Source organism: Chiloscyllium punctatum, chromosome 40 (genome assembly GCF_047496795.1).
Source record: "Chiloscyllium punctatum isolate Juve2018m chromosome 40, sChiPun1.3, whole genome shotgun sequence".
NCBI lineage: Eukaryota > Metazoa > Chordata > Chondrichthyes > Orectolobiformes > Hemiscylliidae > Chiloscyllium > Chiloscyllium punctatum.
Genome location: NC_092778.1, coordinates 67,816,940 through 67,877,887, shown reverse-complemented (window position 1 = coordinate 67,877,887; position 60,948 = coordinate 67,816,940). Strand labels below are relative to the sequence as shown.

General features: G+C 43.9%; 1 protein-coding gene across 1 annotated transcript; it reads left to right on the top strand.

Moving 5' to 3' along the window:
- The first annotated feature begins 468 nt into the window (after nt 1–468).
- clec19a (C-type lectin domain containing 19A) lies at nt 469–46,422 on the top strand. Its single transcript, XM_072560187.1, has 5 exons — nt 469–651; nt 20,191–20,368; nt 23,422–23,515; nt 29,729–29,861; nt 43,356–46,422. The coding sequence occupies exons 1-5, from the start codon at nt 561–563 to the stop codon at nt 43,433–43,435; spliced, it is 576 nt and encodes a 191-aa protein (XP_072416288.1). The 5' UTR covers nt 469–560; the 3' UTR covers nt 43,436–46,422.
- The last annotated feature ends 14,526 nt before the right edge of the window (nt 46,423–60,948 follow it).

Here is a 60,948-nt window from a genome sequence, read left to right as displayed (position 1 = left end):
CCCCCCTCAGGGCTTTCGGAGTGCTGCTCCTTTGTCAGGTGAATTTTAACTAAACCTGTCTATAACCTGGTGTCCTGTGACTGAGTGTGATGTGGTGCTGGGACTTTAAGCTAACACCCCTAAGCTAGGTCTCAATTCTTGTCAACATGACATTTGTGACCAGCCTGTTCCCATTAATTGAACAGCACAGAACATCATTTGACCCACTGTGTTAGCACCAGGAGAGAATTTTCCACCAAATTACTCCCCTATAGACTCTAAAATGCACTCACCATTCCCAAAATACTGTGTTTGTTTCCAGGTGGAGCGCCAACATTATAAACGTGTGCATTCCCTTTACCCAAATCCTTAATATTATTTTCCCTCTCTCTGTGCGGAGTTTAACAGACCTTTTTCAGAATACAAAAACAGCCTCTTGAGCCATGTCTTATTACCATAAAGGGAGGGCTTGGCTGGGGCATGGGGAGCGACGGCAGCACTGAGAGTGCAGAGGAGAGAGATGCAGGAGAGAGTCCTGTGGCTCGGAGCTGGGTGTGGGAGCTAGTCCAAGTGCAGTGACAATGTTCAGCAGCACTCCAGTGGCTCTGACCCTGCCTCTTCTGCTGATTTCTGCAGCAGCTGTTCCCCCGACACAAATTCAAATCAGCCAAGGTAAGTGAAGGAAAACACTTTCTGTAAATATATTGAGAGCCTTTAACAATGAGAGAGTAGCTCAGTCATGTTGGTGAGCACATAGCAGTACAGGAGAGCTGGCAGACTGCACCGTTACAAACAAACCTTTCAGATAGATTATAAGGATCAATTTTCACACTTTATTTTCAGTAAAAAATCTTTAATATGCGATGTGCATAATTTGTACTTCCTAAAAACATATTCAAAAAAACCTAAAGATTTAAACTGGACAGCCGTCTGGCAGAGCGTTTTGTGAGATATTAAAGTGTCAATAACTGAGTGAAGTTGTTTTCTCTGGAATTCAGCTCCCGATTAATGAACAACATTTCAGGCGAATTTTGGGATTGTCACTTTGTGGTTAAAGCTTGGGAAAGGGGCTACACTCGGGACACTGGGAGCTTCTGTCCAGTGACAGGACTATTTTAATCCTTTCCCCAAAAAATAAACTGTAAAAAAGTCTCTCTTCATCATTGGACTGAGTGTAACATGTTTACAAATATCGCTAGATCACTTTATTAATGTATCCATAGCAAGAAGTGGGTTACAAGATCTGGGCACAGCAAGGTTACTTGTTGTTAGTGAAAATGGTTCCTGTTTAATTTCTGCTGTCTGTGGAGATTTAAAAGTTCAACAGATGGGAATTGATCACAGTGACCTGGACTGAGTATGTTAGGAAAGATTTAATAGAACTAACGTATAATATAAAACCATGATTTAGAGATGCCGGGGTTGGACTGGGGTGGACAAAGTTAAAAATCACACAACACCAAATTATAGTCCAACAAGTTTAATTGAAAGCACTAGCTTTCGGTTATCACCTGATGAAGGAGCAGTGCTCTGAAAGCTAGTGCTTCCAATTAAACCTGTCGGACTATAACCTGGTGTTGTGTGATTTTTAACAATATAAAACCACTACATAACCCTTACGTCCACAGTGGAAGTCAAGGCAAGAACTTAGTGGATTCAATATGTTTAAAATGGGGAAAATAATCGGATTTACGATGGACAAATATTTTGAGAGTTTCTCCCCAAACTTTCCAGTATCCAGGTGTGTGTTCGCTGAAATTCCCCAGGTTTTCCCGATTGAGGGACTGGACCAAAGGATCGTAAATGTCATTGTGTTATTTAAGAAGGGAGAGAGGCACAATGAAATCAAGGTAGTGGGAAATGATCGGAATGTATTCAGAGCGACACAATGACTGAGTACAGAGTGGGGTTCAGTGTTATCTGATCGATGAGAGATAACTGGCATTGGTGGATATTTCACATGTGTCACCGGGGGGTGACTGAGTGCTGGCTTTTCGAACACACTTGACAAACTTCTACATCAGCAATTATGAGCGGAATTGAAAGTGCTCTGAGTTTTAGATAACCTTTTGCCACAGAGTTGCTAATTATTTGAGAAGTAAGAGACACAGTGAAGGAATTTTCTGATCAGTGGAATGTGAGACATGTCTTCAGTTTATCAGCAGATTTACAAAAAAACCTAAAATAAAGAAATAAAGTCACAAAATCCAATTACAAGGGGCTGGGGACACCACTTCTGGAGTACTGTGAGCTGGTTTGGGTCCTAGTTTAAGGAAAGATGGTCCTGGAATGGGGGATTGTTTCATGAGCAAAGATTAAGCAGGTTGGGAATCTACTCACTGGAGTTTAGACAAAGGAGAGATGATCTCATTGAAATAAATTGGATTCTTAAAGGGGCTTGACAGGGTCAATACTGAGAGGATGGTTCCCCCGATGGGACAGTCAAGGGGCAGAGGGCACAATCTCAAAATAAAGGCCATGATTCGGAGACGCCGGTGTTGGACTGGGGTGTACAAAGTTAAAAATCACACAACACCAGGTTATAGTCCAAAAGGTTTAATTGGAAGCACTAGCTTTTGGAAGGAGCAGCGCTCCAAAAGCTTGTGTCTCAAAATAAAGGGGCATCAATTTTAGACTGAGGTAGGGAGGAATGTCTTCCCTCAGAGGGTTGGGAGTCTTTGGACCACCTTACCACAGAGAGAGCTGTGGGGGCAGAGTCCTTGTGGATATTGAAGGCTGAGATCAATTCTTCATCAGACGGGGAATCAAGGGGAAAGGGCAGGAAAGTGGATGTGAGGCGTTTCAGATCAGCCACGATCTGATTGAATAGTGGATTAGGGTCGAGGGGCTGAGCACCTTTCTCCTGTTACCATTTCTCTTGGTCTTATGGTCTCAAAACATTGAATCAGGAAGCACTGTACGTTTATAGATGGTACAGGTCAGGTGTGTTGGAAAAAGTAACCATGGCAGCTGGCATTCAATGTGAGAGTGTCAAAACTTTGGATTCAAGATGGCCAACTTGTAAAATTTTCTAAACAGTACAGGATTTGGAACTGTGGAGGGTCAAAGAGATTTATGTGGCATGACCCCAGATTCCACAATGTTACGGCTCAGCTACAGGAAGTAATTGAAAAGGCTTTGGAATGCCAAGTGCAATATGAAAGGGCAGTTTCAGGTGGACAGGGACTTAATCACAGTCCCATGTGGTAAACTGTGCTCTGACACACTACCAGAGCAGATAGGACCTGGACCCAGACCCCCTGGCACAAAGGCATTACTACTACCATTGCACTACATGGATGTAAATAGCAGGTGAGAGATTGGATCCATCAACCTCTAGGCTATAGAACATAGAGCAGTACAGCACAGTGCAGGCCCTTCGGCCCTCAATGTTGGGTTGACTTGTATCCTACTCTAAGATCAAACTCACCGACACACCTTACATTGTACTATCATCCATGTGCTTCTCCAGCAGTCACTTAAATGTCCCGAATGCATCAGACTCTACTCCCACCGCGCTCTGTGTAAAGAACCGACATCTGACATCTCCCCGAAACCTTCATCCAAGTTAGTCAACCAGATGGGTTTTGACAACAATCAGCAATGGTTTCATCATCACCATTAGACTTTTAATTCCAGATCATTATTGAAATGTTATCAGCCCTAATGCTGCAGAACATGGTCTGGATTTCGGGATTAGTCCAATGGCTGTACCACTGGGTTGTCAACCCGTTTATGTTGGATATATTGCAGTGGCTGGGGAAGTAATATTGCCTGCTATCGGGGAATAGTGTAGAATTTTCACAATTAGGCTTTAACAGGTTAACTAATGCAGACAGGTACCACAGATATCTTTTGCATGAAGTTTGAGAGCCATAAGACCATAAGACCATAAGACATAGGAGTGGAAGTAAGGCCATTCGGCCAATCGAGTCCACTCCGCCATTTAATCATGGCTGATGGGCATTTCACCTCCACTTACCCGCATTCTCCCCGTAGCCCTTAATTCCTTGTGACATCAAGAATCTATCAATCTCTGCCTTGAAGACATTTAGCGTCCCGGCTTCCACTGCACTCTGCGGCAATGAATTCCACAGGCCCACCACTCTCTGGCTGAAGAAATGTCTCTGCATTTTTGTTCTGAATTGACCCCCTCTAATTCTAAGGCTGTGTCCACGGGTCCTAGTCTCCTCACCTAACGGAAACAATTTCCTAGTGTCCACCCTTTCCAAGTCATGTATTATCTTGTAAGTTTCTATTAGATCTCCCCTTAATCTTCTAAACTCCAATGAATACAATCCCAGGATCCTCAGCCGTTCCTCATATGTTAGACCTACCATTCCAGGGATCATCCGTGTGAATCTCCACTGGACATGCTCCAGTGCCAGTATGTCCTCCCTGAGGTGTGGGGATCAAAACTGGACACAGTACTCCAAATGGGGCCTAACCAGAGCTTTATAAAGTCTCAGTAGCACATCGCTGCTTCTATATTCCAACCCTCTTGAGATAAATGACAACATTGCATTCGCTTTCTTAATCACAGACCCAACCTGCATGGTGACCTTTAGAGAATCCTCGACTAGCACTCCCAGATCCCTTTGTACTTTGGCTTTACGAATTTTCTCACCATTTAGAAAGTAGTCCATGCTTGTATTCTTTTTTCCAAAGTGCAAGACCTCGCATTTGCTCACATTGAATTCCATCAGCCATTTCCTGGACCACTCTCCCAAACTGTCTAGATCCTTCTGCAGCCTCCCCACTTCCTCAGTACTACCTGCCTGTCCACCTAACTGCGTACCATCTGCAAACTTCACTAGAATGCCCCCAGTCCCTTCATCCAGATCATTAATATATAACGTGAACAACTGCGGCCCCAACACTGAACCCTGTGGGACACCACTTATCACTGGCTGCCATTCCGAAAAAGAACCTCTTATCCCAACTCTCTGCCTTCTGTCAGATCGCCCATCCCCAATCCATACCAGTAGCTCACCTCGAACACCATGGGCCCTCACCTTACTCAGCAGCCTCCCGTGTGGCACCTTATCTAAGGCCTTTTGGAAGTCTAGATAGACCACATCCACTGGGTTTCCCTGGTCTAACCTTCTTGTCACCTCTTCAAAGAATTCGAACAGGTTTGTCAGGCATGACCTCCTCTTACTAAATCCATGTTGACTTGTTCTAATCCGACCCTGCTCTTTCAAGAATTTAAAAACCTCATCCTTAATGATGGATTCTAGAATTTTACCAACAACCGAGGTTAGGCTAATTGGCCTATAATTTTCCATCTTTTGTCTTGATCCTTTCTTGAACAAGGGGGTTACAACAGTGATCTTCCAATCATCCGGGACTTTCCCTGACTCCAGTGGCTTTTGAAAGATCTCAACCAATGCCTCCGCTATTTCCTCAGCCACCTCCCTCAAACTCTAGGATGTAGCCCATCGGGGCCAGGAGATTTATCAATTTTAAGACTTTTTAGCTTTTCTAGCACTATCTCTTTTGTAATGGCAACCATACTCAACTCAGCCCCCTGACTCCCTTTAATTGTTGGGATATTACTCCTGTCTTCCACTGTGAAAACTGACGCAAAGTACTTATTAAGTTCTCCTGCTATTTCCTTATCTCCCATCACTAGGCTTCCAGCATCAGTTTGAAGTGGCCCAATGTCTACTTTTGCCTGTCGTTTGTTTCTTATGTATTGAAAGAAACTTTTACTATCATTTCTAATATTACTGGCTAGCCTACCTTCATATTTGATCCTCTCCTTCCTTATTTCTCTCTTTGTTATCCTCTGTTTTTGTAGCCTTCCCAATCTTCTGATTTCCCAGTGCTCTTGGCTACTTTATAGGATCTCTCTTTTTCTGTGATACATTTCCTGACTTCCTTCGTCAGCTCCCACCCCACCTCCCTGGATATTCTTACTTTCCTTTGGGATGAACCTCTGTATTGTGACCTCAATTACACCCACAAACTCCTGCCATTTTTGCTCTACTGTCTTCCCCACTCGGCTCTGCTTCCAGTCTATTTCCGTCAGTTCCTCTCTCATGCCCTCATAATTACCTTTATTTAACTGTAACACCATTACATTTGATTTTGCCTTCTCTCTTTCAAACTGCAGTCTGAACTCTACCATATTATGATCGCTGCTTCCTAAGTGTTCCCTTACTTTAAGATCTTTTATAAAGTCTAGGTCCAGAATAGCCTGCTCCTTTGTGGGCTCCATGACAAACTGTTCCAAAAAGCTATCCTGTAAGCATTCCATGAATTCCCTTTCTTTGGATCCACTGGCAACATTATTTACCCAGTCCACCTGCATATTGAAGTCTCCCATAATCACAGTGACCTTGCCTTTCTGACATGCCTTCTCTATTTCCCGGTACATGTTGCGCCCCTGGTCCTGACCACAGTTAGGAGGTCTGTGCATAACTCCCATTATGGTTTTTTTGCCTCTGTGTTTCCTCAATTCCACTCACACAGACTCCACATCATCCGACGCTATGTCATTCAGTGCCATAGATTTAATTTTGTTCTTAACTAACAAGGCAACCCCACCCCCTCTGCCCACCTCTCTGTCTTCTCGATAAGTTGAAAACCCTTGGAGGTTTAACTGCCAGTCCTGACCCCCCTGTAACCAAGTCTCTGTGATGCCTACCACATCATAATCATTCACAATGATCTGTGCCATTAGTTTATCTGCTTTGTTACGAATGCTACGAGCATTCAGGTAAAGCGCCTTAATGCTAACTTTCTTATCATTAGAGATATTGGAAGTCATAAGATGTCCTAAGTTATCCTTCCTTTTTGTTGCATTCCTAATCTGCCTCAAGGTTAAATTCACCTGCATACATGCTATCCTGCTGCTTATCTTTCCATTTAACTCCATACTCCCTGTCGTTTTCACTTTCCCTTCCCCCCAACTCAGAAGTTTAAAGTCCTACTGACCACCCTATTTATCCTCTTCACTGGAACATTGGTACCTGATCGGTTCAGGTGGAGACCGTCCCAACGGTACAGATCCCCCCTGTTCCAAAACTGATGCCAATGCCCCATGAAGTGGAATCCCTCTTTCCCACACCAATCCCTTAGCCACGTGTTTACTTCCCTAATTTTCTTATCCCTGTGCCAATTGGCACGTGGCTCGGGCAGTACTCCTGAGATTATGACCCTTGAGGACCTGTGCTTCAATTTCCTGCCCAGTGCCTCGTAATCCCCAAACAGGTCCTCCACCCTAGTCTTGTCTATGTTGTTAGTACCAACGTGGACCACAACAATTGGATCCTCCCCCTCCCGCTCCAATATCCTTTCAAGCCGGTCGGAGATGTCTCGCACCCTGGCACCGGGCAGGCAACACACCATGCGAGACTCCCGATCCAGCTCGCAAAGGATACTATCTGTCCCCCTAATTATAGAATCCCCTATAACCACTGCTTGTCTATTAACTCCCCCCTCTTGAATGGCCTTCTGCACCATGGTGCCTTGGTCAGTTGGCTCATCCTGTCCAGAGCCCTTTTCCTCATCCGAACAGGGAGCAAGAATCTCGTACCTGTTGGTCAAGGTCAAGGGCTGAGGCTCCTGCACTCCTGAACTCAGGTTCCCCCTACCTGCCTCACTTACCATCACACTCTGATGTCCCTGATCATTAACTGAATGTGAATTACTTAATCTCCCAGGTGTGACTGCCTCCTGAAACAAAGCATCCAGGTAACTCTCCCCCTCCCGGATGTGCCGCAGTGTTTGAAGCTCAGATTCCAGATCATCAACTCTGATCCGGAGTTCTTCCAGCAACCAACACTTGCTGCAGATGTGGTCACTGCCTTTCACAATGGGATCAGCCAGTTCCCACATCATACAGCTACAGCACATCACCTGCCCAGCCATCTCTCCTTAGTTAATTACTTTATTATTTTGTATAGGTTTGAGTTAAAATACTTTCTGCTATAGTCTTTTTCTAAAAACCAATTAATAGATAAACCATTAAAAGTAAATTTTTAACCATTCACTGATAAAGAAATAGAAAATCCTTACCTTAACAAACCAGAGTCCTATTTTTGGTTAGAGGAGATGGGGGAAGGGGGTGGGAGGGAGACACAACGCGTGTAGTGTCTCGGGTTCAGCCACTGCCCAGATATATTACCGGCAGTGCCCTGGTCGTCACTCCCGCTCTTCCTACTTATTAACTAGGTTAGAGGAGGAGGGCGGGTGGGAGACACTACAGTAGTAGAGTCTCGGGTTTAGCCACCTTGCTGATATATATGGTCTCTGCTCTCCTTCCCGGCTGACCCTCTGGTCACTTCCTCCACTGCTCCCGCTCCTTCTGTAAAAGAGAAAAACACCGCTGTCTGCTACCGGTAAGTAATTTTAATAAAAACTGCCTTATCTTATCTGCAGTCTTCCGAGTTCGTCCTACCTTGGCTGCTGCTCACACTTAAAATCCAGAGAGGTGGTCAGATTGCAGTGTTTGTGATGAGGAAATCCAGAACAAGGGCTACATCAACTTTAAATTAGAGATCAGACATTTCCAGGGAGAAATCATGAAGCAATTTTCATGCAGAGGGAATTTAAATTTGCTCTCTCTAAAGACTGTTCTGATTGGGCCATTTAGTTATATTCATTAATGAGATGTGGGCATTGCTGACTGTCAAAAGGTTTGACACTGGAAAAGCACAGCAGGTCAGACAGCATCCGAGGAGCAGGAGAGTCGACGTTTCGAGCATAAGCCCTTCATCAGGAATGAGGAGTTTACCGAAGGTAGCTGGGAATGTGAGAGGTAGATGGAAGTGGGGGTGATGGTGGTAGGTGGGAGAGGAGGGTGGAGCAGATACTTGGGAAGGAAGGTGGACAGGGAGAACACTTGGATTAGGCTTATTCTCGAATCATCGACTCTCCTGCTCCTCGGATGCTGCCTGACTGCCTGTGCTTTTCCAACGCCACACATTTTGGCCCTGATCTCTAGCACTTTCTCCACATAGCTGGCTGGGTCAGTATTTATTACCCCATCCCTAGTTGCCCCTTGAGAAGGTGGTGGTGAACTGCCTGCTTGAACCGCTGCATCACATCATAGAATCCCTACAGTGTGGAAGCAGGCCCTTCGGCCCAGCAAGTCTACACCGACCCTCCGAAGAGCGTCCCTCAGAGCCAGCCCCTATCCTACTCTACCCCTACCCTACCCTATTCCTATGACCTGCTTTTGGCATGGCGAAGCCACCTAACTTTGGACTGTGAGAGGGAACTAGAGCACCCGGAGGAAACCCATGCAGGCACAGAGAGAATGTGCAAACTCTGAACAGTTACCTGCCATCCATGTGCTGGAGGTTGACCCACAATGCCACTGGGGAGGGAATTCCAGGATTCTGACCGAGCAACACTGAAGGAACGATGATATATTTCCCAGTCAGGATGGTGAGGTACTTCGATGAGAACTTGCAGGAGATGGTGTTCCCATGTATCCTGCTGACCTAGTCCTTCAAGATGGAGGTGGTCGTGGGTTTGGAGGGTGCTTTCGAAGGTAGTTTAGTGCGTCGCTGCAGTACATGTTGTAAATGGTAGATAATGCTGCTACTGAGCATCGGTGGTGGAGGGAGTGGATGTGATGCCAATCAAACAGGCTGCTTTGTCCAAGTGGGGAATATTCCGTCACACTCCTGATTTATGCCTTGGAGGTGATGGACAAGCTTTAGGGAGTCAGGAGCTGAGTTACTTGCTGCAGGATCCCTAGCCTCTAGTTTGCTCTTGTCAGTCTCCAGGATATTGACAGTGGAGGATTCAGTCACGGTAATATCTTTGAATGTCAAGGGGCGGTGGTTAGATTCTCTTTTATTGGGGATGGTCATGGCCTGGCATTTGTGTGGTGTAAGTGTTAATTGCCACTTGTCAGCCCAAGCCATCTGATCATTATCCAGATCTTGCTGCATTTGAACATGGACTCCTTCAGTATCTGAGGAATTGCGAATGTTGCTGAACATTATGTAATCATCGGCGAACATCCCCACTTCTGACCTTATGATGGAGGGAAGGTCATTGATGAAGAGATGGTTGGGCCTATTTCTGCTCAAGATTTATCTGCGTCTGGATACAGGGCTAACGAAAACTATTCAGCAACAACTTCATAATGACTAAAGTGGAAAACATATTGGAATCACACATGGGACGAGCATGTAATCCCTGTGAGTGTAACTGGAGGGATTGTTCCTCAAACAGACAATGCTGGCAGCCAGTGGCATCTTGTTATTCATCTTTTTTTTGTACTAGGAAAAAGCTGGAGTCACAAAGAATTCCCTCTTTCCCTTTTCCTTTCAGTTACTGACTGCATTAGCCTGAGCTTGTCTGATGGGCACACACACATGCAGCAGAGATCAGAGACACCAGGAGAAACAAACATCAGTTATGGAGACAAATTCATTTCTCAAAAATCCAAACCACATTTATTTTTAAAATGAGTTTGCAATTTGTAAAAAATAAGTTTGAACAAATGCTGAATGGAAAAATATCAATTCTAACAGCATCAAAGAAACATCAAGATTAGAATGTTTTCTGATATTTTAGCGACAACAGAATTGCATAGAAAATATCACAGGCCGTAAAATGAATTATATAACACTCATTTACAATTCACAGTAAACAAAATTGCACAATAAACTAGTTGTAATCACTATTGGTATTCCAGTTTCAGTTATTCCTGTTTGTCTTGGCTTAGCAACAACCATCCCACCTCCCTCAGAGAGACAGGAGTTTCACCCCAAATCCACAATTTGCCATTTCAAATCCAGACAGATATTTTGATGCAGTGATGGGGAAGTGCTGCTCAGATAGAGAACTATCTTTCAGCTGAGATAATGACAGTGGGACGCCCCTTATCAATACAAACTGAATACCTCCTTACATTCCATGATTAAATACATGAACAAATATGGTAACAGTCTACAGAAGGTATATCTCCATTTGTGGACATGTAACATTTAGCTGGTGCCCACCTTCCCTCCAACAGCTGAGTGTGTCTGAAAGACTGTCCCCTGGGGCCAGCTGCAGTGTTCCTGACCATCGCACAGTGATGTGGCAATTGGAAAAGAGACAGTGCTTTGGAAATGAAAACCGAGCAAAAGTTGCATCATTGCATGAAATGAACTTGTGATGACCTTTTTCCAGAAACAGAGGTAGTATCTTACTACCCTAGGGCAAAGTGACCCCACTGATGGTATTGCAAAGTACTAGCTGGCACCTTCCAGTCTCTGGGAATGGTTTTCATGAAAACTATTTAAATGTATATTTTTAACTTTCTCATTTCACATTTGATCCGGATCAGCCACACCTGCTTTGTTGGGTTTTGATCCACCGATCAGTCCAATAGGAGTCTGGGCAATAAGCTCATTGGAAGTTCCATCACACCTTCTTCTGGTATCTTCCTCCCTGTCACCATTTAGATCCAAGGAAAGATGAGAGGTGACCTTACTGAGGTGATCAAAATGAAGAACAATTTTGACAGAGTACAGAAGGGTATTCTGTTTCCAATAGTTGGTATGTCAGTAACTAGGGGTCACAATTTCAAGATTGTCAGCAAGTGGGCTAGGAGTGAGATGAGGTTACTCAGAGAGTCGTTTGGATTTTGGAATGTGCTGCCTGGGAGAGTGGGGGAGGCAGATTCCTTCGGAGGTTTCAGAAGAGAGCTGGAGATATATTTGAAAGGGGTGAATTTGGAGGATGTGGAGATAGGGATGGAGAGTGGGACTAGCTGGGTAGCTCTTTCAGAAGCCAGTACAGACACGATGGGTCGAACGGCCTCCTTCTGTACTATAACATTCTGTGATTCTATTAGCAAGGAGTGTAATAATAAAATCTAATGTGGCCTGACGTTTATCCCTGACATTTTTTCGCTCTCCTAAGGATTGATAAAGTCAGTTCTTGTTCAATCAAAGTGTGATGCAAATCAATGTATCCCCCACATTAGCAGCAGCTACGACCAGCCTCCATTTCAATTCAAGAAACGTTTCTTTTGAACCCCACATACACACTCCTGGTGAAGGGATTATGCCTGAAAGGTCGATTCTCCTGCTCCTCAGATGCTGCCTGACCTGCTGCGCTTTTCCAGCAACACACTCTCCACTCTGATCTGCAGCATCTGCAGGCCTCACATTCTCCCACAGACATGGTCTTGTTTCTTTGATCAAGGAAAGACTGTGTCAGCTTTTTGAATCCCGTAACTCTGGTGAAAGCTTCCACAGTTTTCCCTTGAACAAACCTCACTGTCTGAAAGATATCTATGACTTGTCTGTCACCTTCCTGGATTAAACCAAAAATAAAATCAAAGGCTTTCAAATAGAATGGATGCTGATTGACCCTCAGTGGCTGAGGTTATATCGTGGTTTACTCGGATATACAATGTTTACCTCGGCTCAGTAAGATCCATTTGTGGTAGAGGTTTGAGGAGGATTTAGAACAGTGAGTGAGGGAGCAATCCCACAGCAGATACAGTGCCATGTGGCTAAACGTGAACTTATACACTTCCATGTGAGAAACAGGAAGGTAGAATGTGACTGAAATGGTGATCTATTGGGAAGTGCGGATATGCAAAGGGATCTGGCTATCCTTGTACACCAGTCAATGAAAGTAGTCAGCAGAAAGCGAGGACTGCAGATGCTGGAGATGAGAGTCGAGAGTGTGGTGCGGGAAAAGCGCAGTAGGTCAGGCAGCATCCGAGGAGCAGGAGAATCGACGTTTCGGGCATAAGCCCTTCATCAGGATGACTCTCCTGGTTCCCAGATGCTGCCTGACTTGCTGTATTTTTTCCAGCGCCACAATTTTCGATAATGTAAGTAGTCAGGCAGCTGCAGCAAGTAATCAGGAAGGCATATGGTTTACTCGCCTTCATTTCAAGAGGGTTTGAATTCAGGAATAGGGGTGTTTTACTGCAATTATACAGGACTTTGGTGAGACTACACCCGGAGTACTGCACGCAGTTTTGGTTCCTCTACCTAATAGAGGATACACTAGGCATAGAGAGAGTGCAGTGCAGGTTCACTCGGCTGATACTAGGGATGTCCTGTGAGGAGAGATTGGTTTTGACTGGACCTGTATTCACTTGAGTGTAGAAAGATGTGAGGAGATCTGATTGAAACATACATAATTCTAACAGGGCTAGATACAGGGAGAATGTTTTCCCCTGGTTGGGGAGCCTAAAATCAGGGGACACAATCTCAAAATATGGGGTAGACCATTTCAGACTGAGGTGAAGAAACATTTCTTCACTCAGAGAGTTGTGAACCTGTGAAACTCAGTATCACTGAAGGGTGTGGAGCCTTGGTCACTGAGTATATTAATGTTCTATTTTTAGATTTTAAAGGCATGGAGAGAAGGTGGGAATGTGCCGATCAGTCACTGAGAGGTGTCAGTGTGTGCGGTCTGTCCTGCAATACGCCTGGACCAGCAGATCGTAGTGTAGACACTCTCGCTGTGCCCCAGTCAGACTGGACGTTATGGTTACAGACTGAGTGCAAGTTATCTGTAAAACAGCATACAGTCTGTCTTCAGTCTGAATCCACCCCCACCCTCCCGGGGGTGTGCACAGAGGACAGCTCCTTGTGAGCAAGGTCTGGAGTATTCACAATCAAAAGGTGTGTGTCTAGATCACTGTCTGAGTCAGGAGTGTGTGTGAGGCTTGGTCTGTGGGAAGGACAGGTGTCAAATCACCTCTCCTGTCCCAAGAAGGTGTTGTGGGAGTTGGAGGGCTCCCGGGATAATTGATGAGTCCACAAGATATCGCAGATGGAAAGGTCCCTTTGGATTGTTGAAGGTGAGGGGAAGGGATGTCAGGCTGGAGGTGACAGAGAGCAGTCACTGGTACCTGACGCTGGTGCAGTAGTAAATCAATTAGAATTTAGATTTCAATTAGACTTCATTGTCACATATATCAACTCCAGAAGTACAGGACTACAGAGAAAGTGAACAAAGTCACCAATCCTGGTGCCATCCTGAGTACAAAGGTACCTAGGGTCAAAATCTTAGGCACAAAGTAGAAAAATAAAGAAAGAAAGTTAAACAGTCTTTCTTAAGTGAAAAAACTGCAGATGTTCGAAGTCAGAAACTGTGGATGCTGGAGATCAGAAACAAAAACAGAAATTGCTGAAGAAACTCAGCAGATCTGGCAGCACCTGTGGAGAGAGAAACAGAGTTATTGTCTCGGGTCCAGTGACCTTTCCTCAGAAGTGATGGTAGCTGGGAAAAGGTTGGATTTTGTATTGTTTAAGCACTTAGCCAAGCTGGGCTGGCACTCCCTCCAAGGGCTCGATCACCCCCCCCACCCCACCTCCCCCCACACCCCCCCCCCCCCCCCCCCCCACACCCCCCACGTTGGCCCACTCTCTGGGAGAGCTCAGGCCTCCTGCTTTCCCTCACCACTGTGTTGGACTCTCTCTCTTCCCTCATTCACCTCGATCTCCGACCGTCAATGTCCCTGCTCTGGGCCCCCAGCCGCTGCCACACTCGGATCTGATGGTGGTGTGATGCTATCAATGCCATTCCCTGGAGAGACTGAGCTCTCTGCAGACAGTAAGGAAGTGGGGAAAAAACTAAACACCTAAAAAAAAGAAAGTGGACACAGTAGATGAGCCTAATACCCCGCCACCGTCTCTGACTTGGGATGAACAAAAAAATGTATTAAAATGTTTGTAAAACATTTTGTAATTTAGTGAGAAAGTCACTTATAAAAGTGCACTCAGGTCACGTGTTTGAAATGAGGCCGGGGTATGGGAGAGGGAGGGGAGAGGACAGAGTGTGTGGGAGATGGAGTAGATACAGACAAGGCCTGAATGAGGGCAATGCCAGCTCAGAAAGAAAGGGAAGCACCTGAAGAACTGGGACAGGGAGGACATCACCCAAACAGATACAACGGGGAATAAGGTGAATGCTTTAATGAAAATGAGAGAGGGTAAAAATAGCAGTGAGCAGAGTCGCATGCTTCTGCAACAGAAGGTGGGAATCCCAGACAGTTCCAACGTCCCTGTCGGCTACATCTGCAGGAAGTGTGTCCAATTGCAGCTCCTGTCAGACCACGTGGATCAGGTTGGTACAGGAGTTGGGTACACGAGGGTCCTGCAGGGGACAGGTCAGATCATAGTGGAGAGTTTCAGAGACATGGTCACAGTGTGGGTTCAGACAGATAGACAGGTGACCAGCAGACAGGGCAGGGCAGGGGTCAGACAGGGCAGGGCAGGGGTCAGACAGGGCAGGGCAGGGGTCAGATAGGGCAGGGCAGGGGTCAGACAGGGCAGGGCAGGGGTCAGATAGGGCAGGGCAGGGGTCAGACAGGGCAGGGTAGGGTAGGGCATGGGTCCCCTGTAGCTGACCCCTTCTGTAACAGGTACATCCATTTGGATACTGTTGTGGAGGGGTGGGGGGGGGAGTCCCGGGCAACGGCCATGGGGATAGTCAGAGCAGCACCCAGAGCAATGACACCACAGCTGGCTCTGTATACAGCACAGAAGGTCAAAGTGCAGGAGAGCAATAATAAAGGGGACTCGACATTCAGGAGCAAAGACAGGCGTTTCTGTTGGTATGAGCAAGACTCCAGGATGGCATGTGCCTCCTGATGCCAGGGTGACTGATGTCTCTAAATGGGCATGGATCAGTCTCAAAAAGGAAATGTGAGCAGCCAGATGGATCCGTACACATTGATGCAAACGGCATTGGCAGGAAGAGGGATGAGCTCCTGCACAGGGTGTTCAGGGAGTAAGGGAGTAGGCTAAAAGCAGGACCTCTAGGGTTGTAATCTCAGATTACTCCATGTGCTATGTGTCAGTGAGGCTAGGAATAGGAAGATAATACAGTTAAATACATGGCGAAAGACCTGGTGTAGGGGAGAGGGCTTCAGATGTGTGGATCATTGGGATGTTTTCCAGGGAATGTGGGACCTGTACAAAAAGCATGGGTTGCACCTAAACTGGAGGGGCGCCAAGATCCTGGCAGAGAGGTTTGATAGTGCCACTCAGGTGAGTTTAAAGTAGTGTGGCAGGAGGATGGGAACCAGAGCAGCAGGTCAGTAAGTTCAGGACCAGCATGGGAAAGGGAAGGATAAGGATGGTAAGATTCAGGAACCTTGGGTAACAAAAGAGAAGTTGGCAGCTTAGTCAAAAAGAGAAAAGAAGCATTTCATAAAATCCTTAACAGTGTGGAAGCAGGCCATTTGGCCCATTGAGTACATACCAACCTTCTACAGAGCTTCTAATCCAAACCATATCCCTGTAACTCTGCATTCGCCATGGCTAGCCTCACATTCCTGGACACTATGGGTAATTTAACACGGTCAATCCACCCTAACCTGCACAGACAGTTGTCCAAGGCTGGAATCAAACCCGATCCCTGGCGCTGTGAGGCAGCAGTGCTAACCACTGAGCCACCATGCCACCCCAAGGTTTCAGGGAAATGAAGACAGACAGAGCCAAGAAGGATACAAAGAAAACAGGAAAGAACTCAAAGAGGGCATTAGGAAGGATAAACTGGCCATGGAATGTCTGACGAACAGGAATAAGGAAAATCCCAAGGATTTGATACATATAAGCAGGAAGAGGGTAACTGGGGAAAGGGTAGGCCCACTCCAGGACAAAGAAGAGAATGTATGTGTGGAGCTGGAGGAAGTGGGTGAGGTCCTTAATGAATACTTTGTGTTGGTATGTACAGAGGAGAAGGACATGGTGGATGGTGAGTCTAAAGGAGATACATGATACTCTAGAGTCTGTCAAAAGTGGCAACACCAAGTGGATAAGGAGGTTGAGAAAGCACTTGGCATGCTGTGGGGAACTGAGTATAAAAACTGACAAGTGATGTTGTAGCCCCATTGGCCACATTTGGAATACTGTGTCCTGTTCTGGTTGTCACACGGTCAGAAGGAAGTGGAGGTTTCTCAGAGAGTACAGAAACAGTTCACCAGGATGTTGCCTGGTTTGGAGGGTATTAGCTACGAGGAGAAATTGGACAAATCCAGTTTGTTTTCACTTAAATGTTGAAGGTTGAAGGACAACCCGATAGAAGTTTACAAAATGATTAGAGGAATGGATCAAATGGAGAGTCCGAGTCTTTCTTCCAGGGGGAGAAATATCAATGACTAGGGGGCCAGGAATGTGCTGCTACAGGAGGCATCCTGACAGAGACATGGAAAGGCAGGGAATAGGGGGATATGGACTGCATAGAGGTGAAAGACTTTTAAGTTAGAACAGCGTCATGTGTCAGTGCAGGTTTGGTGGGCTGAAGGGCCTGCTCCTGTGCTGTACTAGTCTTTGTTCTAATCTCACTTCCCCAATCCCATGTCTACCTGACAGTAGCAAATATCATTCCAGTTGCAAAGAACATTCTGGAACACCCACTGCCCCGGGCTACCCTGGAAAGTCAGCGAGTTGAAATCCCTCTCGCCACATTCTTCAGATTTTAATGCAATCTTATATCCCAGAGTGACTGCTGCTCATCAGTGTGTGTCTGTGTGTGGGTCTGTGGGTGTATATGTGTTTTTGTGTTTGCGTGTGTGACTGTGAGTGTGTGTGTGTGACTATGACAGTGTGTGCATGTGGCTGAGTAAGTGCATGTGAGTATAAGTGCATGTCTGTGTGTTTGTGTGTGAGTGAGAGTATGTGTGCGCGTGTGTGTGTGTGTCTGTGTGAGAGAACGTGTGTTTGTATAAGAGAAAGTGTATGTGTGTCTGAGTGCGTTTAAGTGTATGTGTGTGTATGTACGAGTGTCTGTGTGTGTGTGTGTGTGTGTGAGTGTGTGAGAGAGAGAGTATGTGTGAGAGAGAGTGTGTGAGTGAGAGTGTGTGAGTGTGTGTGTGTGCGAGTGTGTATGTGTGAGAGAGAGTGAGTGTGTGAGAGAGAGAGTGTGAGCTTGTGTGTGAGAGAGAGTGTGAGCGTGTGAGAGAGAGTGTTTGTGTGAGAGAATGTGTGTGTGAGTAAGAGAGAGAGTGTGTGAGAGTGTGTGTGTGAGAGAGAGATTGAGTGTATGTGTGTGTCTGTGTGTATGTGAGAGTGTGTGTGAGAGTGTGTGTGTGAGAGTGTGTGTCCAGTCTGACCCTTTGTTGGAAGAAGCGACTTCCTCACACAGAGCGTGGTACGTGTATGGAATGAGCTGCCAGAGGCAGTGGTGGAGGCTGGTACAATTACAACATTTAAAAGGTATCTGGATGGGTATATGAATAGGAAGGGTTTGGAGGGATATGGGCTGGGTGCTGGTAAATGGGACTAGGTCATAATGGAATATCTGGTCAGCACAGATGAGTTGGACTGAAGGGTCTGTTTCCGTGCTGTATGACTCCATAACTCGATGTGTCAGGTTGAAGGCAGATGCTGCAATGATGTCCCTGGGTGTGTGTTGCTGCTTTTCCAAGGACCATTACTAAATGAGAATTTACTTGGTCAGTGAGTTCCTCATTGGGTGAGATGAGTTTGAGCAGTGAGGGGCTGCGATGTTCCTCAGGGTCTCGGAGATCTAAGGTTATTCCTATTTCATTGAGGTGTTAATGTAACGATGCCAGGGTGGGAGGGATGAATGGCCTACCCTTACTGCTATGGCCAAAGGACACAGCACTGGGGAGAGGCTGGGACACTGCAAACTACCCCTTCTTGTCCCCCCACCCAGCCTCAGACAAACCTCTCACTCAGATCCCAATCCCTTCACTTGGCTGAGTTCAGACTCCAATCACAATCCCCAGTGAAGTCCCTGGAGCAATGATAGCAGCTACAGTAATAGAGAACTACCAGCCTCTCATTGGCTGGCAGCTCATTGGCCGGCAGGACCTCTGTCCTTTGGATCCCATGCAGGACCTAGTGCTGGCTGTTAAACTGCCTACCAGACAGTTACCAAACTCCGGCCTCCCACACTGCGGCAACTGGGCTCTCCCATCACCTTAAACAACTGGACGAAAAGCTGGTGTTACCAGATCCCAGGCAACGTTCTCTAACTTGTTATGCTTCCTGACCCACCCCCCCAAAGCCTGTCCACCATCTACAAGGCACAAGTCAGCAGTGTGATGGAACATTCCCCACTTGCCTGGATGGGGGCAGCTCCAACAACACTCAAGAAGCTCAACACCATCCAGGATAAAGCAGCCGCTTGATTGACACCACATCCACAAACATCCCCTCCCCACACCACCGACGCTCAGTAGCAGCATCGACAAGATGCATGGCAGCAATTCACCAAAGATCCTCAGGCAGCACCTTCCAAACTGGGAGCACATCTCTAACTATGGGATTGTTCTATGACTGTGATCACCAGAGCATTCAGCCACTTGAACCCAGGGTAATGCAGATGGAATGTTCAGTCCCATTGGTTCCCTCCAGTAAAGTTGAAAGTGTTTTTAACCCCATTCTTATGTAGAGAAAACAGAACTGATGCCTGCCGTTTGGGAATAATCCACTGGTGGCTGGCTTTCTCTTGAGCATGAGATGAAGGGCTTTTGCCTGAAACGTCAATTCCCCTGCTCCTCAGATGCTGCCTGACCTGCTATGCTTTTCCAGCAACACACTTTTGACTCTAATCTCCAACATCTGCAATCCTCACTTTCACCCTTTCTCTTGAGCAGTCAGTCCCCCATAATATTTGTAATCACAAAGTCCAGCCTGTTTGAAGTTTCTTTGACATTTTACGTTACATTCTATCGGTCTATCTCTTTCTCTCTCTCTCTCTCTCTCTCTCTCTCTCTCTCCAGTGAGCCACTTAATTTCCATCTGCAGCAATTTTTGACTGTGTCAGCTCTACTTTAGAAAGGACCTGTTGGAATTATAGTTAAAAATATTGACAGTACTTGTTTCCAATATTGAATCCAGTCCTTCATCTTTCCAAGTTCTCAGTGAAATGCCAGGTTATTGCTGTTAAATCATTAGTTTCAAATGGTTTTGTGTCTGTTATTTCAAGGTGACCTATGGAAATCTTAAGAAAACAACAGACAGCCATTGTCCATTGTTCAGGCAGAGGGTCACCTACTAGAATGAGCATCACCCTTAAAGCTTTACTTAGAGTGTTCACGGTGACCATTCCAAACTGAAAATCCACCCTTTTACTGTAAATAATTAATGGATTTATAATGATTCTCACCAGTCATACTATTTCAGTAACTTCTTCGTAATTCCTTGTGCTGTTTTTCTTACAGAAAGGACAAATGCCTAGTCAAACACAACAGTCATAAATGAAGTTAGTTTGCTTGGACTAATTTGTTAATGATGAATTTCGTTATTACAGAGCTGCCTCTGCGTCTCACTGGAGGGATCCCTGCTTATTCCTGCCCACTCTTCTGGACTGAATTCAATGGATATTGTTTCCGCTTCTTTCCCGAGACCAAGAGTTGGGCTGAAGCTGACCTTTACTGCGCTGAATTTTCAAACGGATTCAGATCAGCTAAATTAGCCTCAATCCACAGGTAACGGTAATACGGCTGTTTTCACAGTTAACCAGTGATCAATGTTTCAACTAAAATGTATATGAGGTTGAATATAAAAATATAATGTTCACAGATGTTTGGAAATCTTTATACAACCAAATTGATCCCTGCTTTTTAAAAATTACTTCAGGAAATGTGGGCATCGCTGGCTGGGTCAGTATGTATTGCCCGTCCCTAGTTGCCCCCCCTTGAGAAGGTGGGGGTGAGCTGCCTTCTTGAACCGCTGCAGTCCATGTGCTGTGGGTAGACCCACAATGTCCTCAGGGAGGGAATTCCAGGATTCCGAGTGACACCCAGGAGGATGTGGGGTCAAAGTAAATACTCTCCCCTTCGTAATGGGTCAGTCTGTGATTATTGTTCTGGGGGATAGAACAAGTCGTCAGAAGATGCACTGTATTATAAAGTTTACCAACTCAGTCCTGCACCAACCACCTTTTTTTTAGATTACTTACAGTGTGGAAACAGGCCCTTCGGCCCAACAAGTCCACACCGCCCCGCCCCGCCGAAGCGCAACCCACCCATACCCCTACATCTACCCCTTACCTAACACTACGGGCAATTTAGCATGGCCAATTCACCTGACCTGCACATCTTTGGACTGTGGGAGGAAACCAGAGCGCCCTGAGGAAACCCACGCAGACACGGGGAGCATGTGCAAACTCCACACAGTCAGTCGCCTGAGGTGGGAATTGAACCCGGGTCTCTGGCGCTGTGAGGCAGCAGTGCTAACCACTGTGCCACCGTGCCACCTCTCGACTCCTCTGACAATGCAGGTGTCTACTGTGTTTCAATGGTAACACTCTACAGTGTACAGTAAATGGAAAAACCCTTAGAAACATCAATTATACAGAAGGATCATAGAATCCCTACAGTGTAGAGGCAGGTCACTCAGTCCTTTGAATCCACACCAACCCTCCGAAGAGCATCTCACTCAGACCCACTCCATCCCCATAACCCGGCCATTCCTATGGCTAATCCCCCCACCCTACACACCCCTAGATACTGAAGCAATTTAGAATGGCCAATCCACCTAATCTTGTGACTGTGGGAGGAAACAGGAGCACCCAGAGGAAATCCATGCAGATACAGGGAGAATGTGTAAACACCACACAGAGAGTGACCTGAGCATGGAATCGGGCCAAGGTCCCTGGCACTGAGGCAGCCATCCTAACCACTAAGCCACTGTGCCACCCTTAAAGATTTAAGTATACAGATCTATACTTCCCTGAAGGTGGCAACAGAAGTGGATAAGATCATTCTAAAAGATGAGAGACTTAACAAACAATCCAGGTCTTTTTCAATATATAATTCAGTTACATCACATTGTAAATGTTTGCTATTACTTCTGTGTCTTATGATCTTATACTCCACAACCACCTGATGAAGGAGCAGCGCTCCAAAACCTAGTGCTTCCAAATAAACCTGTTGGACTCTAACCTGGTGTTGGAGCTCCACATAATCTGATGATGTCAGACAGTCTTTATGGAGAAGGTGCACTCCCCCACACAATCCCAGGCGAGACCGCGCCTTAGTGAGGTCACACCTGGAGTACTGGGTACAGCTTTGGTCTCCTTATCTGAGGAAGGATGCTATCGAGGGAGTGCAGCCACGATTTCGCAGACTGATTCCCAGGTTAGACCAAAGGGTCTGTTTCTGTGCTCTATGACTGCATGACTCCACAGGAGCACTGATGTATGAGGAGAGATTGAGTCAGTTAGGACTATACTGAAAAATGTGTTGCTGGAAAAGCGCAGCAGGTCAGGCAGCATCCAAGGAGCAGGAGAATCAACGTTTCAGGCATAAGCCCTTCTTCCTGAAGAAGGGCTTATGCCCAAAACGTTGATTCTCCTGCTCCTTGGATGCTGCCTGACCTGCTGTGCTTTTCCAGCAACACATTTTTCAGCTCTGATCTCCAGCATCTGCAGTCCTCACTTTCTCTCAGTTATGACTATATTTGCTGGAGTTTAGACAGATGAGGGGAGATATCAGAGAAACCTATAAAATTCTAACAGTACTAGACAGAGTAAATACAGGAAGGTGGGGGAGTCCAGAACCAGGGATCATTTTTAAAGATAAGGGGTAAACCTTTTAGGGCTGACATGAGGAGGAATGTCTTGACCCAGAGAGTGGTGAGCCAATGGAATTCACTCGCACATAAAACAGTCGAGGCCCAAACCATTATGTGATATCAAGATGTAGCTGGATGTAGCATGGGGCTAAAGGGATCAAAGGATATGGAGGAACATCAGAACAGGCTATTGAGTTGGCTATTCAGATCAGCCATGATCATTACAAATGGCGGGGTAGGATTGAAGGGCTGAATGGTTGTCTCCTATTTCCAGTGTTGTACTTGTTGTTACCAAGCAAGCAGCCTGCCTTAATCACATACCACTTCCAAAACTGACTGTGATCCCAAATCAAAAAGAAAGCTGTCTAAAAATCACACAGCCCAGGAAATCCCCTCGGAATATGTTCATCCTCACCCAGGACCCTGAAACATGTCAAAGTATTTGTTAATAGCATCAAAACGTTAACTTACCAAGCTGACTGGTGTAAGCCGACTGATTCTGATTAGTTACATAAGTTTTTAAAAGAAATTTTTAAATTTAAATTTTAAAATAAAATGATTCATTTTTAAAGAAATTTCTTCAATATAACAGATTGGACACCCTAACTAAACGTGAAAAATGCTTCCTTTTGTTGTCGGGTTTATTAACGACGCCAGGATCCTGCTCAGACTCGTGAAAAATCCCTTGATCAAAATGTTAGCCTTGTGGTTCTGTAAATGAAATCCAGTATAGTCTGGAGCCAGTGCAATCTCAACCCAATGTACAGCACGTTCCTCTCCATGTCCCCAAAGTGGAAACCCTGGCTCCAAATATGATTTTCTAGCGATTATTAAAGCTTCAGGTAAAACCCTTTGATTTGCAGAATAACTTTGAGTTGTTTTTGAAGGTGGAGTACTATTTCACATGGTTTCATGCTGTACAGCAACATTATTTTGTAAAATTCTGTTTCTTATTCTTTCCCAGCTGGGAAGAGAATGTCTTTGTTTATGACTTAGTTAACAGTCGCGTACCTGGAATACCAACTGATATTTGGATAGGTCTCCATGATCGGAGAATGGTAAGTCCACTTCTTAAGTACTTAGAGACAATTAAAATTCTTTTAATGAATTGTTAGAAAACTGGCGCGGTGTCTAAATATCAAGGCAATTAATGCTACTCATTTATGTTACTCTCTCTCTGTGTTCTTATTTTGACCAAATACCGACAATGGATTGAAATACAAGGGGCTGGATTCCCAAAGGGACTGTGGGAAGTTCAGGTGTGGAAGTCAGAAAGTCAAGGTGCTGGAAATTGCCTCATAATCTCAATTCCTGCAAAACAGAGAGTAATGTTGGAAAAGCAAGCAGGGACAGATGGTGAGGGGCGATGAGAATCAGTTTGTGTTCACCTATAACTCTTTAAGCTCCTGAAGAAACTCATTAAGGAGCCTGGGTCAAGATTAGAGTGGTGCTGGAAAAGCATAACAGGTCAGGCAGCATCCCAGGAGCAGGAAAATCGATGTTTTGGGCAAAAGCCCTTCATCAGGAAGCCCTTCATCAGGCTTTTGCCTGAAACGTTGATTCTCCTGCTCCCTCGGATGCTGCCTGACCTGCTGTGCTTTTCCAGCACCACACTAATCTTGACTCTGATCTCCAACATCTCCAGTATCCACTTTTAACTCATTAAGGAGCCTGGCTAGTGCAGAACTAAACATTTAAACTTCACCTTGGCGATCCCAAAAACAGTCTAGAGCACCACCTCCTGCAAGTTCACATCCAAACCACTCACTGTCCTGACTTGAAAATATATCACCGTTCCTTCTCTGTCACTGGGTCAGAATCCTGGAATTCCCTCCTTAAGGAAATTGTGGGTCAACCCACAGCACATGGACTGCAGTGGTTCAAGAAGGCAGCTCACCCCCACCTTCTCAAGGGGCAACTAGGGACAGGCAATAAATGCTGGGTCCAGCCAGTGATGCCCATGTCCTGGGAATGATGTTAAAACAAGTGAATGCAAAGCTGCTGGGATTTAAATTTTTTTTCATAGAAAGGTAAAATGTTGCACATGCTGGAAAGCTGAAAAAAAACTGAAAATGCTGGAAATACACAGCAGGTTAGCAGTGTCTGTGCTGAGGGAAATTCTCAGGTTTAGCTCACGAGCTGCAGGTAGTGGCCTATCCATTTAATCCTCGGCCTTTTACTCACAGTGACCTCTCGGTCCTCAGTCTGCTCCAGTCTGCCCGAGAGGCTGACAGTCAACACAGTGAGCAGAAGATTACTGCCTTCCAAAGTCAACATTGAGTTCAACAATTAGAGACCATGATATCTCCTCTATTTTCAATCGCCTGTTTATTGCCTGTTCCTGCTTTTTTCTTATGTATGCTTTCCCTCAGCTGTTCCACTGGTCAAGACACATTCCTTGTTTCTTTACCCAATTCCTAATCTCTCTGGTCCTGGAAAACTAACTCCACCATCATTCAGTCTCTCCTGTCTCTCACAGACCTCCCTTTTGATCTTGACCTATCTACTCCTCGCTCAAAACCTATTCCACCTCCAACTTTCCTAGTTCTGATCAAAGATCACACATCTGAAACATTATTTCTTGTTTAATTCTTTCTCCAGCATGTTCTGTTTCACTCTCTCTCTTTCTGGGACCTAACTCGAGTTAGGGTGCTGGATCTTCTCTCTGTCCTTTCCAGTGCCATTGTCTTCACTGTTTCTCCAAGGAGCTGCCTACTCTTCTCAACAAGGTAGTGGCGCTCCCCAAAATGGCTGTCATCTGTCATTGCCACTGATCCCTGTCAGGTGGCTTCCACTTCCCAGGGCATAGGAATTGGGACGTTATGTTGGGGTTGGGACATCATGTTGAGGTTGTACAGGATGTTGGTGAGGCCTCTTCTGGAGAACTGTGTCCAGTTCTGGTCGGCCTGTTATAAAAAGGATATTATTAAGGTGGAGTAGGTTCAGAAGAGATTGACCAGGATGTTGCTGGGTATGGAAGATTTGAGTTATAGGGAGAGGCTGGATAGGCTGGGACTGTTTTAACTGGAGTGTACCTTATAGAAGCTTATAAAATCATTAAGGTATAATGGCAGGTGTCTTTTCCCTAAGGTGGGAGCTTTCGAAACTAGGAGACATATTTTTAAGGTGAGGGGAGAAAGATTTAAAAAGGACGTGAGTGAAAACTTTGTCATACAGAGCGCGGTTCATGTGTGGATTGAAGTTCCAGAGGAAGTGATGGGTGTGGGTACAGTCACAATGTTTAAAAGACATTTGGATAAGGATATGAATAAGAAATGTTTGGAGGGATATGGACCGAGCGCAGGGAGGTGGGACTAGTTTAGTTTGGGAACATGGACTGTTGGACCAAGGGGTCTGTTTCCGTGCTGTATGATTCTATCACTAATTGTCCGGTGATCTTGCCTGAACCCAATTAAATGGGGCATTTGAATTCAAAACTCCCTCAGGAGGACAATGCTGTAGAAGTGTGTGGTCAGGAAACGGAATCCATCCTGTGTTGGGATTCCCAATTGCACTTTAAAATCCGGTCCAAAGTAAGAGGTTCTGGTGTTTTTGTATGAACTAATTTTCGTCATTTAATTGTCATGGCTCAATCAGCCAATCACAGCTGGTGATTGTATTGTTTGCTTGGTTTGAGTTATTTTGCTGATCTAGGAGAATCTCAACATGGGACTCTGGGAAGAATGTGATCCATTGGATTGGCCAAGTGTGAGAAGTTACATCTGACAGCAATCAGAACAGAAACTACTGCAGAACGAGGGAAGAGAAATGTGAAATCATATGAAATAATAGGATTCAGATAAAAGCCAGAAAGAAGAGACAGGAATCGCTCTGTCATCACATCAAACCAGCACCAGCAGACAATTAGAATTTGTATTCACTCGTGGGCTGTGGGCATCACTGGCTGGGTTCAGCATTTATTGCCTGTCCCTAGTTGCCCCTTGAGAAGGTGGGGGTGAGCTGCTTTCTTGAACCGTTGCAGCCCATGTGCTTAAGGTTGACCCACAATGCCCTTCGGAAGGGAATTCCAGGATTCTGACCCAGCGACACTGAAGGAACAGCGATATATTTCCAGGTCAGGGTGGTGAGTGGCTCGGAGGGGAACCTACAGGGGATGGTGTCCCCATGTATCTGCTGCCCTTGTCCTTCCAGATGGTAGTGGTTGTGGGTTTGGAAGGTACTGTCTGAGGATCTTCGGTGAGTTTCTGCACTGTATCTTGTAGATAGTACACAGTGCTGCTGCTGAGCATCGGTGGTGTGAATGTACATTAGCTACTCAATCAAAATGAAGTTACTCTGTGGGACTTTTTTGATTGGCCAACCATTGCATTGTTTCTTTGCCATATAACTGATGAAAAGGAATGAAAGTTCATTCTCTTCTAAATCAGAAACCCAGTGACAATATGATATTGAATGCTGTGGTTTTCGAGAGATTTCAGAACTTGGTGTTAACAAGAGGCAATGAGAGGCTAAAGAAATTGAGCCCAAAAGATTTCTGGGTGGGGAAGAGATCAGAACATAAATATTGGCACGTGGTCAAGGTTAGTGGGATGGGAGAAATCCCACTCCATGACTGCTGCATCCCACAACTCCCCCTTTCCAACCTTAGAGAGGGAAGATGGTTCCCAGTCTTCAATGAATGGGGTCCTCAGATAAGACATTGCTCACAATTGATTTCTCGTCTTCCAGGTTGGAAAGTCAGTTAGTCTCAACCAGGCCCCACCTCTTAGAACATAGAACATAGAACAACACAGCTCAGTACAGACCCTTCAGCCCACGATTTTGTGCTGACCTTTTATCATACTCTAAAAATCAAACTAACCCACACACCCTTCATTGTACTATCTTCCATGTGCCTATCCAAGAGTTGCCTAAATGTCCCTAATGTATCTGACTCTACTACCACCACTGGCAGAGCATTCCACATACCCACCACTCTCTGTGTAAAGAACCTACCTCTGAGATCTCCCCTAAACCTTTCTTCAATCACCTTAAAATTATGACCCCTTGTGATAGCCATTTCCACCCTAAGAAAAAGTCTCTGGCTATCCACTCTATCTATGTTTCTTAAGGTCTTGTACACCTCCATTAAGACACCTCACATCCTTCTTCGCTCCAATGAGAAAAGACTGAGAACCCTCAACCTTTCTTCATAAGACATGCCCTTCAGTCCAGACAGCATCATGGGAAATCTCCTGTGCATCCTCTCCACATCCTTCCTATAATGAGGTCACCAGAATTGAACACAATATTCTAGGTGTGGTCTAACCAGGACTCTGTAGAACTGCCGCTTAACCTCACAGCTCTTAAATTCAATCCCTCTGCTATTGAACACACCAGACACCTTCTTAACAGCCCTATCAACTTGGGTGGCAACTTTGTGGGATCTGTGGACATCCAGGGACTCCAAGATCCCTCTGTTCCTCCAGACTGCCAAGAATCCTGCCTTTAACCCTGTATTCCACATTCAAATTCAACCTTCCAAAGTGAATGACTTCACACTTTTCCAGGTTGAACTCCATCTACCATTTCTCAGCCCAGTTCGGCATCCTGTCAGTATCCTGTTACAACCTACAACAGCCCACCACACTATCCATAACTCTACCAACCTTTGTGTTATCAGCAAACTTACTAACCCACCCTTCCACTTCCTCATCCAAGTCATTTATTAAAATCAGAAAGAGCAGAGGTCCCAGTACAGATCCCTGTGGAACACCACTGGTCACTGAGCTCCAGACTGAATACTTTCCACTACCACCACCCTCTGTCTTCTATGAGCCAGCCAATTCTGTATCCAGACAGACAGGTTTCCCTATATCCCATGCCTCCTTACTTTCTGAATGAGACTACCATAGGGAACCTTATCAAACACCTTGCTAAAATCCATGTACACCACATCCACTGCTCTACCTTCATCAACGTGTTTTGTTACATCCTCAAATAATTCAGTAAAGTTTGTGAGGCATGACCTGCCCCTCACAAAGCCATGGTGACTATCTTTGATCAAACTATGGTTTTCCAAGTAACCACAAATGCTGTCTCTCAGAATCCTCTCCAATACTTTGCCCACCACTGATGTAAAACTGACTTGTCTGTAATTCCCACGATTATCCCTATTCCCTTTCTTGAACAAGGGAATAATATTTTCCACCCTCCAATCATCTGGCACTACTCCAGTGGACAGTGAGGACACAAAGATCATCACCAAAGGCGCAGCAATCTCTTCCATCGCTTCCTGTAATAACCTCGGGTATATCCCATCTGGCCTAGGGGATTTGTCTATCGTTACGTTTTTCAAACCTTTCAGCACATCTTCCTTCCTAACATCAACCTGTTCCAGTGTATCAGTCTGTTTCACACTGTCCTCAGAAACATCAAGGTCCCTCTCAATAGTGAATACTGAAGCAAAGTATTCATTAAGAACCTTCCCTACTTGCTCCAACTCCACGCACAAGATCCCCCCACTATCCCTGACTGGTCCTCACTTTGGCCTTCCTCTTGTTCCTCACATAAGTGTAGAACACCTTGGGGTTTTCCTTAACCCTACCCATTAAAGCTTTCTCATGACCCCTTCTAGCTCTCCTAAGTCCATTCTTCAGTTCCTTCCTGGCTACCTTGTAACTCTCTAGAGCCCTGTCTGATCCTTGCCTCCTCAACCTTAAGTAAGATTCCACATCTCTTCTCATCCGAGGTTCCTTCACCCTCCCATCCCTTCCTTGCCTCAGTGGGATAAACCTGTCCAGCACCATCAGCAGGTGCTCCCTGAACAACCTCCACATTTCCATCGTGCATTTCCCTGAGAACATCTGTTCCCAATTTAGGTGCCCCAGTTCCTGCCTGATAACATTGTACGTCCCCCTCCCCCAATTAAACACTTTCCCATACTGCTCCTATCACTCTCCATGAGTATAGTAAAGGTCATAGAGTTGTAATCACTATCACCGACGTGGTATTCTTGATGGAATTGCCCAGAGTCCCATCAGGCTGGGGTGTGAGTGCCGTGATAGCAATAGCCTCTGACTGAATGATATTCTTTGTTGTTACTCTTGTAAAGTACATTCGAAGATTCTGTACCTGAGACCGCTCTGAATGAATGCCCAGTTTAAGGCTGGAAGCCAGTTTAACCGATTCCTGGTCTCACTTAGGAGAGCACCAGTACATTATGGATTTCCTGCACTGTTGTTTTTGGGGCAGTAATTATTTGGAAGTAGTTATTTGTGTAGACATGTTAATAAATAATGATCTTCAATTCCTTTCCAAATTCTGGGCAGGAAGGGGATTTCGAATGGACTGATGGGACAACGTATGACTATAATTATTGGGATCGCAACCAACCTGATGATGGAACCCAGCTAACGGAGGAGGAGGAAGATTGTGGCCAGATATGGTTCCGGCAAAGCAGTGGTAGGCACTTTCTCTGAAATAATGTCAGACTAATGGAATCTTTGCTGGGAAATTAGGAGGGATGTCAAACTTTGAGAAAATCCAGTGGTAATGCTCAATGAATTCCACTTGTCTCCAAATTTGAGAAAAGTTATTGAATTTTGATGAAAAACAGGAATCAAGGGAATATCTAATAGCAAAAAAAACCCTGCAAATCTGAAATAGAAACAAAACAAGATTGGCAATGCTCAGGGGAAAATGAGGACTGCAGGTACTGGGGATCAGAGTCGAGAATATGGTGCTGGAAAAGCACAGCAGGTCAGACAGCATCTGAGGAGCAGGAGAATCAACGTTTCAGGCATAAGCTCTTCATCAGGATACTCAGCAGGGAAATTGATGGGATTAAAGTCCAGGGTCTGAAAATCTGCATCCCAGATACTGAAGGAAGTAGCCCGATGGAGATACTGGGTGCACTGGTGGTCAACTTTCAAGGTGCTGTAGACTCTGGGACAGTCCCCACAGTCTGGAGGGTAACTAATGTAATGTCTCTATTTTAGAAAAGAGGGAGGGAAAACCGGAAAATATATACCAGTCAGACTGATGTCCGTTATGGGGAAAATGCTCACGTCTGTGATAAAAGATTTAATAGAACATTAGGAAAACATTGCCAGGCTTGGACAGAGTCAGCATGGATTTGCGGAAGGGAAATAATGCTTGACAAATCTGCTGGAATTTTTCGAGGATGTAGCTAATAGAGTTGATGAAGGGAAGCCACTGGCTATTGGTTTATTTGAACTTTCAGAAGTCCCACATAACAGATTAGGTATAAAATTAGAGTGCATGGCATTGAGATGGATAGAAAACTGGCTGGCAAACAGGAAATAAAGAGTGGGAATAAACAGGTCTTTTTCTGAACGGCTAGCAGTGACTAATGAGAGCTTGGAACCCAGGTGGTCACAATATTTATTAGTGATTCAGATGAGAAAACAAAATGTAATATTTCAAAATTTGTGAATGACATAAAGCTGGGTGGGAGGGGGAGCTAGATGCAGAGATGCTTTAATGTGATTTGGACAAATTGGCTGAGGGGGAAATGTATGGCAGATGCAGTATAATGTGTCTAAATGTGAGATTATCCATTTTGGTAGCAAAAACAGGAGGCAAGTTATATCCCATGCTGAAGGTAAGCATGCAGGTCCAGCAGGTGGAAAAGAAGGCAAATAGGTATGTTGGCCTTTGTGGTGAGCAGATTTAAGTTTAGGAGCAGGGATGTCTTACTGCAATTATCTTGGGCCTTGGTGAGACCAGGCCTACTCTGTGCAGTTTTGGTCTCCTTATCTGAGGGAGAATACTTTTGCTCTGGAGTGAGTGCGGTGAATATGCATCAGACTGATTCCTGGGATGGCAGGATTGACATTTAAGGCAATTTTTAAATCTGTTAGGATTATGTTTACTGTACTTCAGAAGAGTAAGGGGGAAAACCTATAAAATTCAAACAGGACCAGACAGAGTAAATGCAGAAAAGATGTTCCAGATGATCAGGGGAGTCTAGAACCAGGGATCACAGTAAAAGGATAAGGAGTAAAGCTTTTAGGGCTGAGATAGGGAGAAATGTCTTGACCCAGAGAGTGGTGAGCCAATGGAATTCACTCGCACAGAAAGCAGTCGAGGCCAAAACATGGTACGATTTCAGGAAGGAGTGGATATACCACTTCAAGCTGAAGGAATCAATGGATGTGGAGAGGGCGGGGTTGGGGGGTGAGGTGAGGGGGCAAGCAGGAGTAAACCATTGAGTTGGATGGTCAGCCATGATCATAATGAATGGCAGAACAAGCTTGCAGGGACAAATGGCCTCTTTCTGTTCCTGTTTCCTATGTTTGTAACTCACATTTATTTATTCCACTGGGACTCAGATTACTCACGTCACTATCCATGTCACAGGGAATTTTCCAAGTTAGTAATGCTCCCACTGGTAATGTTTGGATACCATTCCATTTGAAGATATTTTCCACAATAAATACACTTGATCATTGTTCAGTAAGAACGAGAACGAAGGCAGATAGATGGAGATAATCTGCAGATCAATCATGAGCTAAAAGTGCTTCAAATTTGAGGCTAAAGGGCTTGTATGTATATTTTTATGACTGTGACAAGTGAAATTGGGTCTGATTTTACTGCAGATTTCTGTAATCTGGTGAAGGACATGCCAGGATTAATAGCTGTCACTGGGGAAGTTAAATTGACTGAAGGCAGAAATCTGGCTGGATTTGTCATCTTGTGTTTCTGTGTTTTAAAAGCTTTTAGAAAAAGGAGGCAGCAATTTTGTGAGTCTTGACTCTCTCTAACCTATAATCCATTCTCCATTAAAATAAGTGACATGAATCTCTGGAAAATTCCTGGCCAGTATACTCAGACTCCCCCAAAGCCTGTCACAGACACATCGTACATCGATTCACACAGCCTTCAGCCCATCGAGTCTGCATTGATGTATCTATCACTAAAAGTGCTTTAATCCCAATTTCCTACACTTATCCCACATCCTTGAACGTTATGATATTTGAAGAACTCATCCAAATGATTTTTAAAGGTTGTAAGATTTCCAGCCTCCACTACCTTCCCAGGTAGTGCATTCCAGATTCTCACTGAGAATTTTCCCAAAACCCCTCTGGATTTCCTGCCCCTTACCCTAAAACTATGCCCCCTCATGATTGACCCCCTCAGCCAAGGGGAACAGCTGCTCTCTATTCACCCTGTCCATACCCCTCATGATCTTATCCACCTCAATCATGTCCCCCTCAGTCCTCTCTGCTCTAAAGGAAACAATCTAAGCCCATCCAGTCTCTCCTTATACCTCAATATCTCCATCCCAGACAAAATCCTGTTGAACCTCCTCTGTACCCCCTCCAGTGAGGTGACCAGACCTGTACACAGTACTCCAGCTGTGACCTGACCCACACTGTGTACAGCTCCAATATTACCTCCAGACTCTTATACTCTCTGCATGACTGATGAAAGCAAGTGTCCCATCTGCCTTCTTAACTATCCTGTTCACACGCTCTACCGACTTTAGGGATCTGTGAATAATTACCCCAAGATCGCTCTGCTCCTCTGAGCTACCCAGTGTCCTGCCATTCATTAAATATTCCCTCATCTTGTTTCTTCTTCCAAAGTGTCTCATCTCGCACTTATCAGGGTTAAATACCATCTGCCACTGGTCTACCCATCTGACTAACCCAACCATATCTTCCTCTAACCTACAGCCATCTACTTCACTATTAATCAACTTACCAATCTTGGTGACAGCTGCAAAATTTGCTTAACATTCCCCCAACATTTATATCTATATCATTTATGTATATGACAAACAATAAGGGTCCCGATATAGTGATCCTTGTAGTACACCAATGGACGCAGGCCTTCAGTCACTTAAACAGCCTTCTCCCACTACCCTTTGTGCCCTATCACTAAGTCAGTTTCCGATCCATCTCATCAAGTTCCTCTGAATTCCATGGGCTTTAACCTTCTCAATCCGTCTCCTGTGAAGGATATGGTCAAAAGCTTTGCTAAAATCCATACAAACTACATCAGTTGAACTTCCCTCATCCATACACTTGATCACATTTTTGAAAAGTTCTAACAAAATGGTTAGGCATGACCTCTCTCTCTGACAAAGCCATGATGATTATCCCTAATTAACCCATTCCTTTCCAAGTGAATATTAATTCGCTCGTTCAGAATTTTCTCCAATAGTTTCCCGGTCTGTAATTTCCTGATTCATCTCTACTACCTTTCTTGAAAAGTGGAACCACATTAGCCATCCTCCAGTCCTCAGGCACTCCAACCCTATGCCCCCCTCCAACCCCAAGTGGCCAGAGAGGAATTAACAATTGGTGTCAGAGCCCCTGCAATTTCCTGCCACTCCTCCCACAGCAGCCTGGGATGCAGTTCATATTCATGGAATTGCCTACTACCTACAAGGCACAAGTCAAGAGTGTGATGGAATACTCCCCTCTTGTCTGGATGGGTGAGGCTCCAACAACATTTAAGAAGCTTGACACCATCCAGGACAAAGCAGCCGCTAGATAGGCACCACATCTACAAACACCCACTCCTCCACCACTGACGGTCAGTAGCCGCTGTGTGTACTATCTACAAGATGCAGAAATTCACCAAAGATCCTCAGACAGCACCTTCCAAACCCACGACCACTTCCATCTAGAAGGACAAGGGCAGCAGATACGTGGGAACACCACCCCCTGCAGGTTCCCCTCCAAGCCACTCACCATCCTGACTTAGAAATATATCACCTTCAGTGTCACTGGGTCAAAATCCCAGAATTCCCTCCCTAAGGGCATTGTGGGTCAACCCACAGCACATGGACTGCAGTGAGTCAAGAAGGCAGCTCACCCCCACCTTCTCAAGGTGGGCAACTAGGGACGGGCAGTAAATGCTGGGCCAGATAGTGACACCCATGTCCCATGAAGAAATAATTAATAATTAAGGCTCTTGAGTAGAAGTTTGAAAATCACAATGAACTAGTCACAGAGATTTAATGGTGGACAGATGTTCAGTGAATGTCCAACTTACTTTTAAAAAAGGATCTTGAGATATTTCCATTAAAATTACAGTGTCTGAGAGTGAATTATATTAGCCTTGCTGAATCCCTCTTCCTCCAAAGTCAACTCCAGTCACTTTTCCAGCTAAAGGTAATGTTGAATGTGGTTGCACAAACTGAAATAAAGAGACCTCCATTTGTTCAAGACCCTTTGAATAAACACTGAGGAAGCAAAAAAAAACCCTTGCTCCAAAAACCGGCAAGAGCAGGATACAGACCAACTGGTCAAAGGAAAATGTATCCTCTTCACCTGCAGCCTCCGTACTCTCAGATGAAATGCTAACACTTTTACAGGTCATTACTTTCAAAGGCTTGTGTAAAGTGAAGAAGCGCTTTCATGTCCTTATCAATATTTCGCTGCCATTTCACAGATAATCATGCAGCCAGCAGAGCAACATTTTCGTTGAGAACTTCCTGCAGCATTTTGCATCCTGCAGTCTGTGTGGAGTTTGCATATTCTCCTATTAAACGCATGGGTTTCCTCCAGGTGCTCCAGTTTCCTCCCACAATCCAAAGATGTGGAGGTCAGATGAATTGGCCATGCTAAACTGCCCACAGTGACAAGGGATGAGTAGGCTATGTGCATTAGTCAAGGGTAACTATCGGATTATAGGATAGGGGAGTGGGTCTGGGTGAGTTACTCATCAGAGGGTTGGTGTGGACTTGTTGGGCCAAAAAGCCTGTTTCCACACTGTAGGGAGGGATTGTATGATTCTATGATTTTGGGATATGGGAGGAGGAAGTCCTGAAAGGGTGATTTCAAGCCCCCTTCCCAATCCCCCAATGTACCAGCATAGAGCAGAATTACAGTGGGCCCCCTATGGTGAGGGGCAGGAGCGATAGAAAGTAAAAAGGTTTTCCATTCTCATTGATCTGAAGCAGAGATCATCATTGGGTTGCTGAATTGTCTGTATCCTGTAAATGCAGGAATCATATAGTGAGGTCTCTTGACTCCATTCCTTTTGCCCTCAAAAGGATGGCTCAGTCCCTAACAACTGATTGGTACATGTTGCTATGGCAACCAGGATAAATCAGCACAGGGGGGAAAGTGAGGACTGCAGATGCTGGAGATCAGAGCTGAAAATGTGTTGCTGGAAAAACGCAGCAGGTCAGGCAGCATCCAAGGAGCAGGAGAATCAACGTTTCGGGCATGAGCCGTGGTGCTCCAGGAACTGATGCATGACTGTTACAGTTACAGCTGACGCTCAGCTGTTCCAAGGTCCACAGACACTTGGCTCACTCCCAGCACCAACACCTCCTCAGGATGCCCACTCATTGTTGGAAGAAATAAGGGATTTTAGAACGATCCAAGATCCCTGACAGACACCCTCTTCAATACTTTCCCTGTGCTGATTAGGGCGCAGCAGGTCAGGCAGCATCCGAGGAGCAGTAAAATCGACATTACGGGCAAAAGCCCTTCATCAAGAATAAAAGCTTTAAAAGCTTTTATTCTTGATGAAGGGCTTTTGCCCGAAATGTCGATTTTACTGCTCCTCGGATGCTGCCTGACCTGCTGTGCCCTTGTAGATGGTGGACAGGCTTTAGGGAGTCAGGAGGTGAGTTACTGTCTGCATGGCTCTAAATGAGGAATGACGATGAGGAAGATCAGGAACTTTAAGCAGGAACTTGATGAGTATCTGAAGAGAAAAGATTTATAGGGTTATTAGGAAAAAGTAGGGAAGTGGGAGTTGCTGGGTTGTTCCTGCAGAGAGCAGGGACAGGCAGGATGGACTCCATTTGTTCTTTTGTTCTGTCTGGTGCAAAGACCTGAATATGAATGTCCACCCCAGTCCAACACCAGCAGCTCTACATGGTGAATGTCTGAGAAACAGTGAGCTACAAACTGAGGGCTTCAGTCACACTCAGCACTGTCGCAAGTCCCTGATAAATAGCATGACTGTGTGGGATGTATACCCCTGCAGAGGCAAGTAGACAAGGAAACCCCTTTGCTTAAGGGTTTTGATGAAGTAACAGATGAGAAGCCATCAGAACAGAGAGTGCATTTAAACCTCAGTGTGTGGAGTAAATCAATCCCCATCACTTCCAATGGGAGCCGCTTTTAATCTTTTCACTGGAGACAATGGTTATCTGCTGAAAGCTAGTGCTTCCAATTAGACCTGTTGGACTATAACTTGGTGTTGTGTGATTTTTAACTTTGTCCACCCCAGTCCAACACCACATCATGTCTCTCTCTGTACTGTCACATCCCCAATGTGGGGATGCTAATGTTGGCCAGGGCATAACAGAACCTGAGCCATCTCCACCAGGAGACTGAGAACAGCAGGCCTCTGTTTAAACTCCAGCAGCATCTATACTGGATTCCAAAGAGTGTACAGTAGCCTTTAACTCTGAACCAGGTTACAATGATGAACATTTCCCTTCATTCACCTCTCCTGCTAATGGTTAATTTCCATTGAATTGCATCTTACTCTGCTTCTCATTTCCTTGGAGTGTGGTCCGGAGGGAGTGAGGTTTATTTACAGAAATTGCTCTTGATGCTGAGCATGAAAGTAATGTCCAGCAAACCAGTAAAAACGTTTTCTTTAAAAGAACAAAGGGATTTCATTAAAATATGTTGACATGTTCCTTATTACCATCACAGAGTGAGGACATTTATTAGATTGACTTGATCTTCCTCAGACAGCACCTTCCAAACCCACAACCACTTCCAACTAGAAGGACAAGGGCAGCAGATACATAGGGAACACTACCCCCTGCAAGTTCCCCTCCAAGGCACTCACCATCCTGACTTGGAAATATATCGCTGTTCCTTCAGTATCGCTGGGTCAAAATCCCAGAATTCCCTCCTTAAGAACATTGTGGGTCTACCCACAGCACATGGACTGCAGCGGTTCAAGAAGGCAGCTCACCCCCACCTTCTCAAGGGGGCAACTAGGGATGGGCAATAAACGATAACAGAACCAGCGACACCCACATCCCACAAACAAATAACAAAAAGCTGTAGATCGCCTTTGACACTTCCTCTGCCAGCTCATTCTATGTATTTACCACCCTCTGTGTGAAAAAGTCGCCCCTCAGGTCCCTTTTATATCTTTCCCTCCCACCTTAAACCTATGCCCTCTAGTTCTGGACTCTCCCACCCCAGAGATAAGACTTTGTCTATTTATCCTCTCCATGCCTCCCATGATTTTATAAACCTCTATAAGGTCACCCCTCTGCCTCCGTGCTCCAGGGAAAACAGCCCCAGCCTGTTCAGCCTCTCCCTATAGCTCAAATCCTCCAACCCTGGCAACATCCTTGTAAATCATTTTTACAGCTTTTCAATTTAATTATATCCTTCCAATAACTGGGTGACTAGAATTGCGCTCAGAATTCCAAATATGGCCTTATCAATGTTTTACACAGCAGTAACAAGGTGTCCCAACTCTTGTACTCCGTTCTCTGGCTAATGAACGCAGGCAAACTAAATGCCTTCTTCACCATCCTACCTCTCTACCTGTGATGCCACTTTCAAGGAGCTATGTACCTGCATCCCTAGGCCTCTCTGTCTGATAACACTCCCCAGGGCCCTACCACTAACTATCTAAGTCCTGCCTGGTTTGTCTTAGCAAAAATGCCACACCTCACATTTATCTAAATTAAACTCCATCTGCTGTTTCTCGGCCCAGTGGCCCAGCTGATTAAGATCCCATTATAATCTTAGATAACCTTCTTCACTTTTCACTATATTGCTAATTTTGGTGTTATCTACAAACTTACCTCTGTATCTGCAAACTATGCCTCCTATATTCTCATCAAAATCGTTTATATAAATTATGAACAATAGTGGGCCCAGTACTGATCATTTGGGCTAGCTCTCCCTGGATCCAATGTGATCTAACCTGACTAACCATGTCGAAGGCCTTGCCAAAGAGTCCATGTGGATAATGCCTACCGCTCTGCCTTCATCTATCTTCTTGGTCACTTCTTCAATCAAGTTTGTGAGACATGATTTCCCACACACAAAGCCATGCTGACTATCCCTAATCAGTCCTTGCCTTTCCAAATATATGTAAAGCCTATATTTCAGATTCTTCTCTTACCCATCACTGACATCAGGCTCTTTGTTCTCCAGTCAGCTCTGTCTTATTGAATGCACCGAAAAATCAGGAAAACATGGTTCTGATATTATTCACTTTATGATCACCCAATTGAAAGTTCCGGACATTACTCTCATTTCAAATTAACTCCTCCATGTGGAAAGCTCCCACTGGGTTGAACAACATTTCACATGTTCCCGAGCAGCAAACCAGCCTCTGGCACCATTTCCTTTGACTCTGCTTTCATTATTTGCTCATAGTCTTTCCCATCCTCGGGGCATTCTCCAATGAGCTGCAAAGATAAAGAAATAGAACTGTTCAAAAACTGAGAAATTAAAAGCGACTGAACCGATGTGTCTCAAGACAGAAATATTTATTATAATTTATAACAAAGTCCATATTCCCAGGATAGAAGCACAATGCTATGAGCAGATTGAGAAAGACTGGGCCTGTGTTCTCTCAGGTTGTGAAGAATCAGAGGAGACTTCATTGAAACTTTGGCCATTTTTCCAGAGCTTGGTGGGAAGATTCGGGGAGGGGTTCTGGAATCGAGATGGAGACATTCTCAAAATTAGGGCTCAGCCATTTAGGATTAAGATAAGGTGGAGGTTCCTCATTGAGGATGGTGAATCTGGTCATCTCTACACCAGAGAGCTATGGAAAGGCCATCATTGAGCAGGCTGAATATAGAGGTCGATAGATTTCCAGATATTAAAGATGTCAGGGGTCGGGGCACAGCGTGTTAAAATGCTGCTGAGCTTGAGGGTCAGTCATGGTCTTCTTGAGGGTGCAGCAAGCTTGATGGACCAAATGGCCTCCTTCATCACCTTGGGAAGTCTGACCAAAACTTGCTGAAGATAAACGTTGATGTTCCTCTACTTTAAAGCAAAGTACTCTTTCAGAACATATAATTCTGAATAGTAAACGGTGGGCAGGAAATGATGCCAGTATACCAGGACTCTGTCACAGGGTCAGAAAATACAAATGCAACAGCATGGGGTCCTTTCTGAGCGTACAAATAGACTGCTGGAGGGAATATAGCTCAGGACATCGATCCAGGCTGTCACCCATTCACAGCCCTTTGAGAGAAGCTATTTCTCTCCATCGCTGTTTTAATTCTGCTGCCCGTTATCCGAAAATTGTGACCTCATGTCCCACGTGAGGAAACATCCTCGCTCCATTTCCCTCGTCAATCTCCTTTAGTATCTTATACATCTCATAGAATCATTACAGAGTCGAAAAGGGCTATTTGGCCCAAAAAGTCCACACCAATCCTCCAAAGAGAATCCCATCCAGACCCATTCCCCTCCTACTCGACATTTACCCCTGACTAATGACCTAACCTGCACACTATGGGCAATTTCCCATGGCCAATCCACATGACCCACACATCCTAAACTGTGGGAGGAAACTGGAGCATCCAGAGGAAACCCACACAGACACAAACTCCTATCACCCAAGGCTGGAATCGAACCCAGGACCCAAGTGCTATTAGGTAGTAGCACTAACTGCTGAGCCAGCATGCCACCCATCTCAATTGGATCATCTTTCATTCTTCTAAACTCCAGAGAGTATAAGTCTAAACTGCTTAATCTCCCTTCATGAAACAAATCCCATAGCTCTGGAATCAACCTTGTGAACTTTCTCTGAACTGTCTCCAAGACAATGACATCATTCCTCAAATAAGGGGACCAACACTGTAATCAGTTTTCATATTTGGTCTCACTCCATCTGGAATCATCTAGACTCGAAATATTAGTTTGCTCTCCCTCCATGGATGCTGCCTAACCCACTGTGATTTCCAGCATTTGCTGTTTTCAGTACAAATTCCAGCACCTGCAGTAATTTGCTCCTACATGGTCTCACTACATTTGCAGCAACACTTCCCTACTTTTAATACTTTATTCCTTTAGCAATTAATGCCAAAATTCTGGCTGTCGTATAACCTGCTGTAATTGCTTATTAGTTTTTTGCAATTCATGTACAAGATCCCTCTGCACCAAAGACATTGCTCTCTGTTTAGATAAAAAGTCGTCTTCCTAGTTCTCCACCTCAAACTTAACCACATTAAACTTCATCTGCCACCTTTTGGCCCATTTCTCCTAAACTACAGGTCGTTCTGTTATAATGTGTGTTTCATTAATGTAAATTCACTGAAACACAATTGACAAATTGGGAACACTGTTTCTGAAGTGCAAGCTTTTAAAATGTGTGTTGGCTGTAACACGATTACATCACCAACACTTTGAGCGCTGTTTCTAAAGCAGGAACGCAACCATCACGTTATAAAAGAACTCCCTGTATCCATATCCAGTTGTAAATTTCTGATCTCTTCATTGCAAGTGAGTATCCCCCTATTTTATTTCCTGGGGCCATCCATGCCCCATAAAGAGACAAGCTATTGGTAGAGCTTTCAAGGTGTTATGTAAAGAGGAAGTGTGGAGAGACCAGATAGCCCAAGTGAGAAACAGATGATAGTGACCAGAAGGGTAAGGTTGGTAAAGGGTTAAAGCTGGTAAAGTGATAGAGCATATTAGAGATGGAGACAGGTTCAGGTTAAATATGTGGAAAGGTTAGGGATTTGGAAAAGGTTAGGGATTTGGAAAAGGTAGGGTTTGTAATGGTTAGGTTTTTGGAATGGTGAAGAGTTTGGAAAGGTCAGGGATTTGGAATGGTCTTTGCAATGATTAGAGATTTGGAAAGATCAGGGATTTGAAAAGGTTAGGGATTTGGAAAGGTTAGAAAGTAGATAATCAACAACAGGTTTGGTTGGTCCTCCTGGGCCTTTGTTTAGTCCATGTATCTTAAACACATTATTTTACTTTAAATACATTACTCTTATTTTTCTGGAAAAGTCTGTTGAACCTGTTGAACATTTACAGAATTTTCTGTTTTTATTGCTTTCATATACAATTTGTGAACTAGTTTGCAGTTTGAGTGGGTAACTTTAATCTTCCTTGTTGAATGACAGACACAGAGGATTGGGTAGGCCATGGGGTTTATATGCCTCCTGAATGTTGAAGGGCGTAAACACAGCCATGTGCACAAGGTTAGACCAGCCTGGCATCAGGAGGGTGTAGTTGCCATGCTCCCACTCTGCCCTGGCATCATGTGGTGCTTCCCTGATTCTGGAAGATTCAGATTCAGATTTTTATTTTCACGTATACTCGAGTATAGGAAAGCAGATGTACGGTACAAAGGGAACCAATTCACCACTCTCCTCAACCACACTGGCTACACACTCGATTACAAACTCTGAATGAAAAAAACAGCAGAAATAAAACAATGGTAAGGTCAGGCTGAGGGCAAGTCCCTGGGGCGATGCCCGTGATGAACGGCCTTGGTTTGGAGAAATGGGATAGAGGAATCCTGACACTTTTCATTCGATTGATAGGGGAGGGGGTGGGGGGGGGGGGAGTGCACGAGTGCAGGTGGATAGTTTGAGAACCTGGCCCTGGAGGGGCAGTGAAGGGCCGTGAGGGGGAGGGGCAGCAAGAGAGAGAGACAGTGTGGGGGATGGGGAGGGGGAGGGGCAGTTAGGGGGAGGTGGAGTGAGGGGGAGGGGCAGTGAGGGGGATGGGCCAGTGGGTGGGTGGGGCAGTGAGGGAGAGGAGAGGGAGGGGGAGGGACAGTGTGGGGAGGAGTAGTGAGAGGGTGGGGCAGCAAGGGAGAGGGGCAGTGTGGCAGAGGGGAGGGGGAGGGGGAGGGGGAGGGGCAGTGTGGGGGAGGTGGAGTAAGGGGGATGGGGCAGTGTGCGGGTGGGGCAGTGAGGGGGAGGGGAAGTGTGGGGGAGGTGAGGGGGAGTGGCAGTGAGGGGGTGGGGAAATGAGGAAGAGGGGCAGTGATGGCGGCAGTGAGGGAGTGGGGCAGTGAGGGGGAGGGGCAGGGAGGGGCAGTGTGGGAGAGGGAAGGGAGCGGTGAGGAGGTGGGCAGTGAGGGGGTGGGGCAATGAGGGGGAGGGGCAGTGAGGGGGTTGGGGCAGTGTGGGGGTGGGTCATTGAGGGGGAGGGGCATTGAGGGGGGCAGTGAGGGGAAGGGGCACTGTGTGGTGGGGAAGTGGGGCGGAGGGGCAGTGAGGGGGTGGGGCATTGAGGGGAGGGGCACTGAGGGGATGGGGCAGTGAGGGGGTGGGGCAGTGAAGGGGTAGGGCAGTGTGGGGGCGGGGCAGTGAGGGGGTGGGGCAGTGAAGGGGTGGGGCAGTGTGGGGGTGGGGCAGTGAGAGGGTGGGGCAGTGTGGGAGTGGGGCAGTGAGGGGGTAGGGCAGTGAGGTGGTGGGGCACTGAGGGGGTGGGGCAGTGAAGGGGTAGGCATTGTGGGGGTGGGGCAGTGAGGGGGCGGGGCAGTGAGGGGGTGGGGCAGTGAAGGGGTGGGGCAGTGTGGGGGAGGGGGAGTGAAGGGGTGGGGCAGTGTGGGGGTGGGGGAGTGAACAACAGGGTGTCAGTCAGGACAACATTAATGATGGCGGGAGCTGGAGAGTTCTGGATTGGGCCTGGGTGTGGAATTGATGGGTGAGGCCCAGAAAGATTCTATCAATGGGAGGGCTTGGTCCGAAAATGGGTCCCAGTGAGTTTGTGCTCCTGGTGTGTCACAGCGGAATTGTATCTGCTTGGAAGGAAGAATTGGAGAGAGAGATATCATCAAGTTCTTCAGGCTGTGCAGAAGGAGGGTGACCACCTTGTCTGGGACCATTAAGGATGTGAAAAAGCTGGCTGGCCTTGATGGGAACTTTCATACCTTGTGAGAATATGTTCAAAACCCTTCTCTTTTTTTAATGAGTAATGTTAAACAGCATTGTGACGTAAAATCGATGTGTTTAAGATCAAATATAGTACATGTATTTATCTTTTCTTCTACTCCCAGCTCTCCGATCCTGGAATGACAATCGCTGCAGTCGGGAATTTCCATTTGTTTGTAAAATTCCTTCCCTGGAGAACAATTAATTACCAGGGGTGCCTTGGGCTGTTTGGATTTCAGTTTGAAGTGAATTTCTCTGGATCTAACAGCCTCGAAACTCAAACATTCAAAAGCAACTGAGCAAAACAACTTTCCAAAGTTCTCATCAAAGTGCTACACCATTTAGTGCCAATATTGACTTCTCTGAGTTAAAAGTCATGTTGTGGCCTTTTTACTTTCAATCTTCAATTAATCATCATCTTTTTGATATGTAGCATGATTGCATTGTGTATAACATAGCACCGAACATTAATATTCTCAAATCGACTTTCTGTTCCAACGTATGGTCATTGTTTTTGATTGATTGATCAAATTGGTTTCCAAGAATGTATTAGTTTGAGATTTGTCATGTATATTTGTCTTATGTTAGATCATTTAGTCATAAACCTCTCAAAATATGTGTTTTTTTCTGATTTAACAAGAGCTCAGAAATAGATGCTTTTAATTTCACATTGCTGTTTACACTTCAGCACATTAGTAGAATGTTACATTTTATTTCATTTTCAGTATAATTGTATTTTTAATCTTATCACAATTTCCCACCTTCCACTTACTTGCTCCAGGAAGTTGCCTGAACAAGTTGTTCACTTGTGTCTCCGTCTTGCCCCGGATCCTCTCACCTGCTCATCCCACTGAACCCCTGTCATGTTCCCTTTGAAGGCTCCCGTATTCATTGGTATAGTTCATGGTTCTTTCTGCTTAGCTCACCTCCAGTTTTATTCAACTATCTCTACTCCACTAAGACTATTCAAGCAAATAGTTGCACATCTCTAACCTCCCAATCCATCTTGTTTCCTTCTCAATCATCTCTGTCCATCCCATTCCCAATCTCTAACATCCTTGTCCATCCCATTCCCAATCTCTAACATCCCTGTCCAGGGTGTTCCCAATCTGTAATGTCCCTGTCCATCCGATTCTCAATCTTTAACATTCCTGTCCATCCCATTCCCAATCTCTAACATCCCTGTCCAAGCTGTTCCCAATCTCTAACCTCCCAGGTCAGCCCATTCCCAATCTCTGATCTCCCAGTCCTATCCAAGGCCTTTGAACAGGCTGTTGCCTCAAACCTGTGTCCATTGTAACAACTGCTCCATGTTTGATTTCCTCCATTGAGGGTTTTGCCACATTAACAGAGCAGCTCTCAGGAAAGTGTGAGTGATGTGTGTGACTGTGGCCCAGGTAATCCTTCCCTCCTCCCCCTCATTGATCTGTCTTCTACCTTTCTGCCAGCTGACCACCCCATCAGTGCCCAGGCCAGCCCAGCCCAGCCCAGCCTGGGCAGTCACCTCTGGACTCTCTAACTCCCCATAACCAGAGGATTGCTGACAGTGTTCTGTTTCCTGTTCCTGCCCCATTCCCTCCTGTGTACCTGAGACTGAACCCTCGGTCCATCCTTTCTCACATCAATGTGCTGTTCCTCGATGGCATCGGCAGCAGCCAAGTGTTCGTTTCCTCATGTTCACTGACGATACCCAGTCCTACCTCACCAGCAGCTCTCTCCTTCCCCTCATTATATTGAACTTATCACACTGTACTCCCAGTCCACAGAACCAGACAAACAAAATTATTCTCCATCTAACTATTGGGAAGACTTAGCCCAGTTTCCACTCCAAGCTCTGTTTCCTGGCTTAGCTGTAATCTCTCTGTCAGTTCTCTGAGGCTGCAATGGGGTTACATGTAGACTCTTACACAGCTTTGTTGTGTGACTTGATTGTGAGATGAGTTTCTGACTGCAGGCTGGATTCCAGCCTTGCATTAAGTCATCTCCTGCTGAGAATCTTGTCTGTCCATGCCTTTGTTACTTCTGTACTTTGGCCATTCCACTGCAACCTGGCTCCTGCTCTCTACTTCCAGAGTGATTGCAAACTCTGCTTTGTGCCCTAACTCACACCCAGTGTCAATCACAAACCATCCCCTTTACTGAGTTCAACAATCTCTCAAGGTTGAAATTTTCACCTTGTTTTCTAATTCCTTCAGATGCGGGCTATGTCCCTCTATAATCTCCTGCAGCCCCACAAGCCCCAGACATATCTGCCCTTCTCCAATCCTGGCTCTTTCAGGATCTCTGAGTTTAATTGTTCCACAATCACAGGCTGTGTTCAAAACCTCTCTGACACTCGATTTCCCTTGCCTCCTGAAAAGGTGCTGCTTACAATCTACCTCATCTGCCCGAACATCTCGCTATGTGAGTCAGAGTCAAACGTTATTGGTTAAAAAGGTTCCTATAAAGCATATTACCATGTTCGTATTGTTGCTGTTATGAGGTTGATACCAATTCAGAAACCTATCTTGTATCTCACAGAGATTTCTATGTCATATATCTGGGGTATTGTAATCTCCCTGATCTTTCAGATGTGCTGGTGAAGTGTGAAATATTGCAATTCAAGTGCACACAATTTTACCATCTGCCCAACTTCTGAGATTGAGACCAGTACAGTCTGATGGGAAGGAAATGCTATGTGGACAGAACGCAAATTAAAATCAGGCAATACTGACAAAGCCTGTCCAGATGCTGCGAAGTGTCAAATGATATCCCTAATAGTCATTCAGTACCCACTGAGATTTTGCGTTAAATAGCACAAGACATGAAGAAATTGATAGTGTGGCTCTACACAATAATAGCTTCATCAGTCACATCATTTCCAAACATATTTCTGAACTGACCCAATATTCTGTACTCTTCCAGTGATTTCTACAAATTCAGAAACATTCTGATTGATAAATGTCGCTCACAGGAGGAATTGTTGGGTGATATAAAGAAAGTTCCTGGGTGTAATATGTTTCCAACGTTGGCCAAGTATGTGTTAAGCATAAAGATCAGATTAGCAAGGAATGAGAGCAACTGGGAAACAGATTTACAAAGTTTAACAATGTGACTGAATACTAATTGTTAAACATAGGGACTGTATCATGTACAGTTTGCTGCTTTTAGCTTGTTACTGTTTGATTAGAAAATAAACTATTTAATAATTGACATTTTGCATAACTAAAGCTGTAATCCTGTTCCAAAACGTCAAACCATTGCTAAAGGCGGACCTGATTTGGCTTCTTTATTTGATGTTTTCCAGTCAGTTTTATTCATTTCAGAATCTTTAGTGTGTGGAGCAGCTCACAAAACATAGCAATTATTTTAAACAGCTAGCATTATTTCTGGATCACAGTTAAAACTGATTGTCTACATGTTTTGCCACAATCAGATTGGAAAAAGGTTTTCACATTGAGCTCCTTGACATAAAACAAAGGCAGAATCAACTATCCCCTGGACTGATCTTGCACCTGTCCTGGTGTTTCTGCAGTGCTGTTACACACAGATCTCCAAAAGAATGCCAGCTATTTGTAGGTTAGGTGGGCTTTGATCGGCGCAACATCGAGGGCCGAAGGGCCTGTACTGCGCTGTATTCTTCTATGTTCTATGTTCTATGTTCTATTTAGAATCTGAAGTCCCTGATTAATTAATTACAATTATATAGGGTATTTCTCCCACAGTGTGAGCAACTAATACGCAATAATAGTGACTGTTACACAGTGTATATTGTTACACAGTAACAGTGACTGTTACACAGTGGATATGGTTACACAGTAACACTAACTGTTACACAGTGTATATTGTTACATAGTAACAGTGACTGTTACACAGTGTATATTGTTACATAATAACAGTGACTGTTACACAGTGGATATGGTTATACAGTAACACTGACTGTTACACAGTGGATATGGTTACACAGTAACAGTGACTGTTACACAGTGGATATGGTTACACACTAACAGTGACTGTTACACAGTGCATATGGTTACAAAGTAACGATGACTGTTACACAGTGGATATGGTTACACAGTAACAGTAACTGTTACACAGTGCATATGGTTACACAGTAACACTAACTGTCACACAGTGGGTATGGATACACAGTAACAGTGACTGTTACACAATGGATATGGTTACACAGTAACAGTGACTGTTACCCAGTGGATATAGTTACAAAGAAACAGTGACTGTTACACAGTGGGTATGGTTACACAGAAACAGTGCCTGTTACCCAGTGGATATAGTTACACAGTAACAGTCACTGTTACCCAGTGGATATGGTTACACAGTAACAGTGACTGTTACACAGTGGATATGGTTACACAGTAACAGTCACTGTTACACAGTGGATATGGTTACACAGTAACAGTGACTGTTACACAGTGGATATAGTTACACAGAAACAGTGACTGTTACACAGTGGATATGGTTACACAGTAACAGTGACTGTTACCCAGTGGATATGGTTCTACAGTAACAGTCACTGTTACACAGTGGATATGGTTACACAGTAACACTAACTGTTACACAGTGGATATAGTTACACAGAAACAGTGACTGTTACACAGTGGATATGGTTACACAGAAACAGTGACTGTTACACAGTGGATATAGTTACACAGAAACAGTGACTGTTACACAGTGGATATAGTTACACAGAAACAGTGACTGTTACACAGTGGATATGGTTACACAGTAACAGTGACTGTTACACAGTGGATATGGTTACATAGTAACAGTGACTGTTACACAATGCATATGGTTACACAGTAACACTAACTGTCACACAGTGGGTATGGATACACAGTAACAGTGACTGTTACACAATGGATATGGTTACACAGTAACAGTGACTGTTACACAGTGGATATGGTTACACAGTAACACTAACTGTTACACAGTGGATATAGTTACACAGAAACAGTGACTGTTACACAGTGGATATGGTTACACAGTAACAGTGACTGTTACACAGTGGATATGGTTACATAGTAACAGTGACTGTTACACAGTGCATATGGTTACACAGTAACACTAACTGTCACACAGTGGGTATGGATACACAGTAACAGTGACTGTTACACATTGGATCGGGTTACACAGTAACAGTGACTGTTACACAGTGGGTGTGGATACACAGTAACAGTGACTGTTACACAGTGCATATGGTTAAACAGAAACAGTGACTTTTACACAGTGCATATGGTTACACAGAAACAGTGACTGTTACACAGTGCATATGGTTACACAGAAACAGTGACTTTTACACAGTGGGTATGGTAACACAGTAACACTAACTGTTACACAGTGGATATGGTTACACAGTAACAGTGACTGTTACCCAGTGGATATAGTTACACAGAAACAGTGACTGTTACACAGTGGAAATGGTTACACAGAAACAGTGACTGTTACACAGTGGATATAGTTACACAGAAACAGTGACTGTTACACAGTGGATATGGTTACACAGTAACAGTGACTGTTACACAGTGGATATGGTTACACAGTAACAGTGACTGTTACACAGTGGATATGGTTACAAAGTAACGATGACTGTTACACAGTGGATATGGTTACACAGTAACAGTGACTGTTACACAGTGTATATAGTTACACAATAACACTGACTGTTACACAGTGGATATGGTTACATAGTAACAGTAACTGTTACACAGTGCATATGGTTACACAGTAACACTAACTGTCACACAGTGGGTATGGATACACAGTAACAGTGACTGTTACACAATGGATATGGTTACACAGTAACAGTGACTGTTACCCAGTGGATATAGTTACACAGAAACAGTGACTGTTACACAGTGGATATGGTTACACAGAAACAGTGACTGTTACACAGTGGATATGGTTACACAGTAACAGGAACTGTTACACAGTGGATATGGTTACACAGTAACAGTGACTGTTACACAGTGGATATGGTTACACAGTAACAGTGACTGTTACACAGTGGATATGGTTACACAGAAACAGTGACTGTTACACAGTGGATATGGTTACACAGAAACAGTGACTGTTACACAGTGGATATAGTTACACAGAAACAGTGACTGTTACACAGTGGATATAGTTACACAGAAACAGTGACTGTTACACAGTGGATATAGTTACACAGAAACAGTGACTGTTACACAGTGGATATAGTTACACAGAAACAGTGACTGTTACACAGTGGATATGGTTACACAGAAACAGTGACTGTTAGAAAGTGGATATAGTTACACAGAAACAGTGACTGTTACACAGTGGATATAGTTACACAGAAACAGTGACTGTTACACAGTGGATATAGTTACACAGAAACAGTGACTGTTACACAGTGGATATAGTTACACAGAAACAGTGACTGTTACACAGTGGATATGGTTACACAGTAACAGTGACTGTTACACAGTGGATATGGTTACATAGTAACACTAACTGTCACACAGTGGGTATGGATACACAGTAACAGTGACTGTTACACAATGGATATGGTTACACAGTAACACTAACTGTCACACAGTGGGTATGGATACACAGTAACAGTGACTGTTACACAGTGCATATGGTTACACAGTAACACTAACTGTCACACAGTGGGTATGGATACACAGTAACAGTGACTGTTACACAATGGATATGGTTACACAGTAACAGTGACTGTTACAAAGTGGATATGGTTATACAGTAACAGTCACTGTTACACAGTGGATATGGTTACACAGTAACAGGAACTGTTACACAGTGGATATGGTTACACAGTAACAGTGACTGTTACACATTGGATCGGGTTACACAGTAACAGTGACTGTTACACAGTGGGTGTGGATACACAGTAACAGTGACTGTTACACAGTGGATATGGTTAAACAGAAACAGTGACTTTTACACAGTGCATATGGTTACACAGAAACAGTGACTTTTACACAGTGGGTATGGTAACACAGTAACACTAACTGTTACACAGTGGATAGGGTTACACAGTAACACTAACTGTTACACAGTGGATATAGTTACACAGAAACAGTGACTGTTACACAGTGGATATGGTTACACAGTAACAGTGACTGTTACACAGTGGATATGGTTACATAGTAACAGTGACTGTTACACAGTGCATATGGTTACACAGTAACACTAACTGTCACACAGTGGGTATGGATACACAGTAACAGTGACTGTTACACATTGGATCGGGTTACACAGTAACAGTGACTGTTACACAGTGGGTGTGGATACACAGTAACAGTGACTGTTACACAGTGCATATGGTTACACAGAAACAGTGACTGTTACACAGTGCATATGGTTACACAGAAACAGTGACTTTTACACAGTGGGTATGGTAACACAGTAACACTAACTGTTACACAGTGGATATGGTTACACAGTAACAGTGACTGTTACCCAGTGGATATAGTTACACAGAAACAGTGACTGTTACACAGTGGAAATGGTTACACAGAAACAGTGACTGTTACACAGTGGATATAGTTACACAGAAACAGTGACTGTTACACAGTGGATATGGTTACACAGTAACAGTGACTGTTACACAGTGGATATGGTTACACAGTAACAGTGACTGTTACACAGTGGATATGTTTACAAAGTAACGATGACTGTTACACAGTGGATATGGTTACACAGTAACAGTGACTGTTACACAGTGTATATAGTTACACAGTAACACTGACTGTTACACAGTGGATATGGTTACATAGTAACAGTAACTGTTACACAGTGCATATGGTTACACAGTAACACTAACTGTCACACAGTGGGTATGGATACACAGTAACAGTGACTGTTACACAATGGATATGGTTACACAGTAACAGTGACTGTTACCCAGTGGATATAGTTACACAGAAACAGTGACTGTTACACAGTGGATATGGTTACACAGAAACAGTGACTGTTACACAGTGGATATGTTTACACAGTAACAGGAACTGTTACACAGTGGATATGGTTACACAGTAACAGTGACTGTTACACAGTGGATATGGTTACACAGTAACAGTGACTGTTACACAGTGGATATGGTTACACAGAAACAGTGACTGTTACACAGTGGATATAGTTACACAGAAACAGTGACTGTTACACAGTGGATATAGTTACACAGAAACAGTGACTGTTAGAAAGTGGATATAGTTACACAGAAACAGTGACTGTTACACAGTGGATATGGTTACACAGAAACAGTGACTGTTACACAGTGGATATAGTTACACAGAAACAGTGACTGTTACACAGTGGATATAGTTACACAGAAACAGTGACTGTTACACAGTGGATATAGTTACACAGAAACAGTGACTGTTACACAGTGGATATAGTTACACAGAAACAGTGACTGTTACACAGTGGATATAGTTACACAGAAACAGTGACTGTTACACAGTGGATATGGTTACACAGAAACAGTGACTGTTACACAGTGGATATAGTTACACAGAAACAGTGACTGTTACACAGTGGATATAGTTACACAGAAACAGTGACTGTTACACAGTGGATATAGTTACACAGAAACAGTGACTGTTACACAGTGGATATGGTTACACAGTAACAGTGACTGTTACACAGTGGATATGGTTACATAGTAACACTAACTGTCACACAGTGGGTATGGATACACAGTAACAGTGACTGTTACACAATGGATATGGTTACACAGTAACACTAACTGTCACACAGTGGGTATGGATACACAGTAACAGTGACTGTTACACAGTGCATATGGTTACACAGTAACACTAACTGTCACACAGTGGGTATGGATACACAGTAACAGTGACTGTTACACAATGGATATGGTTACACAGTAACACTAACTGTCACACAGTGGGTATGGATACACAGTAACAGTGACTGTTACACAGTGCATATGGTTACACAGTAACACTAACTGTCACACAGTGGGTATGGATACACAGTAACAGTGACTGTTACACAATGGATATGGTTACACAGTAACAGTGACTGTTACAAAGTGGATATGGTTATACAGTAACAGTCACTGTTACACAGTGGATATGGTTACACAGTAACAGGAACTGTTACACAGTGGATATGGTTACACAGTAACAGGAACTGTTACACAGTGGATATAGTTACACAGTAACAGTGACTGTTACACAGTGGATATGGTTAAACAGAAACAGTGACTTTTACACAGTGCATATGGTTACACAGAAACAGTGACTTTTACACAGTGGGTATGGTAACACAGTAACACTAACTGTTACACAGTGGATAGGGTTACACAGTAACAGTGACTGTTACCCAGTGGATATAGTTACACAGAAACAGTGACTGTTACACAGTGCATATGGTTACACAGAAACAGTGACTGTTACACAGTGCATATGGTTACACAGAAACAGTGACTGTTACCCAGTGGATATAGTTACACAGAAACAGTGACTGTTACACAGTGGATATGGTTACACAGAAACAGTGACTGTTACACAGTGAATATGGTTACACAGTAACAGTGACTGTTACACAGTGGATATAGTTACACAGAAACAGTGACTGTTACACAGTGGATATGGTTACACAGTAACAGTGACTGTTACACAATGGATATGGTTACACAGTAACAGTGACTGTTACAAAGTGGATATGGTTATACAGTAACAGTCACTGTTACACAGTGGATATGGTTACACAGTAACAGGAACTGTTACACAGTGGGTATGGTAACACAGTAACACTAACTGTTACACAGTGGATAGGGTTACACAGTAACAGTGACTGTTACCCAGTGGATATAGTTACACAGAAACAGTGACTGTTACACAGTGGAAATGGTTACACAGAAACAGTGACTGTTACACAGTGGATGTGGTTACACAGTAACAGTGACTGTTACCCAGTGGATATAGTTACACAGTAACAGTGACTGTTACACAGTGGATATGGTTACACAGTAACAGTGACTATTACACAGTGGATATAGTTACACAGAAACAGTGACTGTTACACAGTGGATATGGTTACACAGTAACAGTGACTGTTACACAGTGGATATGGTTACATAGTAACAGTGACTGTTTCACAGTGGATATGGTTACACAGTAACAGTGACTATTACACAGTGGATATAGTTACACAGAAACAGTGACTGTTACACAGTGGATATGGTTACACAGTAACAGTGACTGTTACACAGTGGATATGGTTACATAGTAACAGTGACTGTTACACAGTGGATATGGTTACACAGTAACAGTGACTATTACACAGTGGATATAGTTACACAGAAACAGTGACTATTACACAGTGGATATGGTTACACAGAAACAGTGACTGTTACACAGTGGATATGGTTACACAGTAACAGTGACTATTACACAGTGGATATAGTTACACAGAAACAGTGACTGTTACACAGTGGATATAGTTACACAGAAACAGTGACTATTACACAGTGGATATAGTTACACAGAAACAGTGACTGTTACACAGTGAATATGGTTACACAGTAACAGTGACTGTTACACAGTGGATATAGTTACACAGAAACAGTGACTGTTACACAGTGGATATGGTTACACAGTAACAGTGACTGTTACACAGTGGATATAGTTACACAGAAACAGTGACTGTTACACAGTGCATATGGTTACACAGTAACAGTGACTGTTACACAGTGGATATGGTTACAAAGTAACAATGACTATTACACAGTGGATATGGTTACACAGTAACAGTGACTGTTACACAGTGTATGTAGTTACACAGTAACACTGACTGTTACACAGTGGATATGGTTACATAGTAACAGTAACTGTTACACAGTGCATATGGTTACACAGTAATACTAACTGTCACACAGTGGGTATGGATACACAGAAACAGTGACTGTTACACAGTGGATATAGTTACACAGAAACAGTGACTGTTACACAGTGGATATAGTTACACAGAAACAGTGACTGTTACACGGTGGATATAGTTACACAGAAACAGTGACTGTTACACAGTGGATATAGTTACACAGAAACAGTGACTGTTACACAGTGTATATCGTTACACAGTAACAGTGACTGTTACACAGTGGATATGGTTACATAGTAACACTAACTGTCACACAGTGGGTATGGATACACAGTAACAGTGACTGTTACACAATGGATATGGTTACACAGTAACACTAACTGTCACACAGTGGGTATGGATACACAGTAACAGTGACTGTTACACAGTGCATATGGTTACACAGTAACACTAACTGTCACACAGTGGGTATGGATACACAGTAACAGTGACTGTTACACAATGGATATGGTTACACAGTAACACTAACTGTCACACAGTGGGTATGGATACACAGTAACAGTGACTGTTACACAGTGCATATGGTTACACAGTAACACTAACTGTCACACAGTGGGTATGGATACACAGTAACAGTGACTGTTACACAATGGATATGGTTACACAGTAACAGTGACTGTTACAAAGTGGATATGGTTATACAGTAACAGTCACTGTTACACAGTGGATATGGTTACACAGTAACAGGAACTGTTACACAGTGGATATGGTTACACAGTAACAGTGACTGTTACACATTGGATCGGGTTACACAGTAACAGTGACTGTTACACAGTGGGTGTGGATACACAGTAACAGTGACTGTTACACAGTGGATATGGTTAAACAGAAACAGTGACTTTTACACAGTGCATATGGTTACACAGAAACAGTGACTTTTACACAGTGGGTATGGTAACACAGTAACACTAACTGTTACACAGTGGATAGGGTTACACAGTAACACTAACTGTTACCCAGTGGATATAGTTACACAGAAACAGTGACTGTTACACAGTGGATATGGTTACACAGTAACAGTGACTGTTACACAGTGGATATGGTTACATAGTAACAGTGACTGTTACACAGTGCATATGGTTACACAGTAACACTAACTGTCACACAGTGGGTATGGATACACAGTAACAGTGACTGTTACACATTGGATCGGGTTACACAGTAACAGTGACTGTTACACAGTGGGTGTGGATACACAGTAACAGTGACTGTTACACAGTGCATATGGTTACACAGAAACAGTGACTGTTACACAGTGCATATGGTTACACAGAAACAGTGACTTTTACACAGTGGGTATGGTAACACAGTAACACTAACTGTTACACAGTGGATATGGTTACACAGTAACAGTGACTGTTACCCAGTGGATATAGTTACACAGAAACAGTGACTGTTACACAGTGGAAATGGTTACACAGAAACAGTGACTGTTACACAGTGGATATAGTTACACAGAAACAGTGACTGTTACACAGTGGATATGGTTACACAGTAACAGTGACTGTTACACAGTGGATATGGTTACACAGTAACAGTGACTGTTACACAGTGGATATGTTTACAAAGTAACGATGACTGTTACACAGTGGATATGGTTACACAGTAACAGTGACTGTTACACAGTGTATATAGTTACACAGTAACACTGACTGTTACACAGTGGATATGGTTACATAGTAACAGTAACTGTTACACAGTGCATATGGTTACACAGTAACACTAACTGTCACACAGTGGGTATGGATACACAGTAACAGTGACTGTTACACAATGGATATGGTTACACAGTAACAGTGACTGTTACCCAGTGGATATAGTTACACAGAAACAGTGACTGTTACACAGTGGATATGGTTACACAGAAACAGTGACTGTTACACAGTGGATATGTTTACACAGTAACAGGAACTGTTACACAGTGGATATGGTTACACAGTAACAGTGACTGTTACACAGTGGATATGGTTACACAGTAACAGTGACTGTTACACAGTGGATATGGTTACACAGAAACAGTGACTGTTACACAGTGGATATAGTTACACAGAAACAGTGACTGTTACACAGTGGATATAGTTACACAGAAACAGTGACTGTTAGAAAGTGGATATAGTTACACAGAAACAGTGACTGTTACACAGTGGATATGGTTACACAGAAACAGTGACTGTTACACAGTGGATATAGTTACACAGAAACAGTGACTGTTACACAGTGGATATAGTTACACAGAAACAGTGACTGTTACACAGTGGATATAGTTACACAGAAACAGTGACTGTTACACAGTGGATATAGTTACACAGAAACAGTGACTGTTACACAGTGGATATGGTTACACAGAAACAGTGACTGTTACACAGTGGATATGGTTACACAGAAACAGTGACTGTTACACAGTGGATATAGTTACACAGAAACAGTGACTGTTACACAGTGGATATAGTTACACAGAAACAGTGACTGTTACACAGTGGATATGGTTACACAGTAACAGTGACTGTTACACAGTGGATATGGTTACATAGTAACACTAACTGTCACACAGTGGGTATGGATACACAGTAACAGTGACTGTTACACAATGGATATGGTTACACAGTAACACTAACTGTCACACAGTGGGTATGGATACACAGTAACAGTGACTGTTACACAGTGCATATGGTTACACAGTAACACTAACTGTCACACAGTGGGTATGGATACACAGTAACAGTGACTGTTACACAATGGATATGGTTACACAGTAACACTAACTGTCACACAGTGGGTATGGATACACAGTAACAGTGACTGTTACACAGTGCATATGGTTACACAGTAACACTAACTGTCACACAGTGGGTATGGATACACAGTAACAGTGACTGTTACACAATGGATATGGTTACACAGTAACAGTGACTGTTACAAAGTGGATATGGTTATACAGTAACAGTCACTGTTACACAGTGGATATGGTTACACAGTAACAGGAACTGTTACACAGTGGATATGGTTACACAGTAACAGGAACTGTTACACAGTGGATATAGTTACACAGTAACAGTGACTGTTACACAGTGGATATGGTTAAACAGAAACAGTGACTTTTACACAGTGCATATGGTTACACAGAAACAGTGACTTTTACACAGTGGGTATGGTAACACAGTAACACTAACTGTTACACAGTGGATAGGGTTACACAGTAACAGTGACTGTTACCCAGTGGATATAGTTACACAGAAACAGTGACTGTTACACAGTGCATATGGTTACACAGAAACAGTGACTGTTACACAGTGCATATGGTTACACAGAAACAGTGACTGTTACCCAGTGGATATAGTTACACAGAAACAGTGACTGTTACACAGTGGATATGGTTACACAGAAACAGTGACTGTTACACAGTGAATATGGTTACACAGTAACAGTGACTGTTACACAGTGGATATAGTTACACAGAAACAGTGACTGTTACACAGTGGATATGGTTACACAGTAACAGTGACTGTTACACAATGGATATGGTTACACAGTAACAGTGACTGTTACAAAGTGGATATGGTTATACAGTAACAGTCACTGTTACACAGTGGATATGGTTACACAGTAACAGGAACTGTTACACAGTGGGTATGGTAACACAGTAACACTAACTGTTACACAGTGGATAGGGTTACACAGTAACAGTGACTGTTACCCAGTGGATATAGTTACACAGAAACAGTGACTGTTACACAGTGGAAATGGTTACACAGAAACAGTGACTGTTACACAGTGGATGTGGTTACACAGTAACAGTGACTGTTACCCAGTGGATATAGTTACACAGTAACAGTGACTGTTACACAGTGGATATGGTTACACAGTAACAGTGACTATTACACAGTGGATATAGTTACACAGAAACAGTGACTGTTACACAGTGGATATGGTTACACAGTAACAGTGACTGTTACACAGTGGATATGGTTACATAGTAACAGTGACTGTTTCACAGTGGATATGGTTACACAGTAACAGTGACTATTACACAGTGGATATAGTTACACAGAAACAGTGACTGTTACACAGTGGATATGGTTACACAGTAACAGTGACTGTTACACAGTGGATATGGTTACATAGTAACAGTGACTGTTACACAGTGGATATGGTTACACAGTAACAGTGACTATTACACAGTGGATATAGTTACACAGAAACAGTGACTATTACACAGTGGATATGGTTACACAGAAACAGTGACTGTTACACAGTGGATATGGTTACACAGTAACAGTGACTATTACACAGTGGATATAGTTACACAGAAACAGTGACTGTTACACAGTGGATATAGTTACACAGAAACAGTGACTATTACACAGTGGATATAGTTACACAGAAACAGTGACTGTTACACAGTGAATATGGTTACACAGTAACAGTGACTGTTACACAGTGGATATAGTTACACAGAAACAGTGACTGTTACACAGTGGATATGGTTACACAGTAACAGTGACTGTTACACAGTGGATATAGTTACACAGAAACAGTGACTGTTACACAGTGCATATGGTTACACAGTAACAGTGACTGTTACACAGTGGATATGGTTACAAAGTAACAATGACTATTACACAGTGGATATGGTTACACAGTAACAGTGACTGTTACACAGTGTATGTAGTTACACAGTAACACTGACTGTTACACAGTGGATATGGTTACATAGTAACAGTAACTGTTACACAGTGCATATGGTTACACAGTAACACTAACTGTCACACAGTGGGTGTGGATACACAGTAACAGTGACTGTTACACAATGGATATGGTTACACAGTAACAGTGACTGTTACAAAGTGGATATGGTTATACAGTAACAGTCACTGTTACAAAGTGGATATGGTTACACAGTAACACTAACTGTTACCCAGTGGATATGGTTACACAGTAACAGTGACTGTTACACAGTGGGTGTGGATACACAGTAACAGTGACTGTTACACAGTGGATATGGTTAAACAGAAACAGTGACTTTTACACAGTGCATATGGTTACACAGAAACAGTGACTGTTACACAGTGCATATGGTTACACAGAAACAGTGACTTTTACACAGTGGGTATGGTAACACAGTAACACTAACTGTTACACAGTGGATATGGTTACACAGTAACAGTGACTGTTACACAGTGGATATGGTTACACAGTAACAGTGACTGTTACACAGTGGATAGGGTTACACAGTAACAGTGACTGTTACACAGTGGGTATGGATGCACAGTAACACTGACTGTTACACAGTGGATATGGTTACACAGAAACACTGACTGTTACACAGTGGATAGGGTTACACAGTAACACTAACTGTTACACAGTGGATATGGATACACAGTAATAGTGACTGTTACACAGTGGGTATGGATACACAGTAACATTGACTGTTACACAGTGGATATGGTTACACAGTTACTAACTGTTACACAGTGGGTATGGATACACAGAAACAGTGACTGTTACACAGTTGGTATGGATACACAGTAACAGTGACTGTTACACAGTGGATATGGTTACACAGTAACTGTAACTGTTACCCAGTGGATATAGTTACACAGTAACAGTCACTGTTACCCAGTGGATATGGTTACACAGTAACAGGAACTGTTACACAGTGGATATGGTTACACAGTAACAGTCACTGTTACACAGTGGATATGGTTACACAGTAACAGTGACTGTTACACAGTGGATATAGTTACACAGAAACAGTGACTGTTACACAGTGGATATGGTTACACTGAAACAGTGACTGTTACACAGTGGATATGGTTACACAGTAACAGTGACTGTTACCCAGTGGATATGGTTCTACAGTAACAGTCACTGTTACACAGTGGATATGGTTACACAGTAACACTAACTGTTACACAGTGGATATAGTTACACAGAAACAGTGACTGTTACACAGTGGATATGGTTACACAGAAACAGTGACTGTTACACAGTGGATATAGTTACACAGAAACAGTGACTGTTACACAGTGGATATAGTTACACAGAAACAGTGACTGTTACACAGTGGATATAGTTACACAGAAACAGTGACTGTTACACAGTGGATATGGTTACACAGTAACAGTGACTGTTACACAGTGGATATGGTTACATAGTAACAGTGACTGTTACACAGTGCATATGGTTACACAGTAACACTAACTGTCACACAGTGGGTATGGATACACAGTAACAGTGACTGTTACACAATGGATATGGTTACACAGTAACAGTGACTGTTACACAGTGGATATGGTTACACAGTAACACTAACTGTTACACAGTGGATATAGTTACACAGAAACAGTGACTGTTACACAGTGGATATGGTTACACAGTAACAGTGACTGTTACACAGTGGATATGGTTACATAGTAACAGTGACTGTTACACAGTGCATATGGTTACACAGTAACACTAACTGTCACACCGTGGGTATGGATACTCAGTAACAGTGACTGTTACACATTGGATCGGGTTACACAGTAACAGTGACTGTTACACAGTGGGTGTGGATACACAGTAACAGTGACTGTTACACAGTGCATATGGTTAAACAGAAACAGTGACTTTTACACAGTGCATATGGTTACACAGAAACAGTGACTGTTACACAGTGCATATGGTTACACAGAAACAGTGACTTTTACACAGTGGGTATGGTAACACAGTAACACTAACTGTTACACAGTGGATATGGTTACACAGTAACAGTGACTGTTACCCAGTGGATATAGTTACACAGAAACAGTGACTGTTACACAGTGGAAATGGTTACACAGAAACAGTGAC

Bases quoted from the DNA above. Each gene is read 5' to 3' on its own strand.
- clec19a (XM_072560187.1), top strand. From the start codon at position 561: ATGTTCAGCAGCACTCCAGTGGCTCTGACCCTGCCTCTTCTGCTGATT. The intron at 652-20,190 runs GTAAGTGAAGGA...TCGTTATTACAG, and splicing joins ACAAATTCAAATCAGCCAAG to AGCTGCCTCTGCGTCTCACT. The intron at 20,369-23,421 runs GTAACGGTAATA...ATTCTTTCCCAG, and splicing joins AAATTAGCCTCAATCCACAG to CTGGGAAGAGAATGTCTTTG.